The following is a 60948-nucleotide window of genomic DNA, read 5'->3' as shown; positions in this document are numbered from 1 at the left end:
GTGGAATTAACGGACGTGACGTTGTGCGATTAAGTTGCCAAGCAACAGCTTCGGTTCATGTTAATTTACAAACTATTCAACTACAACCGTAGTTATATTTAAAAACATGTTAGAAGGCCTCACGAAATACTTTAATGCACATTAAAATGTAAATGTGAAGGAATATGTGTGTGTATAACAAAATACATCGGTCATTAAACGGAACCGGAAACAGACGTAGGCAAGATCCTCAGCTCGATGATTGGATGGTTATCCGCAATGCATGCTGGGATTTGGTGTTTATGTGATGTGAAATCTGAAAACGTTTTTACAATAATACTTTATTCCGAGTGTGCTTGCTTTACTCTTTGAAAGTCATCACATAACGGCATTGTAATACACGGTTCGGCTGCATTAAATATGACATATCTGCCGTAGTTCTCTATTTATAGAGCCCTGCTGAGAAGACTTCTGGACAAACAGGAGAACTGCCGCCAAAACTGAAAACGTGACGTGGATCATAAATATATAAGCAATTATACAACATCTTACATTTCTTTTCACACAATGCGTCTCCTTGCAGTATCAACACTAATTCGGCTGACTTTTATATTTGATCCAATTGGTAGATAGGCTGTATTTAAACCATAACCGTGCAGAGCTGATAGAAAGGGACACCTGGTGGTCAAAGCACGTTATTGAATTTTATTATTTTATTATTAGATATTAATAGGATCTCTATAAAGTATATTCATTACTCGTTATTCTCTACTAATAGTTCATTAAAGACTGTATATAATGACTAGTTTGAACATCCCTTTCAAGATTTTATAAGCTAAGGTTTATTGACATATCATATTATACACAACTACTGTGTAGTTATGCAATGAATGAAAAACTTGGGTCGCAGGTTCCTCAACAGTGCATTACAAGACATCTATCAATATGTGTGTATACTCCACCATTAAACTGTCATTCTGCACATTTCTTATACTATCTACATACATCTTATAAGAGTATAATACATATGTATAATATCAGTTTAATAATAAACAAATAAGTGCTTAAACATAGTTAACATTGCAGGAAAGCAATATATTAGACGTTAAGTACTTTGTCAGGCTTAATATTTATTTGTAGATACAAATGTCACTGTGTGTGCTGTGTGCTCTGCATGTGTGACCATTAAAGAATCAGAATCAGAGTACCTTTATTAGTTCCACAGAGGGGAAATGTGCAGCGTTACAGCAGGAAAGAGCCACAGACAGCTTAGTGTTGCATATCTTACATGCGTTGAAAAAGTACTAAGTTAGAATAAAATAAACAATATGCTAAAAAAGTACTAAGTTATAATATAATAATGAATATGCTAAAAAAAAGATAAAGTTACATAATTTTCAAAAATACAGATCAAAAACAAAACGGCATATATATTGATTTAGTGGCCAGGTATAAATTACAGTTATTAATGGCATATATATATTGCACATATAGCACAAAGTTGGTTTGTATTTAGCAGCAAGGGGTGTTATAGTCTGTGTTGTGGTGTGTGTAGGAGGGTCTACTAGGGGCAGTGCTGGTTGTAAAGTCTGACCGCTGCAAGAAGGAAGGACCTGCGGTTTCAAGAGGGTTTCATCCCTCCATATTCTTCTTAAAGCTTTTTTCTTATTCAAAATAAGACCTTAACCTAAAGTACTCTTTAATGTTTAAATTAAGCCTTATTAGTTTGTCTGTTTTGCACATCCTCCTATTAATATCTAATAATAAAATAATACAATTCAATAACGTGCTTTGACCACCAGGTGTCCCTTTTGATTGATTGATTGATTGAAAAGTTTATTAACAGCTTGTATATTGGGTACAGTACAGTACAGCTCAAAACATACAATTGTTAAGGGGATGCAGACCAGAGAAAGACTTTCGTCTTGTTTACATCAGGGTCCCCCATTTCCAATTCATCATATCATTTAAGACCTATAAGACATATTTGACATACAGATGGCTTATTTACAATTTACATACAGGTGGTTTTTTTACATACAGATTGCTTATTTACAATTTTCATTTTAGACTTCGTTCTAATACATCCTAACCGGACATTTAAGACATACCAAGTCTACAGATATACAGTTAGTAACAGAGTCTAAAATGCGAGTATATACATAGATGGGGGGGGGAAGCTGTCCATTGAACGACAGGTTGAGATTTGTACCATTACCGGGGCCAGTTTTGCAATGCTCTCCCCCGAAGGTGCTCTTTAAGAGAGGTTTTGAAGGTAAGTATAGTTTTACTTTCCTTTACAGTTGTGGGAAGAGCGTTCCACCTTGATGTGGCATAATTGCGAAACGTGTATTCCCCCTTTTTTGTGCCAAATCTGGGTTTCACATGATTTGTGGAGCTCCCTCTGGTGTTATGATCATGGTATTCCTTGACCTTTGGGAAGAATTTTGACATGTACATGGGTACCATAGAGGTGTAGTGGATCTTGTAGACCAGGCCCATTGCAAGTAGCTGTACTCTGTCGTCTACTCTAAGCCATCCTAGGTTGTCAAACTGGGCAGAGGTGAGGTGGGTTCTAGATGAAAGGTCAAGCAGTAGTCTGACCAGTTTATTTTGCGATGTTTGAAGTTTTATTTTTAGCGCCTTGGAGGTGCTATGGTACCATGACGTGCAAGCATAGTCATAGTACCCTTGAATGAGTGCTCCTGCCAGAGTTTTCAGGGTGTTTTTGTTTACCAGAGAGGAGATCCGGTATAGGAATCTAGTTCTTTGATTGACTTTTTTTATTACATTGGATGCCATTTTGTCACAGGAGAGGTTTGCCTCAAGAATAGATCCTAGGTATGTAATTTCCTTCTTACTTGTGACAATAATGTCGCCCACTGCAACTGAGAAGTCGTCGGATTTGCTGAGATTATGTTTCGAACCGAAGAGAATGGACTCTGTTTTACCCAGGTGTAATGATAATTTATTATCGGCGAGCCAGGTGCAGATTCTGCCGAGCTCGGAGCTGAGGGTTTTTTCAACCTGCAACCTGTTCCCGTCAGAGACCAGCAGGGCTGAGTCGTCCGCAAACAGGAACAAGTTGCAGTCACATGCTGATGACATGTCATTTACATAAATTAGGAACAGTAACGGACCTAATATGCTTCCTTGTGGAACACCACAGCTCACTGGGAGGGGGGGGGACAGAGTGCCGTTTACCTCCACCATCTGTTCTCTCCCCTCCAGGTAGGATTGCATCCAGCTCACCGATAGTTTATCAAAACCAATTGCTTTTAGCTTGTCAATCAGAATGGGGTGATTGACAGTGTCGAAAGCCTTTTGTAGGTCCAGCATCACCATGCCGCAGTACTTGCCCTCGTCCACCTCTTGTTTGATGTGGTCGCTCAAATAAAGAAGGCATGTGTCAGTGGAGTGGGATGTTCTAAAGCCAGATTGAAATTCATAGATTAGTTTCTTTTCCGCGAGGTACTTTTCGACCTGTTCATATACTATTTTTTCCATGACTTTCGAGATGGAGGTAAGTATAGAGACAGGGCGGTAGTTGCCTGGGTCCAATTTGCTGCCCTTTTTGTGCAGGGGGGTTACTCTTGCAATTTTGAAGTCTTTGGGTACTTTTCCCTGTTTTATGGAGAGGTTAATTATGTGAGCTATGACTGGTGAGATGGCGGTTGCTGTGTCTCTGAGGAATTTGGAGGGGATATTGTCGTGGCCAGTGGCCTTGTTAGGTTGGAGGGCGCTCAGTTTAATGAGTACCTCTGCTGTTGTTACCCTTGCTAGACTGAAATCATCTTTGCGTACCCCTAGGTTTTTGTAGTAGGTCATGATGTGATCTACTCCAAAAAGCCCTGAGTGGGAGGACAAGAGTTGTGGCTATGTTTGTGAAAAAAATGTTCAAGTACTTGGCCACATCCAGTAGGGCTGTGCAATTAATCGTATTTTAATCGCGATTACGATTATGGCTTGCGACGATTAGGAAAACAGCATAATTGACAAAATACGATTATTTTGCTGGGTGCGCTTTCGCCCCTCCCTAAAAGCCCACTCGGCCACGTGGGAGTGACATGTGTTGTGAGTGTTCAGCGCGAGCGAAGATGTCAGAACAAGAGCAGCAACTAGTTAAAAAGAAGGGTCGCGGGGAGATTCCCAGTCGATCGCGAGATGTGTCTAAAAATAGAACAACAATATTCTGTTTTATCGTTAATGTCCTGTAACATAATGTTCCCGTGCCAGAATAATGCACTTGAACGCATCAAAGCTTTGTGATTGGCCGGCCTCACCCCATGTGTCCGGGCGTGGCTGGTGAGCGTGCACTAGTTCGCTGACGTTGTCCGTGTCAACAGCATGGATGGTCAACAGGAGTGACAGTCCGCACACACACAAGACTGCAATTATGGCAGAAGCAAAAAAGCCCAAAATATATAATTTTCACTCCGAGTGGGAGGATCATTATTTTTGTATCTATTCCAAGTCAAAGTCCATCTGTCTCATCTGCAATGCGAGCGTGGCTTTATCGAAGAAGGGTAATTTAGGAGCGGCATTTCAAAACAGTGCACAAACGCTACGAGACGGAATTCCCTCCTAATTCTGCCCTACGCTCCAAAAGGGGAGGGGCCTGAGAGGACAGCTAAATGCACAGCAGTCCATTTTCACCAGGCCCAACAACAAGAGCAAGGCTGCTACCATAGCATCTTATCGTGTCAGTCACGTTCTTGAGAAACACATGAAGTCTTTCAAAGACGGCGAAGTTATGAAAGAAGCTTTCCTGGAGGCTGCGACGCGCTTTTGTGGGACAGTAAAAATAACAGCAGCATTTCAACAGGTTTTTGATATAATAAAAACTCAATTTAGATACCGTTATTAATCTGCTGTAAGTTTTAGTTTGTTTGAATTTATTCATGATAATTATTGTACCAAATGGTATAAGAATGCAAACATTAAGATATGTTGTGTTTAAATTGATTATAGTCTATCAGTTCAGAAACTAGTGTTGCTTGCATCCTATTTTAAAGGCATTTCTTTTTATACTCTAATAAAATGCAACAAAAAATGGGTTTGATTCTATTAATGTTGTCTTTTTTATTGCACTGTTGCTGCAGCAGATTCCTGTGTAGCTTCAGATCTGAGTTGTCTTATTAGTAAGCCTAATTTATACTTTTGTAGCAACACTATTTTTATATAATGGCAAAGAAAGGGTTCTTCAAAGTCTTTTCTTTTTTTCCTGTGTCATATGTGGCAGCACTGCCACAAGTTCCTCTTCAGAGAGGGTCTTCAGTACAGGTGGCAATATTGTCACCTGCCTGCGCTCATCTCTGAAACCAGACCATGTAAACAGGCTGGTGTTTCTTGCAAAAAATCTTTAAGAGATGACATGAGCAGCCCTACCAGCATTTGCCATGGTGGCCAAAACATTTTTATTTGGTCTTAAATTGTAGTTCAACATTTATTTCCTGTTACTTCTGGACCATGACGGTTGGCCAGCCTTCAACGTTTAACTGAGTGGAATATGTTGAATATGTTTTACCAAAATGTTGGCTATATGTTAAGGAGTTTTCAGTAGGTTGTGACAGTGCACTGCAACATATTTGATTTCATTCATTTTGGTCTAATTTATTTTTATTTATCATATTAATATATGTTTAGTATGGTTTTGGAAGTGCGCTCCAACATATTTGTTGATCTTGTTTATTGGTAAAATATTATTTGTTTTAAAGTTCAATAAATGGTCAATGAATAATCGTCAAAATAATCGTGATATCAATTATTGACCAAATAATCGTGATTATGATTTTTGCCATAATCGCACAGCCCTAACATCCAGTTTGTCTGTGATGAGCCTGTTATCTGTCTTTATGTTTAAGTTAGAAAATCTCGTTTTGAGTTTTTTACTGCAGCCAAGCTGGTTATTGAGTAATTTCCAAAGTTCACAGGGTTTATTTTTGTTTTCCTCAGTTTTGACATTGATGAAATTCTTTTTGGCAGTTTTGATCATGGAGCTTACGTCATTTCTTAGTCTGTTTCTTTCAATTTTGAGTTCAGTCACGTGGGCCTGGAGTTCACTGCTCGTGCTTTTGGAAAGCATTGACTGACTTTTATGAAACTCAGAGCATTTTTTGTCTCTGGTTTTCATGGCGGTCAGTATGCCGGAGTGCATCCACGGCTCAGCGCGATTTTTTTTACCCTGGTTGTTCTTAGGGGGGCCAAATCATTGAGTATTGCAGAGAATTTGTTTTTGAAACCAAGCCATGTTTCTTCAACTTGTGTACCACTGAGCTCATCTGACCAGTCCAGACTCTCCAGTTCTAGGTTAAAGGCCTCGCTAGAGTAGTTTTTGAGGTCTCTAGATATGACTGTTTTGTGACAGCCGGCCCTTTGTTTTAGCTTTTTGCGGGTACAGAATATCATATAATGATCACTTAAACCGCATGCTATAACCCCTTTACTGGAGATCCTGGACTTGTCAGAGGTCAGAATGAGATCAATGGTAGTTTGTGTTGTTTCACATACCCGGGTGGGTTGGGTGATTAGCTGGCTGAAGCCGTGCAGATCACAAATCCTACTGAAGGACTTGAAGACGGACGTGTCTTTACGTTGCATATCCGTGTTCCAGTCTCCAATAATAATTGTCTCTACATCCCCCACATCAGCCAAACACCCATCTAATGTATCATAAAAGTCACTCTGTTCCGGTGGTCTATAGATTGTCCCGACTATTACAGATTTAGCATTGTCAAAAAGAATTTCAACCCACACAGATTCAATATTTTCATGATGCAGGTCAGTACGGTTTTTGAAATTGGTGTCTTTATGTATGTACATGCAGACACCACCTCCATTCACGTTCCTGTCCCTTCTCACTTCAAGATAATCTTCAATTTCAATCTCTGAATCTGTAATGGAATTGTCCAATTTGGTCTCAGAAAAGCATAATATGCTTGCCTTACCGTTCATGAATAGCTGCCTGAGTTCAGCCAGTTTGTGTCTCAGGCTGTTAGTGTTCAGATGAAAAATATGTAGTCCATTTTTGTTGCTTAAATGCACAATGTCGTCAGCTTGCAGATATTTGTCTTTGTCCGTTACAGCAACCGGCTTGCCGTGGTGGTTGGGGGAGGGAGGCTCCGTTGTAGCTTTAGCCGTTGATATGCTAGCAGGGTGGCTAACAACATGGCGGATATTTGTTCCCTCGGATCTCGGTTCTCTTCCTCTCGTCACTGCCTCATGCGTGTCTGTCTGCCGAGGCGTCCCCGGGGGAATCTCTAAGTCTCCGTTTATTCCTCGGTCTCCGCTGTCTCCACGGTCTCTGTTGTCGTCGTCGCGTAGTTGTTGCTGCAGCGGAAGAGATGCTAGTTCTGATGCTAATTGTGATGCTAGCTCCTCGAGCCTGCAGGCCTGGCTTCTTGTCTGTACCGGGCCCGGATTCAGATGGATGTCTCCCGCTAACAATAAGACCAAGACGATCATACTTCTTCGGTCTAGTTTGCCTGACGGGGGTAAGTACTTTCGCGTCGGGTTTGCAGTTAATAATGCATGAATGCTTGCACTTCCAAAAGCGAGGTGTTTCCTTTCCCAGCTGTTGAGAAGGTAAAAGTCATTGTGGTTCATTGTATCCCCGCTTTCATTACTCTCCTTCTCTAAGTGATGTTGCCTCATTGATGAGTTGAGGTAGGAGTCCATAATCCATATTGTCAGGAGGATGAAATATGTAAAAAAATCGTGAGGAATAACCGCCAAAGCGGGAGCTCTCGAAAATGCGACCATATCAGCTATGCACGGTTATGGTGTAAATACAGCCTATCTACCAATTGGATCAAATATAAAAGTCAGCCAATTGGATCAAATATAACAGTCAGCCGAATTAGTGTTGATACTGCAAGGAGACGTATTGTGTGAAAAGAAATGTAAGATGCTGTTTAATTGCTTATATATTTATGATCCACGTCACATCTTCAGTTTTGGCGGAAGTTCTCCTGTTTGTCTAGAAGTCTTCTCAGCAGGGCTCTATAAATAGAGAATTACGGCAGATATGTAATATTTAATGCAGCCGAACCGTGTATTACAATGCCGTTATGTGATGACTTTCAAAGAGAAAAGCAAGCACACTCGGAATAAAGTATTATTGTATTTTTAAAAAACGTTTTCAGATTTCACATCACATAAACACCAAATCCCAGCATGCATTGCGGATAACCATCCAATCATCGAGCTGAGGATCTTGCCTACGTCTGTTTCCGGTTTGATTGATTGATTGAAAAGTTTATTAACAGCTTGTATATTGGGTACAGTACAGTACAGCTCAAAACATACAATTGTTAAGGGGATGCAGACCAGAGAAAGACTTTCGTCTTGTTTACATCAGGGTCCCCCATTTCCAATTCATCATGGAAATCATTTCGTTTAATGACCGATGTATTTTGTTATACACACATTCCTTCACATTTACATTTTAATGTGCATTAAAGTATTTCGTGAGGCCTTCTAACATGTTTTTAAATATAACTACGGTTGTAGTTGAATGGTTTGTAAATTAACATGAACCTAAGCTGTTGCTTGGCAACTCAATCGCACAACGTCACGTCCGTTAATTCCACATCCACACGCATGGATTAACATCGATGTAATACATTAATGTAGCCTTTGTTTCTGCTAAAAGAGGTGTCGACCAGCTGGGGCAACAAGAAAATCGCTGTAATCGAGTGTGACTATTAAAAAATAAATCATTACGTCGGGGTAGCATTTGCTTGGTATTTCCGGTTATTAACATGGGTTAACAATACCGTGTAGCTGTCACGTTTGAAGGGGACGAAACCGTGACATCTTCACGTCTCCCAGCATGGTAAATCGTCACATGTTCACGTCTTGCCGTGATACCGGGTTGGCCCTGTTGGCACAAGACTTCAATATCGTCATCAACTACAAGAAAGGAGCAGATAATGTTGTGGCCGATGTACTGTCACGTGGGTGAGATGTCACGATTTATGTCCAACCGTCTGAGTGTTGTTGGTAACTGTGGCCAAACACTTGTTTGGTTTTATGGGGGGAAGTGTTACGTGCCGTAGTGTTTGTGTGGTCGTGTGTGTGTTTTTCTCTCTCTCCCTCTGACTCCCCAGGTGCAGCCTGATTGTCCCCAGGTGCAGCCTCTCCCCAGGTGCTCCTAATTCCAAATCAGGGCCTCCATATAGGACCGGAGGAAGACTGCAGTGGGGTCTCCTTTTTTTCCTCCTCTGGCTGCATGTGTGCAGACCTGTGTCTTGCCGATTGATAGGAGGGGAGCTCCGTGATATATCGATGCTGTAGTATTCTGTGCAAGTTGGCTGGTGAGCCCGTGTTCCTGTCTTGTTCATTAAACGACTTGTTCGTTACTCAGAGATCGGTTTTCTCTCCTTTTTTGTCGTGCTTGGTCATCCTTGTGTGTTGTTACTTCCCTTTGTACCCCCTAGATTTAGAAGGGAACGTAACAAAGGCAAAGGCACAAATGTGCAAAAATGCTAACTAAATGCTCACTTATGTGGGTTTGGGACTCCTGCAGGACTCTGTATAAAGAGAGGTATGGTTTTTTGATTGCTGAGCCTTAGAGGTGTTGTGAGATACATTTCAGTAAAAGCCATGCTTTAAATTTCCCTCAGTTTCCAGCCATTATGCTAAGCTAGGCTAATCAGCTGCTGACAGTAGCTGTCTACTCAAGAAACAGACAATGAGAGTTGTGTCTAACTCATTTCAAGAAAGTGTGTGAGCATATTTCCTAAAATGTCAAACTATTGCTTTAAAAATAACACCTTCACAAATAAAAACTGAAGGGCTATACTCTATAAATCATGATGATAGCCTAATGCTGATACAAAGTAGAAAAATGCACTGTCAAGATAAGGATAGAATATAAAACACTAGGACAAGGAGTGTGGGTGGAGGTGCATGAGAGCAGGGTCGGCTCTAGAACAAATCGAATGGGGGGGGCAATCATTTACCAAGGGGGGGCACACACTGCCGTCAACAACCAACACACAAACACCAACGCAACTTCAATTTAAAAAAACATGCTGTAAAGTCTATTGTCTTTCACACACATTGCAGGGGTGTAGTGCTATTGTATAGCGCACCTATGACTTGTGCATACATGCACGGTTGTGGCACGACCACCAAAACAGAAACATATAAGGACAGAGGGTGTCGTTTTCTCATACTGATATTCTGCACAAACTGTGCTGTTGTATTTGTTGTAAAGTGTCTTTACTGTAGGTTATTTTTTATTATATGTACAGCACTTTGGCTCGACCAAAAATCGTTGAAAAATTTGCTATATAAATAAAACTTGATTTGATTTGATATGGACATAGGCCACCATATAAAAAGTGTGCAAATGTATTTAGTATCCTATCCATGTGAACATGTTTTAGGTGGGAGTGGACCTAACATCTAGGAGGGTCTGGGGGCATGCTCCCCCGGGAAGATTATTTTTAAAATATTGAAGTTAAATGCATCAATCTGGTGCACTTTGAGAGCAAAATGAAGAGATCTATGAATAGCCTACACCTCTCAGCATCCATATGAAACAGAACTGTACACAGATTTACTTTTTCTTTATGGATATTTTACTAATCATTCCCCTTTTAAACTGTGTTCTTGTGTTACTGTCCAATAGTATTTCATACCCGTTTTTCATGTATTCTCTCTTTAACAACTATAATGATCATATAAAGGTATTCCTCGAAAATACTTACATAAATGGTGACCAAACCGTTTGAGACCCACTGAGATAACTTAACCTACACTAAAGTGAACTATCTAAACACTGAGAGAGTCCTTACCTCACTGAGCTGACGTTATAAGATCCTCTCAGTCTGACAGGAGAGGACTCTCCTCCACCTTGGTGTAGAAACAGCCCTTTATATCCGTTAGCATAGCTAGCTAACCAGATGCTAACAACATTCCACGTTACCACTCGCGCACTCACAAAATGCGCTCGTGCCACACAGAGCCGAGCTTGAATGAAACACAGAGACCCATGTACTTGTACTGTACTGTATATCATATTATTTTCGATGGCTTTACTGTATAATCAGTATAACAGATGGACAGATCGCCACTGGGCTTTCATCTAAACACACAGCCACGTAATGATAATAAAAAAAAGGTCGGGGGTCATTGGTCAAGCAACACACCAATCAGAGAGCAGCAGCACACCTCAGGCTGTGTTTTATATTTGTATTCTTTATTTCTGATGTATTTCACACAAAAAACCTTTAGTAGAAACGTTTTCACTTATATGATTAAAAAAAAGAAAAAAACGGCAAAGTGGCAAGGCTTGCCAACCCTGCGTTGGGGGGGCACAGTGACTCATTTGGGGGGGGCATGGCCCGCGAATGACCCCCCATGAAGCCGACCCTGCATGAGAGGCATCAATGATTTTATTTAGTTTAAGAGGCATGTCATGTTTCTCGTTCAAGGTTATATAAACAGTATTTATTCCACCATCTGTTTATTAGCATAAAACGGTCAAACATGGAAACTTCAAATGCAAGTGTAACAGGGTCCAGGAACCATTTACCAAATATCAGTCTGGTTTTGTAATACATTCATTTGGGGAAAACAAACATAAAAAGTGTTAATTAAGATTTGTTATATTAGCACACATTCCACTATGGGAGTTTCCAAACTGCCAAAGCCGGCTGACCCGGCTTTCCTCAGACACTCCAGGTGTTCACACTATTTATCAAAATTTCCCTCTGCACAGTTTCTCTCACATATTCACTTGCACAGTAATTTACACCTCTTTCTAAAACAACTTTCTGTGTTTCAGTGTGAGAACTGCAATGACAGGGACCTCATGTTTATCCTGCGCCCAAGGTCACACATTTCCAGTCAGTGACCTTGATCTCTGCACACAGCTCATAGTAATCGTGCTTACAATACTCCACATGTAAGGATGCCACTTACATTGAGATGATAATCTCAGGTGAAATATGTATTCAAGCCTCATCAATCTTCTCTTTAACCATCTCATCCTACAGGAGTGATGAAGTCGCCACATGGAAATTCAGATATGAGACACTCGCTGCACAGCCTGCAGCAAAGCATATACATAAACCTTCAAAAGCCTCCTCCACAGTGGGGGGAGACTGATATTATCGAGTCAAGCCTGAATCCAGTCATTTTCCTTTGAGGGAGTTAAGGTGAAGTGTGTGTAAAATGTTTTAGAGAGGGAGAGGCAAGTAATTTGGAGATCTCGTTGAATTACAACAGAGGAGCGTTCACCCTTGAGGAATCTCAGGTCGTCCTTGTGGAAGGAAGGCTACCCATCACACACAATCCCCGGCCCCCCACTCCTCCCGCATCCATTTCTCCTCCTTCCTCCTATAAAAACCCCTTTCCATCCTCCCTCCCTCCCTCCCCCTGCGCTTGCAGATCACCGTATTGGTCGATGGGATGGAGCGACTGCGCTCCAGCGAGCGGTTAGCGCATTATCATGCGTTTGGCCGGTCCGTGTGTGGGATGCTGTGCAAGTCTGCTGCATAAAAGTGGACAGGTGGAGCGCCTTGTTGAGTGGGGAATTTTAAGAAAACGCCCAAACATTGTGAGATTACCTGATGTGTTATGAGCCATCACTACTGAGCTCTGCATCTGCAGACGTGCAAGGTTCTCCCCCCTCCCGCTGTAATATTTATGTCAAAACGGAGGCAAATTATTCTGGTCACGTTTTTGGCTGACAGCCGGCTGTCCTGAAGATCTCTAGAGTGAATCGGGGTCCAGTGTTGGAGATAGCGCAGCGCACCGACACCTGCAGTAGGATGTAAAGGGAATTCCCACTCAGCAAACTGGTAAGTTTAACACTCGACTAAACACTTCCTCTTATAACACTAATATTTAAATGTCAGGAAAAAATCGTCATGATTTTGATAATGTGTTTAAAAATACAATATATGATAAAATATGTGGAACAGTTGAAATAAAAGGGATCATAATGGATACAGTATTCTGCAAACAATCTCTTGCAAAATGAAACAAATGGTGGGCTGTCTCGTGGAGGGACAGGACAGTCCAAACCTGTTATGATTCCGGACTCGAGGCGACAATAACAAAACACCTCATTGCCAGACATGCACTTATGAGGGGCCTCAAACAGCCTCGGGACATGTCACCGGTTGATTTTAATCCTTTGGCTTTTCGGATTTAAGGTGATTTCCCGTGGGACAAAAAAAATCCTCTGACCATTTGTCTTTTTCGTGCTTGTGCAGCAAAAATCAGACAATGCATATCCCGGAGATAAATCACATCTCATGTATAAAAGTCTCCCATTTTCTTTAGGACCTAAATGGATTGTTGATGTGCTTTATACAATGCGCCACGCTTGCACGAAGGTGTCCCGTTTAAGAGCAATGGCTCATTTTAAAAATGTGTTTTGACATTTAAGCCTTTAATAAGATAACATCACACTGCACGTGATTAGTTGGTCTTAAACTGGCATATCTCTGAAGACCATAATTCAAAGGATTGTTAAAAGGGAATCTGTGCATTGTTTTACTCTAATATGAAGATGACCAAAGAACAGTCAAAAAGTGGGGATTCAAAATTCCTGTCTTGAAAATGTTAAATCTGAAATATGGTTATCACAGGTTATCAGTGGTCTCATAGCTGTCTTTGCACATTGAGAGCACATTGTTTCATCCTTTAAAATAAATGGTATTGGTTTTAAAATGTACAAATTCTGATGGTTTTTGTAATGCAGCACTGTCTGTGTTTTAATATGAAGCAGTACATCTTGTAGATGAGATGTAAAATGGGAACATGTGTGGTTGGAAGGTGGTAGAGTATGGCTTTCTCCCTGCTAAACACTAAAGTAACATATTCTCTAGTAAATGTAACAGCGATATTGAATTGAATGTCCAACTGCTGCATGGTTGCCTTATTGACAGTGCTTTCGACCATTAAGACAATTAAATGTCTTACTTCAACAGGGTTTTTCCCATTTTTTAACATTACTTTTCAGTTCCCACTCACTGTTCTCCCTTACTCCACACATTACATTGTCTCACATTATTGTTTTCCCACTTACACATACTTAAAACATCTCTAATTCATTGTATCGTCTTGCAACACCTATTGCCAATACAAATGGCAACATTATATTTACTTTTAACTAGGATTGAAATACTGATGCAGATCTAATTATGTAATTTGCGAACAACAGGCAGTTTATCAAGACTTTTTAAATTAAAGAAATACTATCATCGGCAGGAATTAGGCCTATCTTTGTTGGACACATTGAACATACATTAAATGTGGGGGATGCAACTAAAAGGGCATTATTGGTAACATGACCATATTTTATTCTCTTCTCAATCTCATCAAACAATCAGTCTTCTGAACTGACAGTAGTTAATTGGCTCATCTTCATGATAAATAGCCAACCTTTTTTGATAAGACTGAGCACAAACATGCCGTTTAAGGCCATCTTCTGTTTGATGTTTTCTGGATCGGTGTGTTTGTGCATGATTTTGTGTGTATGTGTGTTTCCTTCTCTTCCATTTAGAATCTCAAAGGGATAATTGTTTTAACGTTTTCCCATTTCCATTCACTCTCGTAGTTGCAGCCTGTGTGTTTGCTTTGCATGTGGGTCATTGTGTGTTTGCGTCTGTGCGTGTATTTATAGAGAAGCTTTGATGCTGCTGGTGGGGAAATATTCCACCACACGCGTCACTCTCCAGCAAGATGCCGCAGCTTAGTTGAGTAAGTATATTCATATATTTTCTCAACTAAGGGAAATCATATATCAGTCTTATTTTGTGTCAGCACGATGAGCAAAGGAGTACTTTACCTCTGATGTTATAAGTCTTATTTACCTTTCATATAACAGTGCTGAAAAGGAGATGGTCAAAGTTTTGCTGAGGTTATTATTGGATGACGTTGAGGGAAAAACAAAGATTTATGTAAGAGGTGCTCTATTCTCATAACGGGCTCTCACATAGTTTCTGTTTTTGTTGAGTTGCTCTGAATACAACTAAATGGCTTAGAGGTTAGATTAGAACTTGTAAACAATTATAATGATACGTTGATGTAAAGAACCAAACAGCTACACTGCTGATTCACACTTAATTTAAACTGAGAATTTATTATTTTTCACTAAAAGGCTTATATCACAATATATATTGAAAGGACCCCCCAATGTTCAAATATTCCTTAAAACTGAAAATTAGCTGAAACACATATGAGCTATTTAAGTCCAGGGGTTGATCAGTTCATACAAATTAATTAAAGTACCATTGGCTTCAACAGCAGCCACATACATTTTTAAAGCAGTTACTTTGAAAAACAAAAGAAACAAAAGAGTACGTCTGACTAAATTGTTCTGCTGACTCAACAGGGACCACATTAACTGAGAAAAGTTCATCTGCAGGAGAACAAATATTTGAAATCAATACAGTATTCCTGCGAGCCTTTCTGCATATTTGTATATTTTTAATTGTCGTCTGATGTCCTACTTTGCATTCTAGATGAGTGCATTAAAGTATACCAGAATTCACTTAATAGTTGATCCTCATTTTACTGACAATTCAATTTTTTTTTTAATTGTATCTTGATAAAAAACATGGCCGATGTTAAATGAGCGTGTGCAAAATGGTACTACGGTAACTACAAACAAAGCCTCCAGCAACAGGCTTTTATAGCAGCAGCATTAAAGGACAGATGGAATATTTTTCTGATTTAGAACAATATTCTGACTGGATTGGTTGAATCCTTTTTTAATTGTTCTAGTTGATTCAAGCCATAATAACAAGCTGTCAAACCTCCGGACTACAACAACAGATGTTGGTTCATGTGTTTTGACAACATAAGTAAAAACACAACACCACTTACTCTGCATTTATTATTCACCGCTGAGGTTAGTCATCCTTTCTTGTCATCATGTTCACCGTGAAGCTAAAAGCATGCTGCACTTTATACCCTTACCTAATTCCGTAAATAATAATGTTCCTCAAAGTGCGTGAGTGCAGGGAACCAAAGAGGTGAAGCAGATCTTAGCACCTTATAGGACAAAAGCAGAAGCAGGAGGATGGTGAAAAAGTGAGACGCACAAAGAGCAAATAGAGAGAAGAGATGGACCGATAAATCATTAGAGGAGCCGAGTGGAGTGACCAGAGAGAAAATAGACTACCAAGAGGAGGGAGACAGAGGCAACATGGACCATACAAAATATTTTATATATCACTGTGGCCACCTCAACAGAAATACAGCTGTTCACGCTTTTCATTTCTCATATAAAATTGGCTTATATGTTCATGCTGAATTACTTGGAAGTGGACAAACAGACATTAAGGTGTATCTGAAAATTACATTAAATTGACTCCATCAAGTATTTAGAATGCACCTCATGTTCTTTGGCCCTCCTGGTTTTCTTATTAAACTTCTTCATGAAGAAATAGAAACTGATTATGTTAGGCCTCTGCAGTGATGTTCTCTGCGCTTGGCCAATGATGTCTGCAGGAGATACATGACATGTATTGGGCTCTAATTGCCTTATGGAGTGGACAAGCTTAATCAATTTAAACCATCTTTATTTTTCTAGTATCCCATCAGTTCCACTTACATCTTTGCTCTTATTGCATTGCCTTTAAATTCATATTTCCCTGACCTATTCAACTGCTTTCCAACTCTCTAAAGCCTGTCTATGGACGCTGGACGCTGAGCAAGCTTCAGCTAGCTGTAAAGAATGATTGGTGGCACAGTTTGATTGAAATCAAGCCCAAAGTGAAGAAGAAGAATGCAAAATTCCTGATTTGTTGTTTCACTGCAATTTGTTAGCACACCATTAGCGCTATAGAGCAATGTTTTTATTGGTGAGCCCCGGTTTGGTCTTTAATCACCAACGGTTGCTTCTGTGCTTCTGTTGATATGCAAGTGTCTGTAATGTGCCAAGAAACATAGCAAATAACCTTTTGGGAAGGGAAGAAGAAAAGTGCTGGAAAGTAAACAATGATATAACAGCGCAGATGGAGAAAATAAATTGCCGAAGTTTTATGAGAAAGGAAATGCATTCAACATGTTTGTTAGACCTGCAGGATACAAACAATGCATTTCAGTAAATAGGTAAAAACGGTATTCCAGAGGGCACCTTTAATAATAAAATGTATTCCTCTTTCAATATGGTAAAAGAAAATAAATCAAGGTAACTGCACACTTTTTCTCCACTGCATATACCAAATGTATTGTCTCATTTGGTCAAATAAACTGTCACAGCAACCTAAAGTGAGAGCTTTGACAATACATTTGATGCATGTAAAATATATAAAATCAAATTGTTTGCAGACTATTTTAAAATTTAGATTTAGTATGTGGTTCTTAAAATTCCCTTTCTATGTAAGTCAAGATATAAACCTGAACTTTATAACGCTGAGTTTTTATTATGACGTAACTTTATTTCATGGGTTTATTGGTGGATTGCACCGTAACACATAATGAGATGGATTTGTGTTTTCCTGGCTAAACAGGAACAGCGTTGGACCTTTTTTCCCCAAATGAACACAGCTGGCTGCACCACTCTAGCCATTTGACGCCTGCATTCGGACAGTCCATTAACTCCTGATTACAATGGCTTTTGACATAGAGAGATTAAGAGAGAATTTGCTATTCATATCGAATCACTTCAGAACACATAAGGAATGTACTAATAATTACTGATATAATAGTAATATAATGAACGCTTTTATATCTGTCCTACGTATTCTCATTTTCTCTTACCTTCATTATGCCTAATCATTGCTATTCTGTTGGAAGGGCCATGAGAAAAGCTGTCCAAAGCACTGATTTACGTAACGTTCTCCACTTGCTCTGGCTCACTTTTTACTTCATTTCGCTAGCTTTCACACTTGATTTTGATTTCCTCTTGTTTTGAAGAACTGTGATTGCATGGTAGCCTTGATTAGTACTTAACGATGGGTGATGCTTTTAATAGCAAAATTACAGGCTTAGGGTATCATAGCTGGATATAGGATACCAAGGAGTGTCTTTAATGAATGTGTGGAGCCAAATGAAATCCATCGAACACGCTGTCAAGTGATAATGATGCCTCGCACCCTGGAAAGAACTGTTCCTACAGTTTACAGGCTGTGATAATTAACCGGGATACAAAGTGGCTGGACATACTGTATGATATTTATTTTATCTGCAAGGTCTCTGATGTGCTGACAGCAATGTGTGAGTGGCTACTTGCACTTTAATATTCAAAATCACATAATAGTCAGTCTGGACGATCTGGTGGGATTACACATGGATATTGCATGGTATTAAAGCAAAGAGCTATGTGCTGGGTGTAAGATGGATGAGGAGGCAAGGCGAGGCAGCACAACCGGGACTATTCAAAAGAGAGATGGATCGTGGTAGAGAGCAGGGAACAAACATTCCCCTCCAGCGAGCACACAACTCAACATCCATCTGCACACCCCTAAGCCTCCCTCCCATCCATCACTCCCTCACTGCACCTAGCCCCCGTTTTCATCTTACCTCCCGTTACCCCCATCCCTTTTCTATCTTACTGGTCTCAGGCACAAGTGTGGATGGGATTCAGCAGTTTCTTAAGCACACAAGATGTCATTCACCTCAGATGGCAATCCATCTTCTGCTATATCTGCAGGGAGCGTGAACAGAGACGTGGGCTGGTGGTGGGTGGCTGTGTGGGCGGATGGCAATTAGCCGTGCATTGTTGACTACATGGTGTGCTTGTGTGTCTTCAACCAGCTTTGCAAGAGTTATGATAACACCTTTTTAAATTGTACAGTGTTAAGTGTTGCTAAGCCTCGCATAAGAAGTAACACATACACCTGTAAGAAACACAATACTATGTTTGTTCCACTTTCAAACTGCTTGTCACCTGAAGTTCCTGGAGTTGTCCTGATCAGAAACACATGGGATAGGGTGAGATGCTGTTGCTCACACTGAGCCGGTTGTGTTGTTGGCCTGTCCAGGCTGGTTTGTTGGGAGCCTGCCAGGGATGCTGCTGCCCAGCTGGTGGCTGCTTGCTGTTTGCTGCTGGATGAATCGAGTGGGAAAATTAAGCCTTTGATCGATTGTCTCACTGCGGACATTAGGAATACCTCAGACAGCCATGAGTCAGCGTGCTGCATGCGATATCATCCCGATTTCTGTCGTTTCCCACTTGTTCTTCTTCACTCACCTGTCTCTCTCATATTGTTTCCCTTTTCTTCCCTAAATGTCAACTCTGGGTGTCTGTCCCATAGAATCAAAGAGCAAAGGCTTTCTTCTAGTTTCCCCATTTTGTACTGACATTTTAGATTGACCAAAGAAGAGCCGGATAACCATTTTTCCTTGAATAGCCGCCTCAATAAACCATAAGAGTGCATCTATAGTTCAATACAATGATGCCCTCTTGTAAACATAGTTTCTTGTTATCTGAACAACCAGGCACTGCTTACTACCAGAGCATTTTATTTTTCCAATATAAGAAAAAAAAAGAAAAAAAAAAGACACTTCTACTTTGGTTATTGTTGTGCTCATGTAAACAGCACTGACGATCGCAATCCCTGAGGTGGAAGCTAGCTCAGAGCCTCATGGAAGAGATGGATCTTTTCCAACTGCTGAATATAAACCACAGTAGCAGGTATAATGATTGCAAATAAGAAGTCCGGCAAAAAAGGGACGGACTAGACTTACTTAGAACAATCCATTGTGCTCTATTAAACAGACTTTTCTGATAACATAAGATAGCTGAAATCTCATTTTATCAAGGTCTGATCTGCTTTATGTCATTCTTAAGTGCTCATGCTTCCTTTTCAAGCTATTATACTTATTGTCTAACTTACAGCAATACTAAGGGGGTTACATCATAATAATCACAACATGATGATGATTTATAATAGGAAGAGATTGTCTAATGTGGAGAGTTACACCCTCAGACATAGGCAAACTTAGCATAATGTTTATAGAGAGCACAGGCATTGATTACATTTGAAGAATTAGCATACTGAAGTTCCACATGCAGATTGCAGAGGACTGAGGTGAAAATAGGAGCGTGTCCTTAGTGCTTGTGCTGAATCAGCACTTTTAAGGAGCTGGCTGACACCCTGGCATGCAGTAGCACAACGGACAGTATGACACAAAAGGACAGATTTATTAAACGTTTTCTGACACATTTCAGAAATCCCTGTGTGTGTTTTGTGTGTGTGTTGTTTATCAGACGGATGCATTGGCCTGGAAGTACAGTTGTCATATGAGGTTAATCTTGTGTGAAATAGGTGAAGTGTGCCTACCAATTGGCATAGGATCATAGAAGTGACAAGTGTATTTACAAGTCCATGCTGTTTGTGATTGCCATTTTGTGGGGAACATTCTCTGGCTCTGGAAAGCAGGTGTGCAGGTGTATTCAAACAAAATCTACAAAAGAGCTTCTTTGAATGAAAATGAGAGCCATTATACATATAATAGTATATTAATTTAGAGAAACACAATGCCTGATTTAACAAGGGACAAAGAATGGTGGATTGAATTCATCTTGGCTTCCAGCGAGCTGCTGCAGCACTACAGTATGTTGATTTTACCCTTTTGATTTAACTGTTGCAGTATTTTGATGCAGTTATCTTGGGAGTCCATGGGCATATCAACTGTATTTCAGCTTTGCTCCTAGACTCTAAAATACACAATGCTGGACTGTGTCCATCCTATTCCTGTGACATATTGTCTGAATGTAGTAATGTTGTGTGTTTGGTTGTTTCACCAATACATACCCTACAATTATGCAAAGTTAATAAAATGCCTTACACTTTATTGTTTTAGACACCGTCTGGTCTACTGTTTGTCTTTGATTTGTGAAGAAGTCATTGAGCCTCTGGCAAAAAATGTGATGTCAGGAGAAAAAGCTAAAAAGAGGGATAGCTTAGAGCGTTTGCAAAATTAATTAAGCAAAAAAAATAGAAAAGAGAGAGACTAAACTTCTGAGTCTGACAACAGGATCCTGAGCACTTACCCTCTGAAATTGTGAACAGGGGTTGACAACCTGTCATCTACTACCCGGCAACATCTATAATACCTCAGAGAGCAGGCTGACTTGGAAACTGCCAGTTATTTGTTGTGGTTTTTGGAGAAAGCATAGAACACACAGTGATTGAGAGATTTGATGAAGTCAGATCTGTAGATGTCAGTTTCTTTTTAGTTTTCAAACTGAACAAATCCGACACAATATTTAGCTTTCAATACATGATTGCAAATTATGCGTTTGATTGATGACTGTGGAGAGGGCGTGTGGGTTTAACCGAACCAATTTAAGACTCTCTAACTGAATTGATGCCAGCCTCTATGACAATCACTCACAGAACTCAACAGAGCTTAGGCTTTCAAAAAATGTAGCTTCACATCTGTTTGTCTTGATGATTGCAAAGCTGTCAGACAACTTAAGACTATTTGGATTTGAATGCATGTTTGTTTGGGTCATATATAACATGTGTTGTAGTACATAGTACATACCCTAAGCTAGCTCTGCCTCTTCCCTTCTCTCTGACTTGTCAATCACACGCTTGAGTCATGGGGTGGAAGTTTCACCTTGTTTCAAGCTGTTTTCTGTTGCCACAATTCATTCAACAGGTTAAAACAAGCATGCAATCACTCAAATTCCCTTATGGTCTCTCTCGAAAACTAGACCCACGTAACAATGAGATTTCCTGTATAAGTAGAGTTGACAAACAGAGAATATACTGCAATGAGTTCTCAAGACCAACAAATGTGAACAACTAATCTGCAGCCTCAGATGAACCCATCAAGTATTTACAATTTTCCCTGAAAGACATCAACACTGATTGTGCTCATTAGAAAAACACCCCAAAGTTCACCACCCTTTCTTCACATTTGAGTTGTCTTCTTCTCTCTCTCCTTGTTAATACTAGAATATTGTGGCTGTTCCTGCCCGCAGGTTAGAGTCACAGCTGTTCATTCTAAGGGCTTATGACATTTTGTTTTTCCCTGAAACTACATGCTAACTCAGACTTATTTTTTCTATTGTTTTGTTGGTGGCCCTTTGTTTCTCCAGTTTATCAAACAGTACTGAGTATCTATTATCACAGGACTGATTTTGGCTCATTGTTTCTCTTAGCCAGAGTAACATAAATGATTCTTGTTGAAAGCGATTCAGCTCTTTTCACCAGTACACAATCATCCCTTGTAATTAAGTGCAGAACGATTAAAAGAAGCGCATGATTACCTTTGTTTGTATGTGACTGATTCAAATCAGTGACTGCAGAATACCATTTCATTTTGTCAGAAAAGTGCCCCTGTTTTGCTTTCACATCATTTCAAAAATAAGATCAGAGTAGATTTTTGTTGTATATCACTGAATGTTTTAGAATGTTTATTTTATTGTACTTATGTGTGAGCACAATTAGCTTCTTCTCCTAACATTAATTTACTGAAGTGCTTCACACACATGCCACAAACACACTCACATTGGATGAAACTCATTGCTTTGTCAATACAGTATTGACATGTGTGTTTGCTGTAAGTGATTGACTGTCAAACATATGTGTGTCTGCATGTTTGGTCCTTGATTCTCTGTAGTACCTTCATGTCCACCATTTTGCACAAAGACTGTAAACACAATTGTATATTCTTTTACGAGTCTTTATCTCAGAACACAGGGTGGATTTAGTTTTAACTCCCATTACCATGTCTTTGTATAAGCCCAATTCTCATTGTTGGTTAAACATTTTTTTGCCTGTTTTTTTGAATATTTAATACTACAAATACTGGAGTAATATTTAAACATACTATATTTGTTTATTTAAGCCCTGTAGGCCATGATACTGTGGCCTGTGTAAATTGATTACAACAACTACGACAAACTAATTTGCTCTCAATAAATGTATGCATAACTTAAAATGAGACCACAGGTAGCGTACCCTTGAGTTGAGGAGATAGGGAGTCTGTTTTGGGGCAGCCTTGCCTCAGGCTAAATTGGCAGATCGATGATGCTTTAAATCAATGTTCCAGCAATACCACAAACCCCATGGAACCCATTAGTGAATTAAGATAGACCACTGTTTCACGCTGGGTCCTGTTCTGCCTGCAGGTCCTTTCCACATGACAAATGGGGGGGGGGGAACTGTGAAATAAAACAAAGGGAAAAGGGCAAATGAGAGGGTGAGAACAAGCTGTGGGAGAGAAAATGTTGACAGGAAAGGCCGAGGTCAACGCTGCCTGTAAGGACACACCTGTAGCTTTTGTTGCAGAGATGACATTTTTTTTCTCTATCTATAAAGAAAAAGTCTCATATCCCACCAACCAATGCTTCATGATTCCTTCTGAAAAGAGCATCCAGTGAACCCTGAATAACATGCTCTACATGCAAAGTAGTCTGTGTCAGCCAATAAACTGGAAAGGGAACAGAGTAGGAAGAGATGTGAGTGATGTATAAGAGCAGATGAGACAGAGTGGGTGTGGAGAGAGAATGCCAGGGGAGCCGGTCTTTCTCTGATAGCATTGTTTATGTGCCACTGTCTGTGCATCATTGATCCATTTGTCTTCATTACTTCTCCCTGTGAGAACTATTAACTGCTGCCACCCTCAGTTGGGGTCCTGCAATGTTGACATGCACTGCACGGCCTCTCTACCAGCCCACAATTGTCCCTGCCACCTCTCCTCTTTGAGATAGACGCTGACAGTTTTATCCTGATTGTGGGAGAAAAAATTGCATTTATTGAATTAGGACAGGCATTCATTGTCTTCACAAGGTACTTTGTTGATAAAGGATCAGGTACGGGTATCTTACTACTATAGACAACGTGTAGTGTGTAACTGCCATCTTAGCGGTACCAGTGTAGTTGGTTTCTATATGTTTCCACATGCCTTATTATGCATGCTTTATTCTGACCCATATAATATATGTTGCATAATAATGAGTCAAACATCCACCCACTCCTCATGAGAAGCATAGTTTCATTTTTCTTTCAGAGTATTTAGCACACTATATGAACTGTAAGCACAGGCAGGAAATAAATCCCTGTTGGTTTGTTAAAATGTGTAGTTAGTTCAGGCCAAATGGTGAGTCCCTGCCTAATGCACTCATACTTGCAAATGTCCCCCAAGAGACTTTGTGCTCCAGATCTTGTCTGAACTGTTAGCATTGTCTATGCAAAGCATGTTGTTGTCGTCGTCTAACTGCCTGAGCCCAGTGAGACATGGTGGGTCATCAGCAGCAGCTTGAACCCCACGACTCTAATCGCATGCCAAGATCACTTTCACCACGTTGTGTCAACTCATAGCTTCTCTCCACTTGTGAAATATCACAAGTTTGACTTGTACTTGCTGTACAGTGTTATTTTTGAGTAAATATGAGACAAGCTGTCTAATAACTGCTTGATATTTCTCTGTCCTCTGTCTGACTTTCTACTCCTCGTTTTTTTTCACAGAATCAACCACAGATCTGGCCATCATCCTCATCACTGTCTCGTTTGAGCCAGAAGAAAAAGAAAGACGAGCATGGTCTGGTGTGGGGGCCGGTGTTGCTATGCTTGAGGGAGTGCTGTGGCGTCAATGGAGACCGAAGGCTATCGTGACCTCCTGGAGACCAGCGATGGTCAGGGGGTAGGCCTGCTGGATGGAGGGGGTGAGGTGGGGGTGGAGGAGGGCTGGAGCACGCCCTACCCCCTGGGCTTCCAGGTGTCTTTGACCACTGTGCTGCTGCTGGAGCTGGTGTTGGGCTTCAGCAGTAACCTGACAGTACTTGTGCTCTACTGTGCTCAGTCCAACCTGGTGGATTCAGTCAGCAACCTTGTCACAGTCAACCTCCACGTTCTGGACATACTTGTATGTCTGTTGTGTCTGCCACTGACTGTGGCTGTGATCCTGCTACCAGCCAATGAAAGTGGAGTCGGCAGCCTGGCCACGCTGTGCTGCTTTCACGAAGCCTGTGTCACGTTCACCAGTGTGGCCACAGCAGTCAATGTGCTGGTGATCAGTTTGGACCGATACGACATCTCAGTGCGTCCAGCCAGTCGCCTGCTGACCCCAAGGCGTGCAGCTCTGCTCCTGGCAGCCGTATGGGCCGTTTCCCTTGCTGTCTTCTTCCTGCCCTTCCTTGAGGGGAATTTCTTCTCTTCGTTGGTTGAGGACAGTGAGGATGAGGAGCCAAAAGGGCAGAACAATGTCTCTGAGTTCACCACTAGATTGACCAACATGTTTTCCTCAATCTCTCCTTCCTCCATCTCTCCTTCTTCCATCTCACCTTCCTCCATATCTCCTTCCTCTTTTCCATCAACACGTCCTTCTTCCCCTTCACACCACCTGACTCCAGAATGGCAGAATAGGACATTACTGTGCGTCGGAGGGCAGGGGTATTATACAGGACTGGCTATGTATTACCACTTGTTACTCCAAGTGCCATGCTTCTTCATCGCTGTGGCTGTCATGTTATTTACCTACTCAAGGATCCTGCGGGCCCTCAACATTCGCATAGGCTCCCATATGATGAGGGGTAAGCGGGCAAAAGACTCCACCTGCAGAATACGCTGCAGAAGGCGTAGAAAGAAGGACCTGAGTCTACCAACCGAGGTAGTGTCCTCCAACCAGAACAAGAACCAAACCAATCCAAACACTCCTACACCAACATCGCCCCCACCACTCCCCTCCATGCTCCAGGGGATTTCTGACAGTGGAGCAACAGTCACTACTGTCAGTACTGCTGCCACCACCCCCATCGCCACTACACCGGCCAGTCTTGCTTCTCCACCTCCAGCTTCAGCCTCATCCCAGCCCCATGCCAACTCACCACTGCCTGCCTCCACCATGGGTGTACAGGCCTCGGTTTCTGCCATCATCGCCTTGAGGCGGGCAGTGCGTAGACACAGGGACCGTCGAGAACGCCAACGTCGCGTCCTTAAAATGTCCCTACTCATCATATCCAGCTTCATGGGCTGCTGGGCCCCTCTGTCCGCAGTCAACATCCTGATCCTGTGCATGGGACCCAGCGACAGCCTGGTGCGGCTGCGCCTCTGCTTCTTAGCGATGGCTTATGGAACCACTATTTTTCATCCTCTGCTCTACGCTTTTACCAGGCAAAAGCTGCGCAAGGCCCTAAAAACACGTGTAAAGAAAAAGGTAGTTTCCCTTCTGCAGGTGGACCCGGCTCCCAGCGGGGGGACAGTTATTCACAATTCCTGGGTGGAAGGTGGAGGCCAGAGGAAGAATCGCAAGCCACGAGGGGAGGCCAGTGAATGTACTGACCGATGCCTCACAGAGGCAGTGAGGGAATAAGTGTGTGTGTGTGTGTGTGTGTGTGTGTGTGTGTGTGTGTGTGTGTGTGTGTGTGTGTGTGTGTGTGTGTGTGTGTGTGTGTGTGTGTGTGTGTGTGTGTGTGTGTCCAATTTACTAGGGATGGTTTGTGTGTATATTCATGAGAAATTCCAGTTAGTTTACAAAGGTCAGGATAAATCCCATGACCACTGGCTCCATGTATATGTGGAGACAGGTGAGCCCTATGCTCTTATTAGAGCCTGCTTTCTGCTCTACTTACAGAGGCCCTCATTAGTCCAGTTTCTGACTGACAACAAGGCCCATGTGTCTCCATGACTACACTGGTCAAGCATTTTGACAACTTCATAGTCCTGGCCAGTAAAACTAGTGAGCACACTACTTGTAGGATAATGGTTAGACTACAGCAAATGCATAAATTACTGTTTTGGCGTGCAATTTCAACATGCATGTGCATGTAAATATGCACATAGTAACAGGTATTCACACATACTCACACTTACACTGCACACTGATCTATATTCAGTCATAATCTGTGAAAGCACACCAATATCTACCTGCACAGATACTCTCAGTGAGATACATATTAATGGGAGTCTATATTTCTCTTTCTTTCCCTCATTTGTTCATGCCTTAATTGAGTTATTAATATATTCTTGTGGTGCTGAATGTCTTCTGTATGTTTACAAACATGAATTGGAGTGAAACTGTTTGCACATACTGTATATGGTATAGCAAATTAATTGCAGGTAAATACAAGCATTCAGATTCAAAGTTTACAAGCTCATATATAACTACCAGGAAACTGCAAAAAAAAATCTAATTTTGTTTCCAGTAACCACCATGTTTCAAAAAATGTGCGCCGTTTAAAGCTAAAAAGGCATGACTTTATTATTTTGTATTAAATAAACTTTAGGAGCAACAGTCATGATTGGTGAAAGCGAGGATGTGTGATTTTGCCTGCATGTATGCATGAGTGTTTGCGTGTGTGATGTATAACGAATAAATGAGCGTGTGTCTGTATATCTGTGCAATAATTAATAAAAGCAATGACCCCTAGGATGTGAACAAAGATAATATGAACACTGAACTGTTGGTTTTCTACTTAAGGTTTAGATTACTGGGGAAAGAGAGAAGAAAGGGGACTTTATCTTCGTGATATAAAACAAGAACACTTTGAGCAATTGTAACTACAGAGGCAACTGTAATCTTAATCAAATGTTATCAGTTCAGTTTTGAAGTAAATATCAAAGGGCCACATTTTTCTGAAAACTTAATTTAAACTGTCAATTGTAGTCACTGCAGGTAAACTAGCATCTTTTACAAGAGAAATCCCATTATGGGGCCAAAACACTTCCGACATGGGACATCTCCTCATGTTAGCTGTTTGTTTCTCTGGACTCACTGCTTTTTGAACAACACTTTGAACGACTGCAGAGGCAGAAAAGCCTCTCTGGACTGAGTCCTGGACATGTTACATGATATCCGTGTCTCTCTTTCTCCTCAGGGTTTCATGTCTCATTTTCCAATGGGCTGGACATAAAATAAGAAACCCGCCCTCTATCAGCTGTTGTATAAAGGGTGTTACAGAGTGTAAAGATTTATGTAAGTTAGTAGATAGAGTACACTTTCAATTTGTATTGGCTCTTGGAGAGTGTCTTTGGGATTTGGGCTATCTCCTTCATCCTCACCTCTTTTACACAATTTGTGAGCCAGACAGAAGACAATAATTATTGTGTATTCATGTACATTTTTCAGGGATGTAAATATTGAAGTGTCTGTTTTGGGTTTTAGTCAAAGAAAATTGTTTTTCATTTGGTCACAATCATCTGCCGGACAGAAAATCAGCCATTGTGATAAATTCTGAGTGAGTTGGAAAGCAACTGTAAAGAGAAGATACATGTAATTGTATGTGTGTTAATACTATATGTGTGTACACTGTACTGTACATTTATGACCATGTGTATAAAGAAATATTAGTATTGTATAACATTTATATTATGTGTTATTGTATAGAACAGAACACAATCTGTATTAAAAGATAATCTCTCTAAGAATGTATCCATCTCCGTCTCAGTTCATACGTGTTTTATCTTCAATGTATTGGTAGTTGTTTATTTTCAAACAGTGATAGACGAACATTTATTTTCTTGACATATGTGCATTTTATCTGCTAAAATTCTGGAAAGAAAGAAAAAACTTATAAATAGCTGTCTTTTTTCTTATTTCTCTGAGCTTAAAGACACAGAATAGAGATGAAAAATAACTAAAGTATTACAAAAGAAGACGTGTTATTATGAATGATGAAAACAAATAATTCAACTAACAGTTCCTAACATGTTATAATTACAGTCTTAATAAATAAGAAAACAAAAAAAATCCCCTTTTGTATATATTGATGTCAATAAATACATAGTTTTCCTCCTACCTTCAGTGCTGTATAGTATACCAATCTAGATTTCTGTGGTGTGAATTGCCAGGTGTTAGAGATATTAGCAGTGGGGATGTCTGCCTTCTCTTTAATATAATGGAAATCATGTTACTCTAGGTCAAAATAATCCACAGACCTTGCTGAGAGCAGTTTGATGTAGGAAATATTTCATTTTCCAAAGTGTCACTGAGCAGAAGGAAGGGTGTCCTGGATGAGAGTCTTGTGACAGGCCCAGATGTAAATATGAATGGCGTCCTCCTCGGCTGAGCTGTAGTGATGGTTAGGCTAGGTCAGCTCAGGTGAGCAACTTGTTTAGAAGTAGATGCATGCTCCCTTTTGTGCAGTGATAGAAAGAAAGCAGCTCCCAGAGCTCCTTGGTCTGTGGATTATCTTGAGTAACTGGGTCATGATTTCTGGAGAGAGAAGTATTTGTTTAAATGTATTTTTGGGGCGATTCGACCACCACAAGTAAAGAACAATCAAGTCCCATTGTACAATTGGCTTCAATTTTGAGTAAAGAGATCATTTAGGTAGAACGTTTTGTCACAGGCCCGTAGCTGCAGCTGTATTTAGTCCTAACAAGAAACTGGTTATTTTGTTCGTGCTCAGTGTAAGGAACTCCTCCATCTCTTTTCCTCTGGACCCTATTGTCCATATCTGTCACTCATTTTTCCTGTCATTCATCTGGTGTTTGCAATTCCAGTCTCTCTGATCCCTAACTTAAGAAGCTCCGTCCCAGATCCTTATTTATTGTTGACTGTATAGCGAACCCTCGCTGTGACGTTTCAACTGTTCTAATCACCAGTGCTAATGAAGATACAATTTGTTAGTCAGATGATCTGTTGAGGCAGCTCTATCAGTTAAGATTTTGACATTTTGTATTTTATAAAACCAGAACAAATCTGTGTGCTTATGTGACCTGTGTCTCTGTGTTTGTTGCCTCATTGCTTAATGCAGTGAGTCAACATCATGGATTTCTCCATTCTACTTTATAATCTCACAAGTCCCCTCCTCTTTTATTCCTTCATTTCCTCCCATGGTTCTCCTTCTCTTTATTCCGTCGGTCGGCATCTCTCTCATATCTTATCCACACTCAGGCCTTCCAGAACAAAGCGAGGAACAGCTGCAGTGTCTGGGAAGGAAGGAAAGTCACCTTGGGGGATGACAGAGGAACAAAAACGTGAGAGAGGAGAAAGAGAGAGAAAGGGAGAGAGAGAGAGAGGGTGAGTGAGATTAAGAGAATTGAGGGGAGATTAGGACGAGAAGAAAGAGGAGAAGGGAGGCATAGAAACTGGCATCGGGACATATGACTAATAAAAGGACAGCACTGCATCACTGAGTCCCATAAAAAAGGGGAAAACCAAGTGCAGGATGATAAGATTAGTGAGCGTTACTGTTTTCTACCACTGCAGTATTGCATGACTGGCCCAGTACAGTCATGCACACTGCCTCTGCCTTTCCATCAACTGTGAAAATGTTTTGGGTGTCATCCAAAAAGCACACAAGATGGCCAACAAGTAAGTATTTATAGTCTCGTCGATATGTTGTGATTTATGGGACAACATTCAACCAGTGACTTCTGAATTGCATGGGAATAAAGAACAAACGAATGGCAGAGTTTAGGGTTCACTTGCCCCAACTTTTACATTCATATCTTTAAATAAATCTAAATGTTTTGAAATTGAGTTGCATGTCATCCTTCTTCTCGTTTACCCCACATTAATCTCTTCAACAGATAAACAAATGCATTACATGCCTAAAACGGCATTTCGAGAATATGTAGTTGGATTGAAACTATGATGAGGCGTGTGGTGCAGTGGAATAGTGCGTTGGTGTTCGGATCAGGGGAGCACAGGTTCAAACCTGTGGAGATTGTCCACAGTATTGAGTATGTAAATCGCTTCGTCTAAGTAACATGTAATAATGATTGAAAGCATCTTAACTATGCAAAATAAAACCAAAAAGTGAGACATTATGAAAAACAATCTTATGATAATACGAGTTTTAGCAAGCATATATTACCAATAATACAATGCTATTTTTCATAGGTTCAATTTAGTTTTAAGATTCATAGTAGATCGGTATGGTCGACAACGGCGCCATCTTGTGTTAAAACCATAAACTATACATGAAGGTTCAAATATTATCTAGGACGACGGTAACTTAAGCTAAACACGGCTAAATGTCGGAGATTGTTTTTTCAATTTATTCTATATTTGCGTTGGTTTTTTTCTTCCTTTTTGGAGTCGCGGTCCGCAAACCTAGGTCGAGAGGATCGTTCACTAAGCTAGGTTGCTTGCGTTAGCCAGCTAATGTTGCCGCATATTAGATTGTGGATAGCTATCGGAGGAAAACTATTCAACCTTACAAAATACGAACCCTGTAAACCTCAGTGGTAGTCACGTACGTATATATACAACCAAGACCACGTCAGAGTACCGTGTGCCGAAATAGCTCAGTTGGGAGAGCGTTAGACTGAAGATCTAAAGGTCCCTGGTTCGATCCCTGGTTTCGGCAGCAATAGTGTTTTGCACATTTCAATCAAGGTAAGATCGTCGTTGCACAACACTTTTGTAGAACTGTCATCCGAAAGATATCCGTGAATTATAGCTTGTATCAAATAAATAACATAAATAATGCATGCAACCTGTATGTAGTGGCAGTAGCTCAGTGTGTAACTGCCTCCTGCCCTGGTGAGCCCTCTTCGTTCTGGCACCATTCAATACATATGTTTATTTGTACTGTAGCCTACAGTATGTGTATTCCGAAAAAAATATATAAACAGAGTAAAAAACTGAATTCCATGATATTTTACATCCTCATTCAAATATGTAGGTATATTGTCAACTGCTTCTTGTGTGCAGTGCATTAAAGCAGGCTGGAAAGTACAATCAAAAAGCATTTATGCATACCGAACAGGGAAGCTATTTAGCTAGGCTACATCTAAGTGCGAACTACACAACCAAAAATAAAACCAGTTCACATGAATTTTCACGAGGGGGCGATATTGTCAAAAGAATAATTGAACCGGAGAGCTTCATCTCACAAGTTTCAAAACAAGTGGAGTTGCAGTTAATCTCAGGGCAGTTACCTATTCCAGGATATCCATGGCCACAATATATCAATGTATGCAGTCACAAAAACCGAACTTGAGTTGAGATAGACTTGACTGGTGACAAGGCAAGGCAAGGCAAGTTTATTTACATAGCACCTTTCAACACAAGGCAATTCAAGGTGCTTTACAAAAATGAAAGACATTCAGACAAAGGCATTTAAAAACAGTCATTAAAAAGAAAAGATAATAAAAGAAACATTAAAAGAAAAAATACATGAATAAAAAGGACATGAATAAAAAGTTACAGTGCCGTTTAAGATATGAATAGTTCACACAGAAGTTCCACTTTACTGATGAACACAACGGCTCAGTTTCAATTAAAATCAGCGACGAAAAGATAAGTCTTCAGCCTGGATTTAAAAGTAATATCAATCAATCAATGTTTATTTATATAGCCCAATATCACAAATGTTACATTTGTCTCAGTGGACTTCACAGTTTGTACAGAGTATCAGTATGACAATACGACACCCTCTGTCCTTAGACCCTCACATCGTACAAGGAAAAACTTTCGGAGAAAACCCACAGTTTAAAGGGAAAAATGGGAGAAACCTCAGGGAGAGCAACAGAGGAGGGATCCCTCTCCCAGGACGGACAGATGTGCAATAGATGCCGTTTGTAAATGATAAGAGTTGCAGCGGACCTGCAGGTTTCTGGGAGTTTGTTCCAGATATTTGGAGCATAATAACTGAACGCTGCTTTACCATGTTTAGTTCTGACTCTAGGGACAGAAAGCTGACCAGTCCCTGAAGACCTGAGAGATCTGGATGGTTCATAATTTAGCAGTGGGTCAGAAATGTATTTTGGGCCAAAACCATTCAAAGCTTTATAAACCAGCAGCAGTATTTTGAAATATATTCTTTGACACACAGGAAGCCAAGACTTCAGAACAGGAGTCATGTGATCCACTTTCTTAGTGTCAGTGAGGACTCGAGCAGCGGCGTTCTGAATCAGCTGCAGCTTTCTAATAGATGTTTTAGTGAGACCTGTGAAGACACCATTACAGTAGTCGAGTCTACTGAAGATAAAAGCATGGACAAGTTTTTCCAAATCCTGCCGTGACATTAGTCTTTTAATCCTAGATATGTTCTTTAGGTGATAGTAGGCTGATTTAGTAATTGTTTTAATGTGACTTTTGAAACTCAGGTCAGAGTTCATGACTACACCTAGATTTCTGGCTTTATCTGTTGTTTTGAACATTGCAGGCTGAAGCTCAGCGCTAACTTTTATACGTTCTGCCTTGGCTCCAAAAACCATTACCTCAGTTTTATCTTTGTTTAATTGAAGAAAGTTCTGACACATCCAGTCATTGATTTGTTCAATGAACTTACTCAGTGTTTGAATTGGAGCATAGTCTCCTGGTGAAAGGGTTATGTAAATGTGTGTGTCATCCGCATACCTATGGTAACTTATTTTTGTTGTTTTTCATTATCTGAGCCAGTGGTAGCATGTAGACGTTAAAGAGAAGAGGCCCCAAGATGGAGCCTTGAGGTACCCCACATGTCATATTTGTCAACTCAGATGTGTATTTACCTATAGAAACAAAGTTGTTTCTGTCCTTTAAGTAGGATTCAAACCAATTTAGAACTGTTGATGAAAGTCCCACCCGGTTTTCCAGTCGGTCTAGTAATATGTTGTGGTCAACAGTGTCAAATAATATTAACACTGAAGTTCTGCCACTGTCTGTGTTTAAGTGGATGTCATTGAAGACCTTTACAAGAGCAGTCTCAGTGCTGTGGTTTGGACGAAAGCCTGACTGGAACACATCCAAACAGTTATTTAAATGCAAGAAATTACTCAACTGTTGAAAAACTACTTTTTCAATGATTTTACCTAGAAATCGGAGGTTTGAAATGGGCCTGTAATTGTTCATTACTGAAGCGTCTAGATTATGCTTTTTTAAGAGCGGTTTAATGACTGCAGTTTTCAGGGCCTGTGAAAAAAACACCTGAGTGAAGAGACTTGTTTACTATATGAAATAGATCTGAGGCCATGCAAGGAAAAACATTTTTGAAAAACCCTGTTGGAATAATATCAAGGCAGCAGGAGGAGGATTTCAGAAGTTGTATAATGTCCTCCAGGTTTTTATCATTAATCTGATGGAATTGTGTCATGTGTCATGACAAAACATTTGCTGTACCTGATGCAGAGGCACTGACTGCTTGTCTGATTTTCTGAATGTTGTCAGTGAAGAAGGGGGCAAAATCATTGCACACCCTGGTGGATAGAAATTCAGAGGCTACTGACACTGGGGGGTTAGTTAGTCTGTCGACGGTAGCAAACAAGGCTCGTGCGTTTTTTTTGTAACGCAAGCATGTGTTCAAAAGTGCAGTTAAGAGTTGATTCCTGAGTTAAGTTCCTGGAGCTATTTAAAATATAGGTTCATGTTGAATTTAAATGTTAATGTATTGAACATCAACTGATTGAAATTCAAAAATGAAATTATATGTTTTGTCCTCTAAAATAAGTTTTATTGTATTATACGTTTTATTTGTATTAGATGCGGAGCTATAATGCATTCATCAATTTTTCTAGTATGGGGCATTTATTAATTGTTTTTAGATTATTGGTTTGTTTATTTTTATAAGGGGAAACAACAGATAAACATTGAATGTTGCAGAAGCAGTGTCCGATTTACTGTACACGTGTATATAGCTTAAGCTAATGTGCAACACCAGTCACTTGATAGTCCAGTAATCATTAACATTACATGTCCATCCATCCATCCATCTTCTCCCGCTTATCCGTGGTCGGGTCGCGGGGGTAGCAGTTCCAGCAGAGAGCCCCAAACTTTCTTTTCCCTGGCGACATCAACCAGCTCTGACTGGGGGATCCCAAGGCGCTCCCAGGCCAGCGAAGAGATATAATCCCTCCACCTGGTCCTAGGTCTACCCCTTGGTCTCTTCCCAGCTGGACGTGCCTGGAACACCTCCCTAGGGAGGCGCCCAGGTGGCATCCTAACTAGGTGCCCGAACCACCTCAACTGGCTCCTTTCGACGCGAAGGAGGAGCGGCTCAACTCCGAGTCCCTCCCTGATGACCGAACTTCTCACCTTATCCCTAAGGGAGACACCAGCCACCCTGCGGAGAAAACCCATCTCGGCCGCTTGTATCCGCGATCTCGTTCTTTCGGTCATGACCCATCCTTCATGACCATAGGTCAATCAATCAATGTTTATTTATATAGCCCAATATCACAAATGTTACATTTGTCTCAGTGGACTTTACAGTTTGTACAAAATATCAGTATGACAATACGACACCCTCTGTCCTTAGACCCTCACATCGTACAAGGAAAAACTTCCGGAGAAAACCCACAGTTTAAAGGGAAAAATGGGAGAAACCTCAGGGAGAGCAACAGAGGAGGGATCCCTCTCCCAGGACGGACAGACGTGCAATAGATGCCGTGTGTAAATTGAAAAGATAATACATTTGCAACATAGGTAGTCCAAATGTTTGGAAATGCATGTGTGTATAATAGGAAGCTGAATCCACGAGGATATCCATCCAGGACCTATGATCCAGGACCACAGCCACGACTCAAGATCCAGGGCTCGCGATCCAGGACAGAGGAGCGCAGGATCATCCATGACTCCGGATCCCGGCGTATATAGACACCAAAAAGAAAGACATTTGGGGAAGCTGGGTTAATCGGAACATGAGAGTACACAGGTATAGACAGAGAGAAGGAAGAAGTAAGATGTCCCCCGACAAACTAAGCCTATATCAGCAAAACTAGGGGCTGGATCTAATCAGCCCTAACTATAGGCTTTATCAAAAAGGAAGGTCTTAAGCGCACTCTTAAAAACGGATAGGGTGTCTGCCGCCCGAACACAAACTGGAAGCTGATTCCACAAATGTGGAGCTTGATAAGAAAAGGCTCTGGCTCCCATTGTACTTTTAGAGACTCTAGGAACAACCAACAACCCTGCATTCTTGGAACGCAATGCCCTAGTAGAACAGTAGGGTATAATGAGTTCTTTAAGGTAAGATGGCGCCTGCCCATTAAGGGCTTTGTAGGCGAGAAGAAGAATTTTAAATTCTATCCTGTGTTCTATAGGGAGCCAGTGTAAGGCAGCCAGAACAGGAGTAATGTGGTCCCTTTTCCTAACTCTAGTTAGTACACGAGCCGCAGCATTTTGAATCAGCTGAAGCGACTTGACTGACTTCTTGGTACACCCTGATAATAAAGAGTTACAATAATCCAGCCTTGAAGTAACAAATGCATGGACTAGTTTCTCTGCATCGTTTTGAGGCAAGATATGCCTGATTTTTGCAATGTTACGTAGATGGAAGTAGGCGGTCCTTGAAATTGATTTTATGTGGGCGTTAAAGGATAAATCCTGATCAAATATAACACCAAGATTCCTTACAGTCTCACTGGAGGCCAAATTAATGCCATCCATAGTTAGTATATCCTTAGATAATTTGTTTCGTAGATTCTTCGGGCCAAGTACAATAACTTCAGTTTTGGTCGTGTTTAACATCAAAAAGTTTAAGGTCATCCACGTTTTTAAGTCCTTAAGGCAGTCTTGAATTTTATTTAGATGATTAATTTCATCAGGCTTGATTGATAAATATAGTTGAGTATCATCCGCATAACAATGAAAGTTTACAGAATGATTCCTTATAATATTGCCTAACGGAAGCATATATAATGTGAACAAAATAGGTCCGAGCACTGAGCCCTGTGGCACTCCATGGCTAACTTTGGTTTGCGTGGAAGATTCATCATTGACACGTACAAACTGAGAGCGTTCAGATAGATAGGACCTAAACCAGTCTAAAGCAGTTCCCTGTATGCCAACTAAGTGCTCTAGTCTTTGCAATAAGATATCATGGTCGATAGTATCAAATGCAGCACTGAGATCGAGCAAAACAAGAATAGAGACACGTCCCTTGTCAGAGGCTATTAGAATGTCATTTGTGACTTTAACCAGAGCTGTCTCTGTGCTATGATGTGTTCTAAAGCCAGACTGAAAAGCTTCAAATAAATCATTGTTTTTTAAGTAATCACACAACTGTTTTGCGACCGCTTTCTCAAGAATTTTTGAGAGGAACGGAAGATTAGAAATAGGTCTATAGTTGGCTAAAACCTCTGGATCGAGGTTGTGCTTTTTAAGAAGCGGTTTTATCACTGCTACTTTGAATGATTGTGGAACATAGCCTGATAATAAAGACATATTCATAATATTTAATAAATAAGTGCTAATTAATGGAAAAACTTCCTTCAAGAGCTTAGTTGGAATTGGGTCTAACATGCACGTTGATGGTTTAGAAGAGAGAATCATTGAATTTAATTGTTCAAGGTTTATGGCTGAAAAGCATTCTAGTTTACTATCTAGTGTAATATTAGAACTTACGTTTCCGGGAGCTGTTGATAACACTATACTGGTCAAAGGCAAGAGGTCATTAATTTTGTTTCTAAGAGTAACAATTTTATCGTTAAAAAAGCACATAAAATCATTACTACTGAGTGCTATGGGAATAGAAGGCTCAATCGAGCTGTGGCTTTCTGTCAGCCTGGCTACAGTGCTGAAAAGAAATCTTGCATTATTCTTATTCTCATCTATTAATGAAGAGTAGTAAGCTGCTCTCGCTTTACGCAATGCTTTCTTATATTCATTGAGAGTAATATGCCAAATTAAACGAGATTCTTCAAGTTTAGTAGAACGCCATATCCTTTCAAGTTGTCTCGACTTTTGCTTTATTTTGCGGGTTTCGGCATTATGCCATGGAGCTAGTCTATGTTGTTTTATTTTCTTCTTTTTCAAAGGAGCAACAGAGTCTAATTTTATTCGCAGCGCATCTGTAGCACTATCAACAACATGATCAATTTGGGGGTGGTGTACATTTTGTATAAGTTTCCTCCCTTACATGCAGACATGCTATCGAGTTAAGTATTGGTGGAATCTCTTCCTTAAATTTGGCTATAGCACTAACAGATAGGTTTCTGCTGCAGGAGCTTTTGACTAATGCTTTGTAGTCTAGTAACAGTACTTCAAAAGTTACTAAGAAATGGTCGGATAAAGCAGGATTATGCGGTTCGACTAATAGTTGCTCAATTTCAATACCATAAGTCAGAACAAGGTCGAGAGTGTGATTATAGCAGTGGGTTGGTTTATTTACACTCTGACAAAAACCAACAGAATCTAATATAGAGTTAAATGCAACAGTAAGGCTATTTTTATCATCGTCAACATGAATATTAAAGTCACCTACGATAATTACTTTATCTGTTTTAAGAACCAAAGTTGATAAAAACTCAGAGAATTCAGATAAGAATTCTGAATAAGGACCTGGTGCACGGTACACTGTAACAAATAAGATTGGCTGCAAAGTTTTCCAGGTCGGATGCGTAAGACTAAAAACGAGACTTTCAAAGGAGGTATAATTTAATTTTGGTTTAGTATTGATAAGTAAACTTGAGTCAAAGATGGCTGCAACTCCACCTCCTCGGCCCGTGCCTCGGGCAATATGAGTATTGATATGGCTGGGTGGAGTGGCCTCATTTATGCTGACATATTCTTCATGTCTCAACCAAGTTTCAGTGAGACAGCATATATCAATATTATAATCTGATATTAAATCATTTACCAATATTGCTTTAGATGCTAGAGATCTTATGTTTAAGAGACCACATTTAATATTCCTGTTTTGTTGCACTGTAGTAGTTGTTACATTTACTTTGATTAGGTTATTATGTATGACACCTCTATTAGGTTTTACCTTAACTTGTCCTTGGGCAGACACACACACCGCTAATATTGGGTATTTTATTGGGTTCGGGATTCCTATGGATGACTGCCTAGGAGAGAGCGCAGAGAAGCGTGTAAGACTGCGACTCCGCCTCCTGGTCTCAACTCCAGTTTGTCATGGATTAAGTCCACAAAGCCCTGAAATGTTTGCCGAAATGAGATCGGCACCTTCCAAAGTAGGATGAATGCCGTCTCTCTTAATCAGACCAGGTTTTCCCCAGAAGGCTGTCCAATTATTTACGAAGCCCACATTGTTTGCTGGGCACCACCAAGACAACCAGCGCTGAAATGATGACATGCGGCTATACATGTCATCATTGATCAGATTGGGGAGGGGACCAGAGAAGATTACGGTGTCCGACATTGTTTTAGCATAACTACACACCGACTCCACATTAAGTTTGGTGCATTCTGATCGGCGTATACGAACATCATTACCACCGACGTGAATAACAATCCTACTGTATTTACGTTTATTTTTAGCCAGCAGTTTAAGATGCGCCTCAACGTCGCCCGCTCTGGCCCCCGGAATGCATGTGACTAGGTGAGGGTAGGAACGAAAATGGCCCGGTAGACAGAGAGCTTTGCCTTCTGGCTCAGCTCCCTTTTCGTCACAACGGTGCGGTAAAGCGACTGCAGTACCGCTCCCGCTGCTCCGATTCTCCGGCCCATCTCACGCTCCATTGTTCCCTCACTCGAGAACAAGACCCCGAGATACTTGAACTCCTTCACTTGGGGTAAGGACTCATTCCCTACTTGAAGTGGACAGTCCATCGGTTTCCTGCTGAGAACCATGGCCTCAGATTTGGAGGTGCTGATCCTCATCCCAGCCGCTTCACACTCGGTTGCGAACCGATCCAGTGAGTGCTGAAGGTCGCAGACCGATGAAGCCATTAGAACCACATCATCTGCAAAAAGCAGTGGTGCAATCCTTAGTCCACCGAACTGCAGACCCCCTCCCCCACGACTACGCCTCGAAATCCGATCCATGTATATTACAAACAGGATTGGTGACAAAGCGCAGCCCTGGCGGAGGCCAACCCTCACCGGAAATGTGTCCGACTTACTGCCGAGGACCCGGACACAGCTCTCGCTTTGGGAGTACAGAGATTGGATGGCCCTGAGTAGAGACCCCCTCACCCCATACTCCCGCAGCACCTCCCACAGTTACTCCCTGGGAACTCGGTCATACGCCTTCTCCAAGTCTACAAAACACATGTAGACCGGATAAGCGTACTCCCAGGCCCCCTCCAGGATCCTTGCGAGAGTAAAAAGCTGATCCGTCGTTCCACGACCAGGACGGAATCCGCATTGTTCCTCCTCAATCTGAGGTTCGACAATCGGCCTGACCCTCCTTTCGAGTACCTTAGAGTAAACTTTCCCGGGGAGGCTGAGTAGTGTGATGCCTCTGTAATTGGCACACACCCTCTGATCCCCCTTTTTAAAAAGGGGAACCACCACCCCGGTCTGCCACTCCTTCGGTACTGTTTCCGACTTCCACGCAACGTTGATGAGACGTGTCAACCATGACAGTCCCTCAACACCCAGAGCCTTCAGCATTTCCGGGCGGATCTCATCCACCCCCGGGGCTTTGCCACTGTGGAGTTGTTTGACGACCTCAGTGACCTCCCCCCCGGGAGATTGGTGTTGATCCCCCGTCATACTCCAGCTCTGCCTCTAACATAGAGGGCGGAGTTGTCGGGTTCAGGAGTTCCTCAAAGTGTTCCTTCCAACGCCCTAACACTCCATCAGTTGAGGTCAACAACGTCCCATCCTTACTGTACACAGCTTGGATGGTTCCCTGCTTCCCCCTCCTGAGGTGTCGGACAGTTTTCCAGAACAACTTTGGTGCCGCCCGAAAGTCCTTCTCCATGTCTTCTCCGAACTTCTCCCACACCTGCTGCTTTGCCTCGGCCACGGATGAGGCTGCTGCCCTTCGGGCCTGTCGGTACCTTGCAACTGCCTCGGGAGTCCCCCGGGATAACAAATCCCTGAAGGCCTCCTTCTTCAGTCGGACGGCTTCCCTGACCACCGGTGTCCACCAGGAGGTTCGAGGGTTACCGCCCCTTGAGGCACCTAGGACCTTGAGACCACAGCTCCCCGCCGCGGCTTCGGCAATAGAGGCTTTGAACACCGACCACTCTGGTTCAATGTCCCCAACCTCCACAGGAATGCCCGAAAAGCTCCGCCGGAGGTGTGAGTTGAAGGCCTCCTGAACTTGGGCCTCCTCCAGACGTTCCCAGTTCACCCGAACTACACGTTTGGGCTTACCAGGTCTATCCAGAGGCTTCCCCCGCCACTCGACCCAACTCACCACCAGATGGTGATCAGTTGACAACTCCGCCCCTCTCTTTACCCGAGTGTCCAAAACATACGGCCTCAGGTCCGATGATACGATAACGAAATCGATCATGGACCTTCTGCCTAGGGTGCTCTGGTACCACGTACACTTATGAGCATCCTTATGTTCGAACATGGTGTTTGTTATGGCCAATCCATGACTAGCACAGAAGTCCAGTAACAAAGCACCACTCCGGTTCAGATCAGGGGGGCCGTTCCTCCCAATCACGCCCCTCCAAGTGTCTCCATCATTGCCCACATGTGCGTTGAAGTCTCCCAGCAAGATTAAAGAGTCCCCTTCAGGAGCCCCATACAGGACTCTTTCCAGGGTCTCCAAGAAGGCCGTATACTCTGAACTGCTGTTGGGTGCATAAGCACACACAACAGTCAGAGTTTTCCCCCCCATAACCCGCAGGCGTAGGGAGGCGACCCTCTCGTCCACTGGGGTAAACTCCAACAACGAAGCACCTAACCGGGGACTTGTGAGTATCCCCACACCCGCCCGGCGCCTCACACCTTGAGCAACTCCGGAGAAGAATAGAGTCCAACCCCTATCCAGAAGTAAGGTTCCAGAGCCGACGCTGTGCGTAGAGGTGAGCCCAACCAGATCCAACTGGTAACGCTCCACCTCCCGCACAAGCTCCGGCTCCTTCCCCCCCAGAGAGGTGACGTTCCACGTCCCCAAAGCCAGCTTCTGTCGCCCGGGTCTGGTCCGTCGAGACCCTCCGCTTTCACTGCCACCCTTCTGGCAGCGCACCCGACCCCATCGATGTTTCCCGTAGGTGGTGGGCCCGCGGGACATTACATGTTACAGTTTAAAATCTTAAAATTAGTGCATCTTGTAAAACATACAAGACATGACAATACAAACAGTCAAACAAACATTCAAACAGACAAATAAAACAAACAAAACAGAATGCAATCCATGTTGGGAATTGACTAAAATGCACAAATAATAATCAGTTGTCATGATGACAGTTTTGGTCAAGTTTTAGCCAGGCATTCTACAGGATTGAGCTTTTAATTGAGCTTTTGAAAATGTAGTCTTATTTACAGAGTCAAATTTTAAAATGTCCTTCTGATAAACTTCAGGTGTTAGTTGCAGGATAACATGTTTATTTAGGACATTGCATTGATTAAACCTAAGTGGTTTCTTGCCCAGAACTTTGACAGTTTTGATGTAAAGGGATGTTACAATTGTAACAAAGTATGAGAGATGATAATGTGCTCTATACCTTTACAATCTGACATTAAATACCTTAATCAAATTAAGCACATTTTTATACAATAGACAAAATAAGCTCTCATAATAATATAACATCTTAAACAGCCTATATATCAGCAATGGAACATTAACATTAGCAATAACACAACATAATAAGATATAACATCAAACTCTCTCTCTCTTACTCTCTTGCCTTCGTGTGTTGATATTACACTATGAATGGTTATATAAGTTACCTTATGTTTACTCATGAAAGGAACAAGGTTATTTGTCTACCTTTAACTACACATCTTTAATCACAAACCAAACATTAGCTTGAGAGGGAATGCTTCTCTCTCTGTACCACATGTGTCTGTTAATTTAGACCTTTGTACACATAAAGTTGAATCCATTTCTGATGTCATTAATTCACCATCACTTCTCTTTCAGTTTTTTCACTTTCCTTACAGACCTGTTTCTTTGTGTGTGACGGTCCTCAGCCACCACTCCCTAATATATTTATAGACATCTTTCTGAGGGTTGGCTGAACCCAGTGCCCTTTGAACACGTGTTTGAACTAGTCTTTGATCTGTTAGTCGATATTAAACAGGATTTTATTCTCAAGATAAAAAGTGAAGCAACCTTCATGTTCAGGGTTTAGTGTCTTTGTGCTTCTGTATGGTTCTACTCTTGTAAGTCTATTTCACACCTCAACACATGATTGTTGCTCAAAAAATATGTAGAAATTGTAATTAAAGTTAAAAGTTGCATATTATTCTCAGTGTTAATAAATTGCTAACAACACAGAAAAGTACTACAGAAAAAGTTGAATCACTAAATAATCTGTATAAATTTTTTTTGCTTGAAGTCAGAGTATAACTTTTCACTGTGGGTTTAATATTTAACAGTCTATGTCCATGGTACAAGGTATAGAGTTTGCAAAATCTGGCAGTTATCCCAAACCATGATTTACCTTAACAACCAAGCAAAACATGAACACATTTCATGTTTTGTGGTACTGTAACCCATAATTATTTGACTGTTTTATTGAAGATAAAGTAATGTGGTCTAGTCTTTGGTAACTGCATCCCCTGGATTTTGTGGTGAGGTTTTCATACAAATCTTTTGCAACTTTACAGTGATGATTCAGATACAACTCAGCCGTTCACATAATTTTGACTATATGTGGTCAGGCCGAGTTTTAGGACACCTTTTGCAATTATGTATGTTGGTTATACAAGGAGTAAACATTAGGGTTGATGCAATTATTTCAGACCCTTCCTTAGCCTTTTCCACATCAGAAAACTCAACATGTGCTTGCAGGTAAAGCACTGCTTGTACTAATTGTATTAATAATGCTCCAGCCGCTCCATTTAAGTGTCCCAGTAAGCAATGACAAAGAGCCAGCCTGCAACTAGAACACCTAAATTTGACAAAGGCAACTGTTAATAAATATTATTAATTGGATATACACTGTGCAAAAAGCCTATAGTGTTCACGTTTTACAGTCGTTGTGTCCCACGGTTACCCAGTGTTGTGATTAATACAGGAGAAGTTGCACTACAACAGTTGTGCAGTCAGCAGTTGTTGAGTTTTGGACATCAGCACTGCCTAGAGAGGACAGGATGAGCGCTTTTGTTTCGCTGTACAGACACTCCAAACAGGCGTACTTCCTGTATTTACCCACCCCCCTCCCAAGTGCACTTCCTCTTTTCAGACCTTTAACTTGTGCTCAGTTTGCTGCACTTGAGAATACACAGGGCCATTGAACCCGGGTAGGAAACAGGAAGATTGGCGCCTCAGAATATCTTATGAACTGAAGTCAGAGAAAGTGACACACGGACGCACAAAAAGTACTTTCTTTCAACTGTGCTGTCATCATGCGCACACTGTGGTCTCTTTGTATCAGGCCTTTTGCCAAATACACCAAGATAAGCCAGATCCCTGATGAGAGGAAAGACAAAGCCTCTCAACCTGTTCTTGTCCCATCTGTCCCAGTTTACAATCTGCTACTGTTACTTACAATCTGCTACTGTTACTCACTATTCTGCACTCAAAAGATCCCATCCATCTGGTTTGGTGTATCATTTAAATATCTTTAGAAGCAATTCCCATTGTTTTTTGTAAAATCTATGGAAATTGAGTTTTCCAAATATTGATATTCTTCCCTCCATCTTGGAAAACTTGTATCTTGGTCTCATCTGACAAGTTATATCGGAAGATTTGCCTTGCCTTTACAGTTTGATCTGAAGAACAACAGCTGTCAATGTTACAAGATTGCCCATTTCGGTAGTGCCAATGTTTATATACATTTATGAGAATGTTCTTTAATTATCAAGGCCGCTAAACATTTGATGACTTTCTAGCTATACAGCATCAGGTGCTCTCTGAGCTTGACCCTCAAACTGAAATCCTTTCTACAGGATTTTACTCAGTGTGATTTTCTTTTTCTTGATTTCTCTCAGATAGTTTGTCTTTACCATATCTTACTGCCTCATTTTGACCAAATCCTTTTTGAAATGATGGCTAATAGTTGATTACGTTTATTTTACAATCAGAAATCATTTCCAGCTAAATTACGAGGTCCTTGAGTTCTGGGAAATGTAACAGTAGGTACATTTGTTCCATTGTAAAATACTTGTTTCTTTTCTCATAATATGTGGTCGATAAGAAGGCAGTGGGTGGAATGGTGAGATCTTGGTGTTCTTGCAACTGTCTGTTACTCGTCACAGACAGTCTGGAAACTAAAACTCTGTCTGTATGAAGGACTCTTATTCCAGGTTTATCAGGGCAAAACAATGTCAAACAAGTTTGTCCTTTCGTTTAGCTTTCCCTTTCATTTCCCTTGAAGGGACTAATATCAGTCTATGAATAGATTGCATTTCTTTCCATTGTTTGTCAGCGTTTGACCTGTGTCTTTGGAAACATGCCCAACAATTCCAAGCAAGGTAATTCATGTTGAAAACAGCAGGTAGTTTAGAGCACTCAGGATTGCAATTATAGATTAGTTCAAATGTTTCCTGCCAGCAAAAAACAAAGAAGTAAAGCTCTAGTAAAGTTATGATTGCAGGAAGGCTGCAGCTTTAATTACTCTGTTTTCATTTCATTTCTCTGATTGAGACTAGGATTCAGTTTTATAAAGTTTTATACATTTTTCATTTTTAGATATTTAATGTGCGAACTGGGACCTGCAGAAAGTATTCTGAGACACCTCAGAGCTGGGAAAATTACATTTGGTCTTAACCTTCTCTTGTTTGTTTGCCAGCAGGCCCGGACTGGCCATCGGGAGGACCGGGAGGTTTCCCGATGGCCTGGTCTGCTAAGTGGCCTGCTGGCCTGAGGATTCTTTTTTTTATGTATGTATTGTGAACACAACGCTGCGCAAATGTGGGTCTGACTCTGCCTCACAGAGGGTGACTGGCTGTCTACATGATGTGGCCTGCCGACATGGCCACTTTCATACAGATCATACTAATGCCCTCGATTGGTCTCTGTGTGTCATTCAAGCTCGGGAGGGTGTGTATGTGTGGCGCGAACGAGCGAGAGAGAAAGCGCGCGCACCGGTTACGTGTATTGTTGTTGTTACCATCTGGTGCTAGCTAGCTGCTGTCAGACTGAGAGACTGATAACTACAGCTCAGGTGAGGTAAAGGACTCTGAGTGTTTAGATAGTTAACTTAGTCTAAGTTCTCTGTGGGTCTCAAACGGTGTGGTCACCATTTATGTAAACCCATATTTCCATTTGAAGGGGAGGTGATTAGTAAAATATGCATGAATAATAATTTTAAAAAAATTTAACTAGGTGAAAAAAGGCAAGATAAACTTTCAAAACTTGTTGAGAGCTAAAACTAGTCTTTGATGCTGCCTCAAAGAGGAGCAGGGGGGAGAGGAGGGAGAGGAGGGAGACAGGAGAGGCTGATTCAGGAGCACAGACACACTCACAACTATAAATGAACCAAAAACAAATAAATAAACAAGTTTCAATGTTTTTTCATATTGGATATGGTATGTTATTGGTTATGGCAATGTACTTATGATTTTATGATTATTTAAATGTATACAGTTCTGTTTCATATGGGTGTTGTCTCTTTATTTCCCCCTCAAAGTGCACCAGATTGATGCATTTAAGTAACATTTCAAAAAAAAAATCTTACTGGGGGAGCATGCCCCCGGACCCCCCTAGAGGATTTCAGGTCCACCTCCACTTAAAATATGTTCACATGGATAGGTTCCTAAATAGATTTGCACAGCAACGTCTAAATAGATTTACACAGCAACGCTGTATATATTGACAAATAAATCCAGGAAAATGGCACAAAAGAAAACTGGTAGTGGCCTGACTTATTGTCCCAGTCCGGCCCTGTTTGCCAGTAAGTCTAGCAGCTGATCTACTGTCAGCTTCTGTTGCACACTTGGAACTGTAAAGACGTAATTCAGAAAGCATTAACAAGGTTGCCTGTCCCGTCCTCTCCACTCTCCTCTCTTCTCTTTCCAGTTGTTGATTGGCGGCGTGAAATGCGACCCAGCGAGACGCATGCCGCAGTGGAAGAGACGCTTTACTGAGAAGGTCCTGCAATAATAATAAATAATAATAATAAATGATATTTATATAGCGCCTTTCAAGGGACCCAAGGTCGCTGTACATGGTGGACAAACAAAACAAACAGACAATCAACGGGCAAACCAAATAAATAAATAAAGGAAGCCAGGGGACCAGAAAAGGGCTAGGGCCCGAAGGCCAGGGTGAACAGGTGTGTTTTTAGTGATAATTTGAAGATGTCCAAGGAGGCAGCATTACGGATCTCGGCAGGAAGTGCATTCCAGAGGGTGGGGGCCGCAACACTGAATGCCCTGTCACCAACAGTTCGGAGGCGAGAGCGGGGGATGGAGAGCAGGCCCGTGTCTGAGGACCGCAGACTCCGAGAAGGGGTGTAGGGATGGAGGAGGTCCGATAAGTACTGGGGGGTGAGGGTATGGAGGGACTTGTACGTGAGGATGAGTGTTTTGTATTGAATTCGGGACTTGACCGGCAGCCAATGTAGGTGGATGAGGGTGGGGGTGATATGGTGCCACGGCTTGGTGTGGGTGAGAAGCCTGGCGGCAGAGTTCTGGACATATTGGAGCCTATCCAGGGTTTTGCTGGGAACCCCGGACAGGACTCCATTGCAATAGTCCAGACGGGATGTAATGAAGGCGTGTACCAGGGTTTCTGCCACAGAGTCAGAGAGAGAAGGCCGGATTCTGGCAATGTTTTTTAGGTGGTAGAAGGCGGATTTGGTGACAGCTTTGACATGCGCTTGGAAAGAGAGGGTGGTGTCCAATACTACCCTTCTATATGAGGGTAGGAATTTCCATTGACCGGTGCGTTATTTATAGCATTGGACTGAACCTTAAAAGAGTGCTTGCACGAGGGGTTGCTGCAACACGTTGCAAGTTTCTGTATCAATGTGTTCCTCTCCTTTCCTGTTCCTCAGGAAGACACATGGTTTCGGTAGTGTGCATTTGCACGTCTTTGTGAGACGGTCACAGAAGAGTCTTACTCAGCACTGACTCAAGCAAAAAGACAATTATTTTCTAAGCCTTCACAGTGTTGCATATCAACTGACAGAGCGTAGATAAACAGTTGGGCTTCCTTTAAGTCCTCTGATGATAGAGAGCCTGGTCCAGCCAAAGCCCAATGATAATCACAGAGACAGGGGTGTCATCTGTGTAACACCTGTGGCCAGCAGGGAGGCTTTGGCAGTGTTTGGCATCTTTGCCAGGTGACATTAGGTGTGGTGGGACTGTCAGCTCAGCAGATATGAGGTTTTATAAAGACCAGGTGAAGCAACTACATATTTGCAAGCGTACCAATCATCCTCCTCCCTGTGTGTGTTTATGTAGCCCTAATGTCATGTATTCAGCGGCCCTGCCTGCTTTTTACACAGATCAGACAGTTTCATGAGCCAGGGGAAGAAAGAGAGAGTTAGCATATTTATGTTAACTTTGCCAAATAGTACTTGACTACACTGCTGCAGTAGACAGCTTTTAATACATGCAATGAAAGACAGCAACAGGCAATAGACTACAATAGTTATTAAGTGAATTTTGAGTCTCATGGTCCAAATATATTATATATATATCAGTCCCCTTTTTAACATTGTTAGAGTTTATGGCAAAACAACAACTCAAGACAGTTAAATTCCTACTTAATATGCTTCTATCAACATGTTGACTGTGGACTTGATCTCCTTTGAAATGAGATTCCTCTGCTAAGATCACTAATTGACAGCAGAGATGACCCACTTTTAAGCATAATCGAGGTCCTCTTATCCGTCACACGTGTTGGAACATAGCCTGTGAGATGAAATCATGCACTCTATTCTTGCCATTTCTCTCGGGATCCTGAAAAACAGTCCATCAGGTCGTTATTATTATCTCTTCTGAACTCATTCCATCTTCCATTCACTGACAGACGCACACTCACGTAGTAGAACACGAGCATATTGAATGTGCGACTGCGAGGTGCTCTGCTGGATCCCTTCAGACCAGTGCTTGAATTGGAATGAAAAAGGTGCCAGTACTCTAAAATCAGCAACTTTTTCAAGTCAATTTTATATATACAGCCCACAAACAAGAATTTGGCTACTATAATGCTGGTGGGTTTGTCTCTTTACTACTGTATATTTTAGAAAGGTTCACTGTACTTAACATTTTTTATGATAGGCAGCGGATATGGCTAAAGCTCAGTAAGGTCAATATTAACTGAAAATATAGCAATCAAAGTCTAGATCTTCTGCTGAAGACACATGAAGCAGAGACCTTTCAGGTGAGAGCCCCTCTGGTGGTGTTCAACATTAATGACAAGGAAACAAAGCTCTGGTCAGAAGCATTTTTTATAAAAAGCTTTAACAAAATTAAGTATTTCTGTACATTTTGAATGCAATCTAACTTTCCAACTCAGAAAACGAAAAACGAAAAAAGTGCCAAAAGTCTTCTCACATGGCTGAGCTGCTTTGCAATATACGTCACCACTGAAGAATACAAATATGTATAAAGTAAACTATGATGCAATCTAACTTTCCAACTCAGAAAAATGATAAAGAGCATGAACAAAGAACATGTAAAAACAAATGCAAAATTTGCACAATCTAAAATGAGAAACTGTAACTGCAAGTAACAAAGTCTGAGCCATGGTAAAGAGTTACATTGAACACCAAGCTGATCAGATAACTCCCTGGTTGGTCTGAAGTCCTTCTATCTCCAGGATCTGTACAAATCGGTACATTATGCCAAAAGTCTTCTCACTGGGTGAGCTGCTTTGCAATATACTTCACATTGTTAGAAAAGGCTCCAGAAGGCCTTGGGGACATCAGTATCAGGGGCTGGAGCTGGACAGGCTCTTTCATCAGCACTTCTCCTTCCCTTTGCCAGCCAGGACCTCACATACTGTTCCGGATTGAACTGTCCTAGTGATGGTCCATTACATTTAATGAAAACCAGACTGGACAGTCGGCTGACAGAGAGAGCATTCCTTTTTGCAGTAAGGATATCGTTCATGCAGCTGAATGCCCGCTCACACTCACTAGTGGAGACAGCGATGGTTCGGACTGCTTTCAGTAGAGGCTCCATGGCAGCAGGTGTATGGGATGCCCTGGTTTCCTTGTATTCGCGAAAGCCCTGAACAGTCTCTCTTCTGTCCACTTTCAGCACTTCGCACAAACGTAGCACCTCTACGTCCCCATACTGTACGTCTAACTCCTCTTCAGGCCAACTTCCAGGATGGATAACTTTCATGTCCTGGATTAGCTGATTGTCCCGGGCCTCCCGGCCATGTAATGGGATTTCTCTTGTGCTGACATGAGAGGAGGTTGTGGAAGTCATTCTGTGTCTCAGATTCTCTACCATACTGCGGAAAAACTGACCTGCATGAATCTGTACAAGCCTGCCATTCTCACGCAGGGCAACACCCTTGAAGGACTTCTCAGCTAGAGCTGTATGAACTGTAGTCATGTGTGGGCCAGGCATGGTGACCATGGATTCAAAAACTCGTATTTCTCGAGTTAAGAGCCTATCTGCTGTAGGCAGTGTCATCTCTCTTTTTTGGAGTTGCCGAGAGAGGTCGCTGAGCTCTGTGAGCGCATCGTACATCAGTCCCAGATTGCTGACAAACGTTGCAGATGTGAGCACATCATCCAGGCCCTTGTACTTTGCTCTGTCTCTGGAATCCCTGCTCGTGTCGTTTGCAGCATTTGTGAAGTGATCATGAAGCACTCGGTAGTTTTCCCAGACTGCTCTGACGCTCCTTTCACTTGAAGCCACCCAGCGGATGGACAAAACACGCCCTATCACCAGGAGACGCTGTCCGACTGCTTGCGCACACTGCGCTAACTGCCTCTGATTTTTGGGGGAGGCATGGAACAAGGAATAGAGTTTGTCAAAAAAGATCTGGAAATGATTGAGCCCTGAGACCTCCTTGACCACATCCCCAACTGCCAGCTCTAGACGATGATTGGAGCAGTGCCACACAAACAGGCTTGGGAATTTACTACACAACTGGGTAGCAACGCCTGTTCTCTTCCATAGCATGACTGAAGCCCCATCACATGCAAAAGAAAACGAAACACTGACCTAAAAAGTCCTCGTTAAAATCTCTTCCAAGACACTCCATTAACGCCTTTGTGATGTCATCAGCCGTTGTTCCATCCAACTCGATCAGCTCCCAAAAAAACGTTTCGGGCTCAGCATCAGCTAATGCTGAGCGTAGACACACAACAAGCACCGTTTTACCACTAATAGTGGTAGATTCATCGACCAAAACACAGAGTTTTCTTTGGTTTTCTGTAATGTCTTTTGCCATTTTTTTTCTTCAGCTCATGAGCTATGTGGTCGATGATTTCGCCACAGGTTTTATTGGAGTGCAAAACCCTGCCCACGTTCAGCCCATTCAGTTTCTGTACATTCAAATCAATTGGCATGTCTGTGAATGGCCGGCTATGTTTGCCAATTTTATATGCCGTTCGAAAAACTCTGATAGTGGTGTCTAATTCAGATTTATGCATAGACTGCACTTGATGTTGAATAGTTTCACGTGAAGCAGATGTAAGGATGTCAGCAGCTTTTACATGGGCTTGTGATTCTTTATGTTCTTTGATTTTTTTTCTCAGGCTAGCTTGTTGTTTGCCCTTGTCAACACCGAAATGAGACACTGCACACTCACCCCATTCAGTTGACAGTTTCAGTCCTTGTCCAGTGTGTATTTCCAAAGATTTGACATGATCTCTGCATATCCGACATCCTAACTTCTTATCTTTAAGAAGGAGCCATGCATTGGTCTTGCAAAAATATTGCACCTGGTCCGTTGTCCAGCAGTCAGGTGCATCGCTTTGCCCGGTGTTGGTGGTGGCAGTTGCGCCAGCAGCAGCTAACGTTAGAGGCTCTGGAGGAGGCGGCGGAGCTAGTGCTAATGCTAATGCACTAGAACTTGGAGCAGGAGGATCAACCAAAGAAAGCTCCCCATCAGACACAATTTCCAACACAGGCACAGCATTCTCTGTATTTGAAGTTTCTTCCGGCGACAACCGCTGTCTTTTTGCACTTTTATTAATCCACGCTAACATTTTAGAAATGCTAATTTGTGACGTGACTTGCTTTCCTTCTCTCGGGGGCGTGCCTGCTCTGTTCTATCACTCTACATAGCCACCCACTGGGTGGGAGTTGCACTGCATAAACACAACACACGTGCATCTAGGTATGTAAATTGTAAAGTATTAAAACATGGTTTTACTAACAGTTTTCAGTATGTTGTTACTTCGGCATTATTATTATTATTATTTTGAAACGTGTATTACTATTAAATCACGGTCAAATAGGTTAATTTTGACATAGTCGTTTCCACCACAGTATTTACATGGAGAAGATAAGCCCCGCCCCCTCTCCAGCACGTTCTGTTTGAATGACAGGAGTAAACAGCTGACAGCCGCTGTGAAACTCCAGCGGTTAGAGCGATGAGAATGTCCGTTCGGCACCTCATGACGCATCTACTGAGTACCGGGCGGCTGTATATATATATATATGGATGTATAATAAGAACGGCGGGAGAGTGTTGAGTACTGGCACGGTGCATGAGTACCGGAGTACCGCCAGCATGCCGGTACTGAGCAAGAAGTGCCGGTACTCCATGGGTCAGAACCAGAAGTGCCGGTACTGCGTACCGGTGAGTACCGGCCCAATTCCAGCACTGCTTCAGACAGTGCACGTCAGAGGTTGTCTGGTGTAAGTTTCCGCGACCCTGCGTCTCAGAGCACAAGGTGAAAGGGTTAGGATGAATAAGTGAAGCCCTTAGGAGCCCTGACACAGAGACACACACTATCAGGTAACACCTGCAGCACCACTGCACTTTCAGTGTACACAGCCTTGTGCTGCATGGATACATGTTGTGATTTAAAGTTTGATATAAAACACATTTGGAGCTACAGTACATTTTCTCATGTTTATTTTAAAGTTAATAAACTTCAAAATGTGTTTAATGGATTCAGATATCTGGAAAAATAAAATAACTCATGGAGGTAATATAGCCTTATATATAATATAGCCTTCTTAGATGCTAACGAACAGACGTAATTGGACTGCAATAAAGGATTTTCCCCCAAATAAGCCAAATCAAAAATAATTCACTAGTTATTATTCTTACCAAAAATCGTTATCGTTATCGTTATTGTTGGGGTAGAGAAACAAATCAAGAACAGAAATAAATGGGCAATGGATTATTTACCCAGATTATCATATGTGTATTTTTTATATGATATCAATATAGCACTCTTTAAATATAACAGTTATTTCAATATCTCTACACCCAGAGTAGTGGGCTCACTATCTTCCTAGCTTAAATTCTCATTCAGAAGCACATTTCTAACGATGTCCCTTAAAGAATGTGCCGGCACAGAAGAACTGAGTTTTATGTAACAGGAGAGAAAATCCTCTGGTGGGAACAGCTCTCTGAACCCACCTGCCTTTGTTAGAGAGCTCACAGTGAAGACAATGAGGAAGGGAATGACATGTGACAGGGGTCCCAGGCTGAATTTAAACCCAGTATATCATGTATAATGTGATGGACTCTGAAGCACAATGGGTTTAATATTAGAGCTATTTCATAAACCCATTTGTAATCATTGTATTTGATTATTTCAGCTTTAGACAGTCTGACATATATAACACATAATTATCCCGTTCAAACCACCTCCACTGTAGAAACAATAACTTAGAACTGCATAAGCTTTTATACGTACTGCTCTTTCTCTCTGTCTTCCTATATCTTATGTAAGAAGAGGATCTCTGGCAGCACATGTCAACAGAGTCACTGCCTGTACTTACTTTTGTTACGTCTCCTTGTGGTGATGTTGCAGGGATTCTAGGTCAGATAAACTGTGCTGACACCCGCTCGCCAAAGAAGATAAATGCCTGAAACAAACACACACACACACACACACACACACACACACACACACACACACACACACACACACACACACACACACACACACATACACACACACACACAAACTGTATATTTCAGTATATTCTAAAGCAAGAAGAAGTTGACTGCTGACTTTAGGTGGTGACAGGATTTCGGACATCTCACTTTTCACCTCCGTCATATGCAAAGAAGACTTGGAGGGACTTCTCTCTGGGCCTCTGTCGGTCTGAGCAGGCTCCTCTGGGAGGAAGGTGTGGCATGGGGAGAATGAAGGAGGAAATGACACTGACGTAAAGATTTGAAAGCGGAGATGGAGTCCTGCGTGTGTAAATACACCAACTATTGCTGATCTAGGGAGGTAGTGTGACTAAACTAGGGTTATAGATTGACTATCATAAAAGCAATTCTACTGGGGTATACAGGCAAGTTTATACTGTGATTGCATACGATGGCCCACAGATTGTTTTTTATATACGATGTGTTTTACTTAAGGGATTTTGAACAGCCAGAAGGTCCTTTTTGCAAAATGAACATTGACGTCGTGCATGGTTCCGTTTTTTCACCATTTGCAATTTCAGCGATATGAGGTATCTTTCCTGGGAGCAAGGGTAGACATTGTTCAAAGAGATGCACGGTGAGATGTGCTATCAAATGTTGGCTATATTTAAGCTGTTCTCTTTAAAAGTAAATGTGTCTTCTCATCCTCTGACAGGCTGTAATTTACTTCCCTTTCTTTCCTACTGAAGAGCCGAGCTGTTTTTAGCCTTTTCTCTGAAGATTACTTCTATACAATCCTTCCCTCTTGCAGCACCTAAGACGATTTCTGGGTTGCTTCTGGATTTTTTTGCTTTTCTAACTCTCACAGATACTTAACCTTTCGCCCAGGGGGACCTGTCCCAGTTTCTGGTTCTTTTTTGGGCAGAACTTCTTTTTGAAGACTGCTCGCCCCATCAGGGAGAATAGGAAGGAAATTCAGATTAGGTTTGAAAATCTCCCGACTTCTTATCTGCCTCCCTTCACAATATCTCGTAAAAGTACACTACTCTTCACTACTGTTAAGCAGTACCTCAACCACAAAAAGATCATTTATATATCAATTAGTCCCCTCATCTTACCTTGAATTTCTGAAGAAAACTTTTGTGTTTAGACTTTATATGCATTAGATTTGTTGTTGTTGTTGTTGTTGTTGTTGTTGTTGTAGTGGGATCACTTGTACTATAGTTGACATGACATATGGGGAAAAACTTTGAAAAGTTTTCTTGAAGAGTTCAAGATACATGGGAGTCTGTGTTCGCTTCACAGAGTCAGCCGGACTCATTCCTGGCAGGGCTCAGTGTCCGCTGCCACAGTGTTCTCACTCACTCTTTGTTCTCAGAGGAGAGAGCCAAATGCCCTTTGCTGCCTGCCAGTCGTACAGCATTCTAACCACGGCCCTTCTCTGTCATTCTGTCTCTTCATTGTTCGTTCTGTCCTCCTTTTGTCTGATCCCTTTCTTAATCTCTGGGATTTAACAGCTGCTAGTGATGATGGGCTCTGGGTGTCAAGGTTATGCAACCCTGGGATTATTTCATGGGACAAATTGAGTCAGACAGGCTGAAACTACTGTACATAGGCAGTAGGTTCAGACACATTCCTATAGGGATGGTTAGATGAGAGCGTACACTTTATATAAGAAGCTGCAGGATCAAGGATTTGTTTAAGAGAATGCTGCATGTAAGAATGCTGTTTTTTGTTCCTTGTAAATGTTTTACCAACTGTGTTTGAGGCTAGTTATATAACTACAACCTTTTTAGACCTTCCTCCTCTTCTCTTTTGTTAAACTTTGCTTTGACAGTGTCCCTTGGCTTGTGCATATGAGTGGCACCTGTGGCAGTGGCCTGCTCTGGTTCCGGTCCCAGGCCCGTCGGGATTCCCATAAACCCCCCTTCTGTCACTAAGACTCACTGGCTAAGGATCCTCTTACGTACATCCATGCTAGTTGTTTTGTGTTACCCTGGAAACATCGCATATAGACTATGTCAGACCTGCTCAATGAATGTGTTGAGTTGACCATCACCTCTAACCCCCTTCCCTGAAAGATTCACTGGCCTGGCTGGACATCAAGTAATCAAGCTGACATATATCCTTTTCAGTTTTGAGTTGTATGTTACTCTGTATAAACTGAAACACTACCTGATCAGACAGAGTGTGTGTTTAAAAGTAGAGTAAAGCATTTTGTATTGCTGTTGACAAGCATGCCATTAGTTGCTGTTGATGCATACCATGAAATATATGTGACTTTACCAATAGTTACCATGATCTGAACAGCCAAATGCTGGTCTGGAGGCAAAACAAGCTCTTATCAAAGTTGTAATCCACTTTATGTTGCAGAATTGTACACTTGCTGCAAAAACTTCAACTCTTTGTAACAGTCCTATAAGGAAAGAAAATAGAGTGAAACTGTAATCTCTATTTAGACATGATCCATTCAATCTACAGTCCACCACACACCTGCATGTTAGTTATTGTTTGTCATTATAGAAAGGTGCTAGTTATAATTTAGCTTTATACATTTATACTGAGTGTGTAAGTGTGTATACCGTATGCTAATGTACCTACTGAGTTTACTCGAGATGAGGGGTCATGAACAGTCCCTGAGGGTAAATGCTGTCGTGTCCCACACAACACTGGTGACGCAGGACAATGATCTGTGGTGTATCTCCACTTTCCCTCTCTTCCCCCACAGTTTACAACGTCATCAGTCTAATAACCTTCCCCCGTCATCTGCCCACTAAATGACCTCAAACTGCAGACAGTGGCCCGTAGCACCACAATAACAGAATGTCATTAACACATTTACAACTACCTCCTACAGTTTCGCACCAAACAGGCTGCAGTCGGACCGTGGCATCAGTCATTTCTTGTAGGGACATTTACTGCTTCCCAGCAGTTGATCTGACAAACCAATGTATCTACTGCAGAGAGTTCACACACATTCTCCTGTTGGAAATGCTTACATTTACTGTACTAACACTATTCGTTATGCACCATTTTGTTCCCTTTTTTTAAATTGTATTATTGTTTTATGTCCTATATATACTATGTGGCATTGTTGGAGGAGCTCGGGTCGTATTACTTTCATCGCCATAACTATACTGTAGCTACTGTGCATATGACAATAAAGCCTTTGAATCTTGATACCTGGAAACATGTAGACCCAGTTTCTGTTATTATGTTTCTTTTTATGCATTTATTTTATGTATATCTGGTTAGCTATTTGGTTTTGTGATATACCATTTTTTTTTTTTAAATAATAAATTAAGTTAATATTCTGTACCGAACAACATTTGTTCACATCCACCTGGTCAGGATTTTTTGGGGGGCTTTCCGTCTCAGCTGCCTCTCTGTATCTTAATGTCTGTCTGGTATTCTTCCACTGATCTTTTTAAACTCACATGAGGTGTTGGCTCCTCAGTGACAGTGGCTCAGGTTGTTTTGGTCTGAGCACTTACCCTTCATCCTGCATTCTTCTGCCTTCCTTCACGTTATCACAGACTGCAGTGCTCACTTGGCTCGGAAAATTCCACACTGCAGCAGAGAGAGAGAGAGAGAGAGAGAGAGAGAGAGAGAGAGAGAGAGAGAGAGAGAGAGAGAGAGAGAGAGAGAGAGAGAGGTTGAAGGAGGGGAAATAATCGATGATTTGATTTTCTTCTTAATATGTCGTGGGAGGAGAGACATGTTTACACCACTTTTATTGATGTAAACACTGCAGGAGGATAAGTGAGACCAAGGAAGGGATACAGGAGTAAATGGAAAGTAGCTCAAAGCTATATCCGGCATATTTACGCTTGAAATATTTAATGTTTTAAGTCTTCATTAATGTGCAATGTCCCTGCCAAATCCCTGACTGACGCATTAAATGTTAAACTATTTAGTGATGTTTCACCATTAGCTATGTAAATCCAGCTATTTAACATTATAAATTGTATAAATGTATCAAAGTAACCTCTGCAGAAACATGCAGAAAACATGCATCATCAGCATCATGTGCAGTGGGAATAAGTATGAAAACAGTGCATTACCCCAATAATACTGCTTAAAGCTGGCTCCCACAAACAAACTCAAGCTGCAGCATCAATCCACACCCCCACCCATATACATATACTACTATACTGATGCTAAAACTGCTTCCTCACTTAGATGTATTAAAATGCATGTCTTTTACTGCAATGCTGTTGTGTGTGTCTGTGAGAGCATTTCACGTGTGTATGAGAGATTTTTACCAGTGGCGAGCCTGTCTCTGAGGGCCTAAGATATTCTACAAAATAATATTTAAAAACATTAAAACAAATTATATTTTTCTTTATATATATTTTTTTTAATATGTTTTTAGTAATATTTGTCATTAGTTTTACCAAAAATAACTTGATTAAATTGTATTTAAAATAACATTTCCAAAGAAATAAATCCTTTGAATCTGCCTATTCAGTTTCTGTTTGAATGTGAAGGGTTAAATGAAAGAAGCTCGTCTCTGCGAGGTGAAGACAGGAGCTGATTGGATGTCCAGCTGTGAATTCACAGAGGGCCAGCTATAGTAACTGAAGAGAGAGTAATGTAAAATGACAGTACAATTGACCAATCATATCTTCCCTCTAAATGGGTGGGCTTTATTATCGCGGACTTTATGACAAGTTCCGCCCGCTGTGAAACGTTTCTTGTTTCCATAGCAACAACATCTGTCAACAGCGTAAACTCGCCTTCAAAATAAAAGCATGCCAAATTACACTTAAGACATACAACTGCAACGAAAGTAACAAACACAATTCAATATCCTTTTCAATTTCAAAGAACACACATTGGGTTATCTACAGGTGTTGTTTTGTGTGGTAGAGGGTCGCTTTCATCGATGCGTTTTGCACCCCGGGCCGTTGTTTTGATATTCCACCAGTGTGAAAAAAAAAGAAAAAATAATAATTTTAATAATTTTTTTTTTTCGCGACCCACCTATCACATCTCTGCGCCCCACCAGTGGGGCGCGCCCCACACTTTGAGAAACGCTGTATTACAGGGTGAATCTTGAACTGAAGCTTGACTTTAAAGCAACCCAACGGAAGTTTCATGTAAGTTTAGTTCAACCCGGAGAGACGTGTTGTATGGAATACATATTTATTGTTACACGTCATATGAATGAAATGATTGCCATGATAATACAACAGGAGAATGGAATGGTGTTTGGCGATTAGGCCCCGGTTTGCAGGATAATCATTCAGGAGGGAAAGAACCGCTCCGATGAAATCCCCGGGGTCTAGACACTGGTGGTGGTGATAAGTAGGTGGGACCGGTCTGAAGGAGGAAGGTTTTAGCTTTGTCCTGGAGGAGACGGGAGGCGAGAGGGGTGGAGGAGGGTTGCGTGTGGTCACCTGAAATGACAACTGATAGGAAGAAAGAACAGGCATTTAAGGAATTTAACGTGTGCAGCAATTGGCTGCTGACGCCCACGCATTTAATGAGGGGGGAGAGAGCAATAGAGTGACGTGTAAGTGACTCATTGTTAGGTCTTCCTTATTGAACTTGCGCTAAAGCTTTCATTTCTTTCACTCGTAGCTCGGGCTGCGGGGGGTGCTAGAGACGTGAGCATGTTGATGCGACCTTCCTAGCCGGAGATATGGCCGCATTTTACAATAAACTTCCGTTGGGTCGCTTAAAAACAAATATCGTAAATCGAATCGCAATCGCAATATTTGTCAGAAAAATCGCATTTAGATTTTTTTCCAAATCGTGTTATATGGAATAAACGTAAAAAATACACTCTCTTTAAGTTCAGTTTTTGCCTGTCAGCTCAGCAGGTAGTGAACATTGAGTTATTTGAGCTATTTTGCTCCAAACAGCTGCCTGCTGCGGCTGAAAACCTAATATGAGAGCCATGAGAGAGTGATACAGATCAGTCAAATGTTCGCCTGAAAAAGCAGTCTATCACTGTTGTCTTCGGGTCAAATCTGACCGATTTACTACTTTCATCAATCATAACTTTTTTGTTTTACATTCGATTGCATTAAGGCTTTATGATGTCCTTCACAGTAGACATTTGAACATATACAATTGCTGATCACCACTTTCATTGAATTTTGGATGATTTTGTCAACTTTGTAACACCCATGGTGTTCCCGGTCATAAACAAAAGGAATTAGTAACCATCTGGATCAGATAAACACACACACAAACACATACTCTAGATGTGTCCCCCCCTTATGTGCCCAATCCCCCCATGTCAATCACACCTGGCACTCACAAACAAACACACACACACAGAACAATTTTACACATTTCCCGCTCTTATGTGCCCATCCCCCCACATGGATCACAACTGTACGCAATACATGTTCAGTGTCTGTTCTTTGTATATTTACCAGAGGTGGGACCAAGTCATTGTTTTGCAAGTCCGAGTCAAGTCTCAAGTCTTTGCGCTCAAGTCCGAGTCAAGTCTACTAAATACAGTAGGATTGTTATTCACGTCGGTGGTAATGATGTTCGTATACGCCGATCAGAATGCACCAAACTTAATGTGGAGTCGGTGTGTAGTTATGCTAAAACAATGTCGGACACCGTAATCTTCTCTGGTCCCCTCCCCAATCTGATCAATGATGACATGTATAGCCGCATGTCATAATTTCAGCGCTGGTTGTCTTGGTGGTGCCCAGCAAACAATGTGGGCTTCGTAAATAATTGGACAGCCTTCTGGGGAAAACCTGGTCTGATTAAGAGAGACGGCATTCATCCTACTTTGGAAGGTGCAGATCTCATTTCGGCAAACATTTCAGGGCTTTGTGGACTTAATCCATGACAAACTGGAGTTGAGACCAGGAGGCGGAGTCGCAGTCTTACACGCTTCTCTGCGCTCTCTCCTAGGCAGTCATCCATAGGAATCCCGAACCCAATAAAATACCCAATATTAGCGGTGTGTGTGTCTGCCCAAGGACAAGTTAAGGTAAAACCTAATAGAGGTGTCATACATAATAACCTAATAAAAGTAAATGTAACAACTACTACAGTGCAACAAAACAGGAATATTAAATGTGGTCTCTTAAACATAAGATCTCTAGCATCTAAAGCAATATTGGTAAATTATTTAATATCAGATTATAATATTGATATATGCTGTCTCACTGAAACTTGGTTGAGACATGAAGAATATGTCAGCATAAATGAGGCCACTCCACCCAGCCATATCAATACCCATATTGCCCGAGGCACGGGCCGAGGAGGTGGAGTTGCAGCAATCTTTGACTCAAGTTTACTTATCAATACTAAACCAAAATTAAATTATACCTCCTTTGAAAGTCTCGTTTTTAGTCTTACGCATCCGACCTGGAAAACTTTGCAGCCAATCTTATTTGTTACAGTGTACCGTGCACCAGGTCCTTATTCAGAATTCTTATCTGAATTCTCTG

At 41.5% G+C, this 60948-nt stretch overlaps 1 protein-coding gene and 1 non-coding gene across 2 annotated transcripts; both read left to right on the top strand.

Annotated features, from left to right (window-relative positions):
- The first annotated feature begins 12315 nt into the window (after nt 1-12315).
- LOC117551017 (G-protein coupled receptor 22) lies at nt 12316-28279 on the top strand. The gene is made up of 2 exons (XM_034223671.1): nt 12316-12794; nt 24381-28279. The coding sequence occupies exon 2, from the start codon at nt 24505-24507 to the stop codon at nt 26221-26223; it is 1719 nt and encodes a 572-aa protein (XP_034079562.1). The 5' UTR covers nt 12316-12794; nt 24381-24504; the 3' UTR covers nt 26224-28279.
- Nucleotides 28280-31095: 2816 nt separating this feature from the next.
- Nucleotides 31096-31168, top strand: trnaf-gaa. The gene has a single exon. It is a non-coding gene; the product is annotated as a tRNA-Phe (tRNA).
- Nucleotides 31169-60948: the final 29780 nt, after the last annotated feature.

This window comes from Gymnodraco acuticeps, unplaced genomic scaffold (assembly GCF_902827175.1).
Source record: "Gymnodraco acuticeps unplaced genomic scaffold, fGymAcu1.1, whole genome shotgun sequence".
NCBI classification, from domain to species: Eukaryota; Metazoa; Chordata; class Actinopteri; order Perciformes; family Bathydraconidae; genus Gymnodraco; species Gymnodraco acuticeps.
Note: the sequence above shows the minus strand (reverse complement) of the source record. Positions and strands in the feature narration are given on the sequence as shown.

Bases quoted from the DNA above. Each gene is read 5' to 3' on its own strand.
- LOC117551017 (XM_034223671.1), top strand. From the start codon at position 24,505: ATGGAGACCGAAGGCTATCGTGACCTCCTGGAGACCAGCGATGGTCAG.